Source organism: Sander lucioperca, chromosome 7 (assembly GCF_008315115.2).
Source record: "Sander lucioperca isolate FBNREF2018 chromosome 7, SLUC_FBN_1.2, whole genome shotgun sequence".
Classification (NCBI taxonomy): domain Eukaryota; kingdom Metazoa; phylum Chordata; class Actinopteri; order Perciformes; family Percidae; genus Sander; species Sander lucioperca.
The window spans coordinates 10,943,881-11,015,596 of NC_050179.1; the positions used below are offsets into that span (position 1 = coordinate 10,943,881).

Consider the following 71,716-nt stretch of genomic DNA (forward strand, 5'->3'; position numbering starts at 1 on the left):
TAAAGCAGAAATGTACAAATCGCTGCAGGCCAGAAAGAGTCAACCCAGCAAATTCCATATTCTTTGATAAATATGTAACAGTATGTATATCACTGTTAAAATGCATAACCCTCGTGTAAGACCCCTATCAAGTCTGCTTTACACCTGTATTACATTTCTCCCTCAATCAGCAGCTTTTCTGAGACACTGGCCTCCCACGAGGAGCAGAAACCATTACAAGGGACTGCAGCTCATTTGCAGAAAGATTGGAGATCACGCTGCATCAAAAAGTATGTGAAGCATTTCTGAGGACAAAAATTGATTTATTCCATTTATTCCATTTCTATGTTTGTATGCAGCATCAGTATCAGTGTATTTAATGTAAATCTGCAGTCTGGCATTGAGTTGCTGTGTAGGCTACTGCTTATTGTGCAAGTAAAAAGCAGGGCAATCAAATAACACAAGGGGCCTGCTGTGGTGCAAAATGAATGTACATGCAGTATTTTTTATACAAGATATTTTATATTAAACTGAATGATAAAACATATATGCAATGTAACAAATTATATCATGCAAACAAAACCATGCATTATGCCCTTTTCTGATCCACTGATGCCGCTTGTTTAAGCTACAAAGACATTAGGCTGTTCTTTGGTGAAATAAAAGACATACGCAAATAAATAAATATTTCTGAACATTTCAATTTTGACTTAGGAAAAACAGATCAAGCAGAGCCCGTGGCTAGAGGAGCCTGACTGCATGCTGGTGGGGGGTAAAAGACAGCCTGGGGGGTGTGGAGGGCGTCTGTTTTTTAATGAGCTGAAACTTTAAATACTGCATAATATATAATAAAAATGGATAGTTCATTTAACTCTCCCGATAAGTTGTGGAAAAACTATTAAAATCCATTACTCTCTTAATGTCAACAGAGTAAGCATTGAGTATGAATGAAGTGAACATGATGCCACCATGAACAAGAAAGAAAAACAAAACAATAATCAACTTGATCTTGAAGAAAAAACGGATTTGGGGATAAAGTTAAGTGCACATGCTTAAGGGCATCAACTAAACACAGTGAAAGCAATGACAATGATATATTAAACTATATAACTTTGGATCCACTCTAAGAATACAACATTAGCATGTTTATTACACTTTAAAGAATATAAAGAACCTTGATGAAATTGTTCAGAATTTGTATTTACTGCAAATTAGTCCTAATGTCAGCTGGGAGTGGTCTTGAACTAGGGTGGCCAGAATAGATGACTGACAGACATTTTAGCCACCCACTGACAGTAGCTTTGGCAATGCTGATTGGCACAGCAGGCACCCAACACACATACAAAACACATATATAACTTGTCATGAAGATAAAAAAGAGGGGGGTGTAAAATAAGAGAGTTATGGTGTCCTTGTCATCCCTTGGGTGAAGAAATACACCATAATAGATTTTTAACAGCTTCAGTACGCTATCACCCCTCCAAAAGAAAAAGAAGTGATTCAAGTGTCAATGAGAAAAGGTCAGCAATTATTAACTACTGAAAAGACAATCATTTTTATGTTTCTCACGGTGCTTAAGTATTTCTCTTTCAAAGCTAATATAAAGTGTGCATATGTCTGCAACTGGAGAGGTTTCTAGTTGAAAAGTCATGAGCTTTTATGTTTCCGTTGTCACATTATAATTCAAAAAGTGCCATTTCACTGCAAATATTGTGACAATGTTGGCTGACACCTCTGCATTAAGATGTAATTCCAAGTGTGATCCTTATACTGATCTGAGTGATGGCTCTGGTACCCCTGCTGCTCCTGGAGCAAGCGCGGAGACGGTGCTGGTGGCCAATCCAGAGGCTTAATAATGATAACCTCGCCAGTATTAGCTGCAGGGGTTGTTCTCACAATAATTGTTTCTGCCAAGCCATATATCTATATGACAAAGAAAAACCTGCTGTGACTTCCCTGCTAAATAATTGATTTATAAATCGGCTGCATCAACTATTTCAAAAAGATGAACATGGTTTGTGCATTTTTTTTGCACTGAATAAACTGAGAACTTATTAGCTAATTAGAAGATGATTACAAGTCTCTGCAAGTTGATTAGCAATTTCACCTTTGAACATTAACAATTTACAGCAACACCACACTCCATTTCAGCTCTTGTTTTGCTTTACTTACCTAAATTCTAAGTATTTAAAGATTTCACCTTGACAAAACTTATTACCAGCTTCAGCATGCAATTAAATTTGCCAAATAGACATTCATTCTTTGTTCATTACCACATTAGATGTGTTGGGTAATTTAGACACTTCAATACAGGACAAGACTACCACAGCTATTAAAAGGCATCAATCTCGCACCAAATGCTGATATATTTGGTTAATTTACAGCAGGTCATTTGCAGTCCAGATACCCTAGACCTGCACTGGTGGTGACTGAGGTTCGATGTGTAATGCTAAGCCTCCGCTGGCGCTGAAGTGGTGCCCTCCCCTGCAGTTTAGAGTGACTCAAAGGTGAAGTCCTGAAAACAAATACAATGTACTCACACGCTCCACAGTTTAGATTTCACTGACTCGCATCATCCTGTAATAGCCGCACACAAAGCTGCAGTCAGTTGCAAACCCATGCAATTGTGTCTGGCTGTACGGTGGTATCAATGCAGCTTGTGGGTCAAAGGGTCAATGAGTAATTAAGACATGGTTGCCTGAGCATTCCCCATGCACACTTTCAGTGCTGATGAAAGGTTGGAAATGAAAGCAGGGGGTTTTAAGTGCAGCCTGATACTATGGATCACATTTCCATAAGTGTGTCTAAATGTTCCTTGTTCAAGGCAATTAGTATGATTAAAAGACAGTATGGTGTCATCACGCTGTTTAAGAGGATTTTGCACATGAATTCTGCATGAGGTTCGGACATTTCTTTACACAAAAAAGTTTACATTGCTTAGAATTTTAAAAAAAGAAGCTAATTACTGTACATCCAGGAACCTTAAATATTGGTTTAATATCTCAACCAGTAATTAGTGCGCTTGCTTCAGCAGAGAAAAGCAGTTCTCTTTCTTTTCTTTTTGGGTGGGGGGGGGGTGTTAGTGTAAGTGTTGGTTAGGCCTGCAAACAAACAAATGCAGATGCCCATCTTAAGATCATGAGGAATGAACATTCAATGATATATTTTTATATTAAATGTAATTACCCTGTAAATTGTTCTTCCATAGGACGAGCAAGTTTTACAAAACAGGACGCTCATGAAGAGGTGGTGCACCATGAACATCATATAAGCCAATATCACAGCCTTCAAGTCAAAAGGTGCATTGATTTACATGTACAACAAGAAATTATTCGTTGTTTCATTGTTGCTAAAAATGAAGAGGCCAAGGCCAGAAAATTGAGGTCACAGATAAATGCTATTAGTAGGAGATGCTGAGGAGTGAAGAAATCAATATGGCAGTTTGTCAACCTGCCTCTCGGAGGGAGCAGGACTGCAGCAGAGGCAAGTGTGTCCTGTCAGCAAAGCACATTACCAGAAATCAAAGGCCAGTGGCGGCCCGAAGGAAGGGATGTAGATGTCTCTATACAAAGGCCACACTTTGGTAATTAAAACCTATTTTATCAGACCTGTCTGGTCAATGCTTTTTCTCTAACACTATTGACTATCTGTTGCATGCAGAGTGATCACTAATTTACCTTTAAATAAATGAGCCGGGGTTATTTAAATTCCCGCATTTGTCCCATAAAATCAAGCAAAAGACATGGCAGTGTCAAATAAATGGTGCCACTTGGTATCACTTATGTGAATTAATAATACTTCTTAAGACTTGGGCTTTGAAGGAAATTACTTATTTACAATGACATTTTTTTCAAGACTTCATCTTGAGAAGCTGGCTTACCCTTATGCCCCACCCAGGTGTTAAGTCCGTGTGGCATGAAAACCATTACATACACTTTAATATTTGTTGCAATAATATACTTTTACAATGTATTGACTCTGAAGACATGCACTGGAGGCTGGTAGGCCCAAAACATTCACAAACATTGCTGTGAAAACATCCAGGAAAAGGTGTAGGGTCAAACAGTCTATTCTCCGAGAAATCCTAAACTTTTCATTATACTTTAATGGAAAGTTAGCTTTCTGAACAAACACTGTCCGTATTGTGTGTCAGTGTAATAACATGCATAACTGACTCCTTCACTGCAACTTTTAAATCTTAAATAATTAAACACAAATTAACCTGTGCAGTCAGACAATAGGAGCAGGAGTGACACAATTTTGCACTTTTGTCAATAGGTCCACTACAACATCACCTGGGGAACTGTAATAAATAGGCTACAGCAGTTGGCAGACAAGAGCCTCTTGCAAACACACTCAAAATAGTGTTTTGTTCAAGGTTTAATACTGTGCGCCTTCTTCTTCTTTGTAAGCGAAATAGACTGTGACAGGTCCAACACTTGTCTGCACTGTTTCTGCAGCTCCTACCACCATCCAGCAACCAATGCCATAGGCCAAACAAGGGATCCCTGCAATAAAAGGGTTGACAGTGAGTGAGTACACAGTGATTATGTAGTATCTGCAGTGTTTAAAAATAAACTATAATTTGTATTTTATATAAGGTAGAGCATTAAATATATTTACTGACCCAGATTAAGAACTTTCAACATGGTGAAAAATGTGTCCTCAAAGTCCAGGTTTTGTGGAGGCGTTTTGGTACAGTGGTATTTTATAAAGGGGAAGCAGCCTGTTCTCAGTATTTGGTAGTTGGATCCCTGGACTCTCCAATTAAAGTTGGACAGTCCGAACTGGTCATTGTGAACGGAGCTGTAGCGGACACAGTATGAAGTCCACGGCGGGAGTTTGCGCTGCAGCAGGTGGCAGGTCAACACCTCTGAGGCAGCTGGCCGCGGGCCTGTCCTGCCAAATGTGCTCGGAAACAGGGCGATCTTTAAAAAGGTGCTGTGTATCTTCCTAAAAACCTCCTTCATGACTTATCCTAAAAGTAGCATTATTCAGATCATTTTGTGTTGGATCACCTGGGCCGCATGTAAATTACTCAGACAGAGCTCTGACTACTACCCATAGATGAAATGTACCGACACTTTAAATCAGCTGATGTACAACACCAAAACATGCGGTATCAACTGACCCGTCCTTCAAAGCAGCGGGAAAAGGACACATGGGACCGTTTAATGTTACATGAGCAACTAACGTGAGCTAAGGTTAGCAAACAAGACAGTCCCTGTTTGTGAACTAAATAAAAAGTTATTCTGCGGAAGATATTTCGCTACACAGAGCAACACGTTCGGATACACATGCTGAACACACACATACGGTTTATTTTAACCGGCTAAGAGACCTGTGAAGAAAGCAGCTCTCTGACTGAGCGCTTACGTGCTGTGTAGTGTTTGCTGAGTTTGCTCTGACCTGGTTCTCCTGCTAAAGTCGTCCGGTTGGAAACGCAGCGCTGTGCAGTTGTTCCTCTTCAACACAATTTGTGGCTACGACCGTATGTTCACCGGATATTAGTCATGTGTGAAGTGACGGCCTTTCAGCTCGCACTATACTCACACCCTGCCACCCTATAAAACAACAAAGGTTAAATTTAATTTAACCTTAAGTTCTATCGTTTATAATTTTACAAATGATTTACAACAGTCCATGTGTGAGTGTAATGAATGACTTGTAATGAATGACTTGTTGCTGAAATATCCTTTTTTTCCCCACGTTATTAGTTTTCTGTCTTCATTTTATATTTACTTTTTATTTTATTTATCAAGATAAGTATGCTGAACTTGGTTATCAGTGGCCATGACCATTGCTTCAAATAATCCCTTTGCAACTTTGACCATTAATGACCCCGGTGGTAATCAGTGTTTTTGTTAGGCTCCTGACCACATGAACACCACCAGCAGCACAGCCTCCTTTACAAACTAGATCCAAGACACTCTCAAAGACACTGAAGCCCTTGGTGAAATATTTCCAAATAAACGTTCAGTTGTCTGTTGTAGATCAGCACCACGGACAGCAGTCTGCAAACCTACAACACACAACTGAACCACACTTTCTCCATATAAGCCAGAATTAATACTGAATATGGGCCACAAAAAGCCAACATGTTAAGTCAAGTATGCATACACACGTATTATGAATTTCCATATTAAAAGATATACCTGCTGTATACGCATATGTATACATTGTATATAAAGAAACCTGGTTGGTTTGTGTGGGTGATTAGTGATGTTTTAGCTCCTCAAACCAACTGAATTTCGTATCATCAAATCATTTTGTAGTAACAGATTGAATGCAAACATTTATAAAATCAACTCATTTCAACTTTTACAATTCACAACTTTTCTCCTGAAAACAATATATGTACAGATATGAAAAATAACACATCCTTTAGTACATTTTCAACAACAAAATACGGTATTTCTGAAAACTTCACAATACACTCTTTGATAAAGAAATAAATATTGTCAATTTACAGGAGTCTTTGGCAATCAAATTACAGCCAGTACCAATCACTTTTTCAGCAACCGACCAAAGAAATGTGTAGCCACAGGTTCACAGAGGCAATGTATTATGGAACATCTCACTAAACAATATACTCATTCTCATCTATGTTGTATACATCTGGGCACAAAGTCAAGATACTATGCAGTGCATCCACACTACATAGTCACTTGTAGTAATTTAAGCACAATTAATCTGTAGTTTCCAACACAAAATAAAACTGCTTTATATAATTTGAATGCATGAATCCTTAATAAATTCATGAATGAAGCCTATTGATTCCCCAGTGGAACTACCTTGTGCATAGTTTACTGTATGTCGTTAAATGCTGTCATTTTATTATTATTATTATTATTATTATTATTAATTATATTCAAACAGATCACACAACTAATCATTATAAAGGTTCATGACAGCTTCTGACAATATTTCTTAGGAATTTATTTGGCTATTTGTGTTTGATCAACATTGATTCATCTCCAGGGTTTACATAGTCACAGTGTAAATAGACATTTAAGCTGGCAAAGACATGACCTAACTGGCCAAGAGTTTACTGGTGAAGCAGCTGTCTAAGCAGCAAGTTTATCCTCCACCGCTCGCATCTTGTTCTGAACAGTCATCTGCAGTACATCTTCTATTTCCTTGATCAGCTCCTCCAAAAACAAAATATAAAAGAAGTTAAATTACTATCCATAATTATTCCACACAAGTCTTTTATTTGAAAATATATCAATGTTATTATATTTAAAACATAATTTTGGTTAAATTTTCTTCAGCATGGTTCCAGCTGACCAAAGCTTGACACAAGATGCAAGTTTCATAATATAGATGAGGAGAGATCGTTAAGTCATTAACATGGTACCTTAAAATTAGTGTCTCCTTGCATTTTAGAGGGCGATATTTCCTGATGAATGTCTGACAGATTCCGAGCAAAGGTCAGCAGAGCTCCCTGGAGATCTTCTGAGACTGTTCTATTAACGACACCCCAAACAAAGGAGTTTACTAATGTTCCCCATGTTGCCAGCTAAGAAACAATCACCTTGTTCATCTGATGGTGGTGGTTAAATGAAACTTTCAGCAGGCAACATCTTCAATCTTTAGGGGATGAGCTCACCTTGATTTAACTGTTACAGCACTATGTAAGCTAAAGGATTTATGTGAAAAAAATATGTTAAATAACCCTCTGCTTAACTTCTAGAGGTTCTAACAACATTTACAAAGCCAGATGGGGCATCTTTATCCTCTAAATGAATTGTCCTCAATCTGAAGAAGTCTTTCACCCACCTAATCATCTACTGTTTATTTCATGTGCTTCTCTATTTAAACAAAGAGACGTAAAACAAACCTAAATGTGCTCAGAATTCTTTCTCCTGACAATGAACCCCACATTTCATTAATACAGTGTGCATAGGAATTTGATGCAACAAGAAATACTTACATCATTCCAATAGTGCATCGCTCACTGCTGTCGTAAACAGTAAATACGGTGCCTTGCTTTCTCTGAAAATGAAGAGCCACAAACACAGAGTCAAAAGAACAGCTCCATCATCACATGGTGTAGATTAAAAAAAAGCACTTCACCGATGCAGCATTGCACTCCTATAACATTGTCGGACTCTTGATTTAAGATCAAAATCAATGCAGCAGAACAAGAGATATCGTCTTTCTTATTCCATACATTCTTCTTTCTTCAAAACATGGCACCTTCATTACCCACAATGCAACTTGGCCAACAACAGTTTGGTCGGAGATTGCATGCGTGTTATGCTAGTATCTGCTAATGTAGCCTTGACCTGCTAGCCTCAAGCAGAGATAAGGAGCGGGAAAAAAGGTCCGGTAGGCTCACTTCTTTCTAACTCCAGACTTAAATGTGTAAAATCTCTGGATTTAAATCAATCATATACTAAGCTGCAAAACAAACAAGAGTTAAGGATGATATAAAGGCAAACAGGTTCATTTTCAGTTTTTACCTTCATGTTAAATCCTATTCCATGAGCCTTGCACACCATAAAGAACACATTATGGTATAACATGGAGAGGTTAGAGTGAAACATGTGGCTCCCAATAACTGCATAACGATTAACCACGGGAGGCTGTAGAAAAAGCAAGAAAACAAGAAAGAAAAAGTAAGTGTATGACTGTTGGCATTAGTCTTTCTGTTCATCTAAAACATTACTAAATATTTTTGTTTTATAATATTTGGAGTTAAAGTATTATAGGTGGTGATGTGTGAAAATGGTAGAGACGGCTGAACCCCATGCACATGTCCTTAGGGTCACTGTTGAGTATGGGGAGTGTGTGTGATTAGTAAACATGATGAGTGTGGGGCACATGTGGTAAACCATTGGGCCTTTCTTAATTAACTACGGGGAGGAACAATTAATGTTTAGAAGACAAGCCAAATACAAGATGAGCTTAATTGTACGATGCCAATCAAAGAAACCACAGTTTTGGGACTGCAAATGTTTGCATTCAGAGACAAAAAGCACTACAAATGCACAAAAGGACTACTCAAAGCACAATACACATCACCATAATAGAGGGGCTCTGAGCATGCAAGTGTCATAAGTAACACTAGAGAGGTTGATTACTTAAAGTGGCAGGGCTCAAGAGGATAAAAATGTTCCTGGTTCTCAGGCACCTTTGGGAGACAAAAAAGCAGGCCTAAGCCTCTGTGAGCTCAGGAGATAGACTATAACTCGCTGTGATGGGTGTGTGTTTGCGGTTGTCAAATACAGGACTCTCACACAACAATAAAAGTGTCCAACAGGGATTTAATTGTGTTTGTTATATGCAGGACCCTAATGATGGCCACTGCTAAAGCCATTAACCACAGCGGTGGCTCAACTGCTGTACTGAAGCACCAGGCCACCGACTAAATGAATGTTTGATAAAATAATACAAGTCGCAGATTAACAAGCGTAAACTCAGGCATACTGCTAATAAAAGAGCTCTATTGTTTAAGGCCTGGCACCAGGTTGATGAGGTGTTCAAGCATGCAAACACATGCATAATGAAAATGGTATGAATTATTAATGTGTTGATTATTTAGGCTCATCTATCAAAATGATAATGAATTCAGCAAACACCAATTGAGCTCAGTACGTAATTACAGTATTTAGTTGTATTTAACAAAAATGAAGAGCAAAACATTGATCTATTTTTGTGATTATTGTAGTGGTATAATAATATCCTCTAAAATCTCAGCTTGCTTTAGAACTGGTGGTTTCTTTCTTGTTGAGGACACTGTAAAAGTATACAACTTCAAATATAGCATTTTAAATCAACCTAATGTTCAAGAAAATGTAACTTTATCAAAACTGTCCTCATAAACACATATAAAATGGTACTTTGGCTGCAATCTGGTGTTCACAGCATTTCTCTGTGATTGGCGTTGGCACTTCTAAACAGCCTGTGTGGCAATTCAGCGTTCCTCCAGTCATCATCAGAAGCAACTGCGTCATGGCCAGCTGGTCACTGTATGTGAGGTCCAGATCAATAGCCCACACCTGCAAACAAGACATGGTGAACTCGGTGTCACAGCAGAGAAAAACAGACCCTACAAACTTAAATTCCAATTTAATCACAAAAATGGAACATCATTTCACCCACCAATCCTTATAAAGAGAGGGGTCAATACCTTTTAATCCTTACAATGTTATCCATGTTGAGAGGCAGGGGAAAGGGAAAACACGGTTAATGGTGTGTGCTCGACAGATTTGGGTAACATGCACAAAGTAGATACTTCCCTGCGTATTTGTATTCAGTCTGCCTTGGGCTAGTTTGTTTGGCACAGGTCTGATGAGAAGCTAAGTTCAGATATGTATAGTAAATGGCATCATTATAAGTATATTAAGGGGTCAGGTATAGTCGTAGCCTTCTGCTTAAACAGGGCTAATTTTCCCAATAATAACCTAATAGCTATGCCCTCTCTTCAAAAGTGGCAAATAAATCACCACTGAAGGAGTTGGTAATAACTAAGTGGCAGTCGGCTGCCTCCTTTTGCTGTTCCTATTTGTCAAAGTAAACGCTCCTGCCACTGAATGCAAATCGCTGCCTGTCTGAACCCTGCAGTTTCTGTAACCTGAGCACTTTATCTCCACTAACACATGGATATCTGACCATACATAGTAATTCTCTTATGAGCCACATTTCATTCTTTTTATTAAATTCAAATATATTGTGAAACATAGTTATAGTCTAGGGCTCATTTTCATTATCGATTAATCTGATAATTAGTTAATTAATAATTTTTTCCAGTGAAATTTCAGAAAATAGTGAAAAATGCTGAGCACATTCTCCAAGGTGATGCCTTCAAATGTCTTGTTTTGTCCGAACAACAGTCCAAAACCCAAAGATATGGAGCTTACAATGATATAAGACGAAAAAAATCAGCAAATCTTCACATTGGAGAAGCTGGGACCAGATAAAGTTTGGCATTTTTGTTCGAAAAATAATCAAAATGATAAATCTATTCATAAATAAGCAAATAATAATAAATAAATATATATCAAAATTTTAATAATGTATTAATTTTAAAGGGACTGTCATACGAAAACATAATTCATAACACTTTCAATGAACCACTTGAAGAAGCACCCAAAATAATATATCAAATTATTATAGTGACAAAAATGTTTTCCTTTATGTTAGAATTTTAGGCAACATGAACTACAATGTTGTAGTTGGCAATCTGGAACAGTTTTCCAATGAGTAAAAAAGCCTGAGTCAATATTGTAATTTCATCATTTAACTAAGATTTAAAATTGCATATACGCTATATGAGAATGACATATAGAATATACGATATATGCACAAAGTGTATAAACAAGCTGTGTACATTCATGTTCAGCAGTAAACTGCACCCAGCCACCTTTACAGTCAGACAGAGGTACAGTAGCTACCACTGGATAGATGCTAGTCTCTATGCATCAGGTTGCTACCTGGGCCTGAGTGAAGGACATACTCCACCGCGCCATTCACTCGACTCACTAAAAATCATACTCCAATGTCTCATTGTCGTTCTTAACAAAGCCGTGGGAAATGTAAGCCTGGATTGTACCTGTTTTCTATTGCCTTGCATTTTCATTAAAAAACCTGATGCTGCAGCTGGGGCCCCACCATTCCACAATGTGAGGAAAGACTGCAAGGGCAAACATATGTGACCCACTTCTTCCCATCAAATAAAGTAGGCAGCTTTTAGCAACAGGTTTGAATCTAAATTGATGTTTAAATCCAGACAGGTTTGCCCATGTGGCTATCCTCTGTCTGAGCTCTGTGTGTGGGGAGATGGTTAAGAATCTGTCTTTTTGCCTCTATTGAAGCACATGCTGTTTATAGTCTGTTCTTAATTATGCTGTCAGTGAATCCCATTCAATTTCGGGTTAACATTGATACTGAAAATTAATTTTAAGGCTGTCATTATATCAAGTTAAAAAAAAGGGCAGCTTTAGTTCCTGTGATACATTTGAGAAATAGCATATTTTCTGATATGAGTTACACTAAAATTACACTTTAGTGACTAAATGAAATATTCTGTATTTTAAAAAGGAACCAATAATACTATATATATATATATATATATATATATATATATATATATATATTTTTTTTTTTTTAAGTTTTAAGATGTCTGAACACTGCTTTGCTCTCACTATGTGGTAACATCCAATCCATAAGAGACTACCCTCTAGTGGCAAGCATGCCCTTAGCTAGTGTCAACTCTGAATCCATTTTTTTTAATAATGAGAATAAATTATGAATCTAAACACAAATAAAGCTTAAAGAGTGAAGACAGAGAAAAAAACAAATAGAATATATTTACTGAAATACCCTGAATAAGAGGAATATGTATACCTGATGGAAATTTAATAAAACAAAAACAAAAACTGAACACATTCAGATTCCCTTTTCATACTCTTTTGTAAAACTGTAAAGTAGCTCTAGTCCTTTCTCCACTGTTTTGCAGGTTTAGTATTTTATAGACCATATTATAAACAAAGCATTTCATTTTACAGCTCTGGATCAATAAGCAGTCAATGTAGCCACACGTTAGGAGCAAAGGTTAAACCATCATAAACCAGCCCATTTCCAATATCATAAATCAAGAAGGTATCAACAAAACTTAATCCTGACAAATGAGATAAGGCTTCAATGGTGCCTCGCTATAATAATGAGACAAATTTCAGCAGACCGCTGCAGGTAAGCAGCTAGGGGTTAAACATTGACAGGGCATCCCTGTGAAGCTGCCAAACCACTTTAGAATGACCTATTGTCTAAAAGATAGGTGCCTCTGAATTTCTCGGCACTGTGAGGTTAAAGGGCAAGCCTTAAATGGTGGAATCAGTGTATCGACACAATAACACCTGACAGTTTATTAGATGGCCTTGTGACACATTTGGTCCCTGTGCCCACTGTTTGCCTTGCCTGTTTTTCAAATCCCAAGGGAGCAGTAGGGGAGACACCTATCTGCTCATATGGATCGCTGATCCATTTCACCAATATGGTGAAATAGAGAGCTTTGACACCCCACGCTGCAACAGCTCAGACTATATTTATCGTGGTAGCATGAGCTAAGGCCGCCTTGCCTGTGTCTCACCTTTTGTTCCATGGTGTTGCGGTTCAGAAATGTAGCCAGGTCCACGGAGACATAACCTACTATAAGGCGCTTTAGACAGGCCTGGCCCACACGCATGCAGATGGATTGCAGGATCTCTGGGCGTACAGAGGTCTGAGGAACAGTGGAGCCTATAGCTTCCAGTTGACAGGAGCCGTGAAGCTGGTCTCCACAGGACAGCATGGTCACCTCACCCCCGGGCTCCAGCAGCAGATCTACTGTCAGACAGGTAACACTGTCTGAAGGGGGGTAGGCCTCCACCACACCTCCTGGACACACAGTGAGAGCAGAGGAATGGCTACAGTACAGACAACAAAAAAGTTACCAATGATACAGCATCTGAAGCTCTCCTGGCAGCTGTTTAACAACCAACAAGAGTAACATGAATTTTATTAAACTTGTCAGGTCACAAAGGCAACATCTGGGAACTAGGAAGTACATAGGAAAAGACTGTTAGCATATTCCAAATGGTTGTATTTGCAGGTGAATAAGCATTCAGTGCCTGACAATAGGTATCAGACCTTGCCTGAGGAAGGTCTTCAGGAAGCAGGCCCAGCTGGGATAGCAGGAGGTTTTAGCTGGCTGACCATAACGGGCAAGCCACTCTGGGATTTCATCTAGATATCTAAGCAGCACAGACTCCTGCAGAAAGAAAGTTAAGGTGCATAGATTAGGGATCTACTGCAAATTAGTTGGTGACAGATCTGAGGAAATTATGTAGGTGTGTTAATTCAAACACAATTCAATAACAAGTCCTGGCTACTTTATTTTGTCCCATTATCAAAGTTTTCTAGGGGTCAACTACATTATTGGAAATGCCCTTGTGTAATCCGGATGACTCCAGTGACTGCTTGTTATCCTCCAGACCTTTGGTGGCTGCTTCAATTTATGTGTGAGTGTCTGATGGATACTGCAGGAGGGCCTATCTGTGAGTGACAGCCTATTATCAGAAGGCCTCAGGAGTCTAATGGCTTTAACTCACAGCCACAGAGACAGCACCTGCCCTCAATAACAACTCTCTGCACTGAGCAGCTGATGAATGCCTAAGCTAACCCCATCTATCTGGGGATCAATCAGGGCTTGACTGGGATCGATATCACTCTTGTTTCTGTAACTAGGAAATGCCATAATGGTTTCACCACTTAATTATGCTGTTCATTTCTAACTTTAGCTTTAGGTGTCTCTTAAACAGCTTGGCAACTCAAGAACAATGTTTCCTCTGACAATGCTGTAATATAGTCAAAGTAACAATTAAGACTCTACTAAACCTTTAGCTGTCATTTTATACCATATATATTGTGTATATTGTATAAAACTACAATTGAATGCGTATGTGGACTGTATGAAGTGTTCAAGTGCTGAGTCTTCTTTCAAATACAGGGTTCTGTATGTAATAATGTCTGTGTATGACCATTAGACAGGATTTTAATTTGGTCATATGCAATAGAATATGTGAAACCTCTGAAAGATGACTAAAGATGACTAAATTCTGAATGGAAATAATGTCTTTGTTCTTTCATCGTTCTATCTAGAGCGTTACTTTGTTTTGAGTATATGCTGTCTGGCTTCACTGGAGACAGGACTGGAGATTATGCTGTTGATATTCCAGTCATGTAACAGCCATCATCATATTCAAGTACTGTAAGAGGCGAGGTCAAATGCTACACAGTGATTCCCCCTATACAAACCATAAAGCACACAATGGTGCGGCAAAAAGTGTAAGGGAACGGTTGTCATTATAAACGGAAGAGCAGGCTCACCCCAGGACTTTGCCTATGCAGTTCACAGAAACAGCAGGACAGGAAGAAAAGAAAGAGAGGTATTTTGCAATAAATTATTTGGACTTAAACTGCGTACAGTACCCTGTGATAGGATTCAGGCTTTGCTTGGTGTCCACATAAAGCCAAGCAATCTGGTCATAAATAAAATAGATGTCGCCCTGCCTCTTTGATTGCTATTTCATCGCCATTACATGGTGAAACAACTGAGAAGCTACAGTTAGTCTTGAGAATACTGTAGAAGGATATGATTTGACTAGTCATACATTTTGAATGAATATTCATTTTCTGTAGCACTGTCCCACCAAAGTTTCAACATCAATCTACTACAGCCCATGACTAATTTCATGTGTAATACTAAATTAAACATTTAGTTACTCTCTTGTTATCACATTCTCCTCATCCCTGGTTGAATTTTGAAGATTTTAAAGATAATTTAAAGATTGTACAAAAGGCACTTATGACCTACAGGGAAATGAAAGAAAAGACAAAGCAAACGTGGACCACAAAAAATATTTTAAGATCGTATTAAGGTTAATTCAGGTTAATTATGTTAAGGCAGAGCATTATATATTTAAACTCCTCCATGCAAGCAGAGACTGCACAATATTTAGACAGAAAACATCTGTACAAAATGTCCCTGCACCTCTTCAGTGGTAGTGATTATCAAATGACCCATTTCGTTGACAAACTTAACCTAAATAAGGTGTTGCTCAAGATCTGTTTGTACACAGTGTGACAAAAAGAAATACTCCATCTGTTGACGCTATTAGGTGTAATTTTTACCCTCTTGTGCCTAATGATCCATATGCAAGCTGTGTGAGCGCTTAAGTGTGTGTGTGTGTGTGTATGTGTGTGTGTGTGTGTGTGTGTGTGTGTGTGTGTGTGTGTGTGTGTGTGGCCCCCTTCAGGCATTGCATGGGTGCAGATCTACATGTCTTTAACCTCTCTTTCTCTCTCTGTGTAAATGCTAAAAGAGGCCTGGGGGCTTTCTGTAGGCTGAAACACTGTGCTGGAGGCTGTGGACCTCACTATATTCAGAGAAACACAATCTCTTAGACTTCTGTAGAAGCTCCTATAGTGTGGCTGTGAACCCTCCTCCTTCTTGTTGTACCCTTTTAGGCTTTCTTTTACATAGCCAGAAGGAATCTGATTGTTGGTTTTATTCTGAAAGACCACATGGTATTCTTGTGAGTCAGGCTTCTTCATGCTGAGCCCTTCAGAACAAGCAATAATTACAAAAATATGCACACAGCCTGTGTAGACTGAGGCCAAGTAAACTCTCTAATCCTCTCTCTACTTTTACAGTGATTATAAAGAGTATGAGACATTCCACTGAATTGAATAACATATTTGTACAATATAAACTTCAAACAACGTATTTGTTATTTTTTGCAATGATCTTGATGTTATTCTTGGTAATTATGAATTAATATTAAAAACGCTTCATTTGATAATTTGTGTTTCATTAATAATTAATTAAATTGCTACTATTTTTATAAACATAACTTCAATCATCTCTTGCTTAAATGCTCACATCCTATTCACAAGTTGTCATTGCCATTGTAATTAGGTCTACTTCTTTTTGCTACGTTAATGAGTGTTATATCTCAAAGTATACTGGCAAGTTTAAACATCCACCTACAGTTTCTGCTGTGAGGAGAGGATAGCGAGGATATGCACTGATTGTTCTGTAATCTTACAGCATATACTGTAGAGCCAAATTGTAGAGTACAACAACAGACGGACGATGTGATACATTTAAGGGGCTAATACATTTTAGGGGAAAACAATGTCATAAGAAAAAAACATGCAATGAGGAGCACAGGATGTGGGCTTTGCTTTGATTAAAAGAGCAAGGTGTAGAATAAAGGCCAGTTAAAGTGTTGTGTCCATATGGCCCAGAAGCCCCGAGGCTGTCGGCCTACACTGGGGGCCTCGGCACTCTTCCCTCTCCATGGGACCCCAGCTGGTGAAACAAACCCCATTTACTTTCCTGTGCTGCCTCAGCCACCATTATGGACCTTGGCTGTGGCTCAGCCACTCTGCCATAATTAACAGCACCAATGCAACAACAATTACAGCCCCGCACTGCATATACACTATGAATCAAAGAAAGAGCTAATAGGAACAAAACAGAGTGAGCCATAAGAAGCTTGAGATGATTGCTGTTCTTTCGAATGGAATAAAAAGTAAAATCGTTGTGCTCCAAGCCCACAATCATTAGTCTGTAATTAGTTTACACAAAGCTCTCAGTTAAATGGCAAAATACGGTAATTAACACATGACAGAAAATCAAAGGCTACTTTGTAAGCATATGAGAAATAAGAGCCAGGGGCTCAGAAGCTGTGTACAGATTGTGTCTGTATGAAATGAATGGTTTACCAATGATTAAGTGCATTTTATTTGTTTTGAATAGGTCTGAGATTAAATCTAAATTTAAGGGTAAAGCAAATGTTGATTTTTTATTGAATATTCACAATGTCACACTTTTAACACTCCACACTGTATTTGTACTAAATGTTCTCTTTACAAATGGCTCACACCCATCCAATACGTGTTATGGACAGACACAGAAAGCTCAATGTTGTAATGCTAGAGCAGAAAATCAAAGCATCAGCTGCAATTTAGGATTTAAGTGTTTAGTGTCATTTGTACTTTGATATACTTTCAACTAGTTTTTGTAATACAAATTAAATCCGATGTGAATCTGTGTGACGTTAATCCGCACAATAGTTTTATAAAAATATATACACATACAGAGAAAAAAATGCTCTGTTGACTAGAATGTCTGTACTGTGATTTAATTATCCCTGCCAGGTGAGTTAGGGCATTACTACCATTGGACAGGCTTTTGTTCTCTCCAACACACCGACACTAGTTGATGTATGTGCCTCAGAGAATGGATAATGGCTGTGTGTATAAACAGATATTTTATCTATTGATTTAATGTTCTGTCTCTGGAGACGATGCTGAAAATACTGTACTACGGGGACCAGCACTGTGACTCACTCTACTCTGGGCTAAATGATGGCAACTCTCTGACCCCACTGTGACCTATGCTTTTGTTCATTCAATGACAGATGTGAATCTAACCCTTTTTTTAAGCTGTCTCATCTCAAGAACGAGCATAATCTCCTTTTTAATATCTAGATATTACTGTAATGTTATCTGTTAAGTATCTAGTTGTTACCATGTTAACTTTAAATGGCCGATCCCTCATTGGTATGAGTGTAATAATAATAGCAATAAACTTTATTTGTATTGGACTTTTCTAAAACCAGTGCTTTGGAGTGAGCCATAAAAATAAGCCATAATAGTAAAAAAACATCAATTTAGGGAGAAGTAATAAGGTAAATAAATAAATAAAAACCCAAACCAAAATTCAAGCAAATTCAATAAAACATTGCATAAAAGTAAGTGTATAAAATTTCCCTTAAGAAGTGGTCCTATAGTTTATGACAGGGAGGGAATGTTGAATCCTCACATCTTACCTGAATCCATTCTGTGTTCCATAGCTCAGGACCATAACGATGGTATTCCTGCAGGGCCCAGTTATAGCAGCTAAGATAGCATATATCACAGTATGCTGTGCCACGGCCATCATGCTCAGAGTCCATCTTGAAGAGCCAGCGCTGCACATCAATGTTTTGAGTCATGATCCGAGCCAGTGTTTCATGAAGCTAAACCATGAGAGAGACATGTGAAAAACAAACTTATAATATAATTAATTATAAATAAAAGTTAAAAAAAAGTGTTCTGTGTTATCAGGCAGTGGTCAAAATACCTCATGCTGTAATAGAGTCTGTGCATACAATTGTGGTTTTGATCTCTGACCTGGTTTAGCGAGTAGATGTCTCCTTGACCAGGGGGTACATCAACCTCTGCCCCAGCGAAGATCCTCCTCCCTCCAGACTTGGTGCTGTAGAGCTGTGCAATAGCTGGTTCTGGAGCCAGGATTGGCACTCCTAGCTCATCAGCCACTGCCAGGTCATCCTCATGGGCTACTCCACCCACAATATAGGCCTGCTTCCCCTGGATCAGGTTCCTGATGCGCTTCAGGGTGCGTGGACTGTACTTTAGCAGTGTAGACAGGCACATGTTATGGGTCTGGAAGAGAAGATGGGGAAAAAGATTTCTGCTGCAGCTAAGATGTCTAAATGTGTCTTCCAAGGGTTGTTTCTTGACCTGATTTATCACTGTGTACACACAACAGATCTATTATTGTAATAGCCAGCAGGGTTGTAACCTCTCCTGTATTCTAGCAGGTTGAATTGATAAAAGCTGCCTGTGGGAGGCTTACGCTATCCTTCACATCTTTAATGTGTGCTAGCAATGAGCTCCTTGGGAATATAACTAATTACTTCACATCTGTATTTATTTGATCCACATGGAATTATCCCTTCTGTCACTGGCAGAATGTGCTGCCAGCCATGGGTACCAGTGATTCATCTCAGCAACACGTCTGGCACAGTTTAACAACAAAACAGCAGGAAAATCAATAGAAAGAAATGAAGAAGACCATGTCATGTTGCACATTCAATCTAGTGCAAAGGGATATAAAAAAAATGGATAGAATGGCTGGATGCAAAAAGACAATATAACAACACCTTCATTTTATTGTATGGAGGTAATCAAAACAATTCAGATTTAAAAACAGTTAATAAAACCAACTAATATAAAATTTGATTATTTCTTGAACACCAGCTAGAGACCACTAATGTAAGAGCCATTTTGTATTGTTTACAATTTTTTGGTATTTTATTCTTATTTCAAAAGTAAATTGTTGTCAGAGACATTAGAATTCAGGTAATTGGTCATGTTGCACAATGTGCTCTGATGTGTGTTTTGCCCTATTCCGACTCACGCTACACTAGCCTAATCTGCTAGTGGAAAAGTTTGAGTTGGTTTCTTTAAGTGAAGTTAGTGTAAGTTAGACTTCAACGGAGCAGGATGGGAGCAACCATTTTTCTGACCGCTGTCTGTAGACTGTATTTTTGGTTCTGGCAAAGTCAATTTCCTCATCTTTATTTTTGATCCAATCCATGGAATAAACCGTTTTTCACTTTCTACGAGCCTGGACCTCTTTGGATAGCCTTGCATGTTGAAGTTGGACATGGTGGTCTACATGAGTCAGAACCCTTTACATCCTGTAAGAAGTGGCGAGGAAGGTTTTTAGCAAGTTGTCACTACAATTAATGTACATGTATTTTAATTAAGTATAACTTCACATAGCTGTAGTGTGTTTACTTCGAAATAACACAGATGTTTAATTTCAAAAGTAGTAAAATTAATGAAAAATATTAAACACACAGAGGGTAACTCTCAAACGACAACTGTGTAATAATCTCCTCTAGTACCCTCTAGAGGAGAATTCATAAACTACAGATGCTTGTAGCATCTCTACAGTACAATACAATCGATGCCTCTACAGTAAATTCTAAGATCCTGCTGAGATGTGGAAGGCATTGTCAGGGTTTTATCTTTAAAGATTACATCTGTGCACAAGATGTTAATGTGATTGACCTTACCGGAAAATAATCTACAGCCTCAGGTGTGAGGATGATGAAGCGTCTGACAGAGGAGGATGAGGCCTGAGGGGTCCCGGTATCATCCTCGTCTGTGGCTCCATCACACTTCAAGAGGCTGGTGTAATAGTGCAAAATGTCTTCCCCCAGATGCCGCGGACATACGTAGATCACCTCCACATTTTCATCTTAAAATATACAAAGAGTAAATTACATGTTTACAGAAAAGCAGAGAAAGTTAATATATGTATATGGGGGTGCGGCTGTGAAAAGCTCCTACCTCTAATATCACACACTCTGCTTATTTGGATGTTCTGTAAGATGTCAAATCCCCTCAGGTTCATTCGCTGGCTCTGAGAGTATCCTGTCAGAACAAGTTTCACAAAAGTCTGCACAATACTTTGAAAGAGATAGAGATTCATATCATCTCTAACTGGCTTTATTAAAATCTGTTGCTCTATACAACTACAACCCTTAGATGTGCGCTACTAGACTTGGGGGATGTCTAGTCACACAGTAGTGCAATCTGATAATTAATTTAGATTAATAACTAGCAGGTGCAGCGTCTGTCATGTGCTGGGCGTCCTGTTGCACCATGTACAGCCAGTACTGAACTACATCGAGTGGTACCTCCAGGATTTTACTCTATGTCTATCTGGATTTCTGCCTGAGAGGGAATCCTCAACTGAATCAAGGTAATTAAATGATTGGATCCATGCTAATTAACAACAATGGGGTTCAACTTTCTAATTATCCTTGTTCACACAGCACTCTCTGTAGCCACCCCAAGTGCAAATAAAGCATTCCATCTGCTAGTGATTAGGCTTAATAATTTTAGACAATCGCTCAGTGATTTACAATGCACATGCCTGATTACAGTCTAAATGTGAGTGCCATGGTGAAATTAGAACAAGAACAGATCATAGCTTGCGCTCTATGTCTAGTGCAAAAACACAGCAGCTTCTTCCTCTTTTTTGGTGTGTTCTTTTTTGCACAGCAATAAAATAAGACCTTTGTGCCTCTTGCAAATATTCAACATAATGGCTTTTCATTAGCTTAATCTGCAAATTAAATGGCGATTGAGACTAAATTGTTCAGTTCCCTGGCATGGGGACTGTCATCATCCTGTGAGTGCTTTCCTGCAGAGAGTCATTTGAACGAGACAGAGTGCCTCCACCAGGGCCACAGACTGGGGCAGCGGAGTGGTGAGACAGGGGATGACTGCTGCTGGATCAGATGTGTGTGTGTGCAGCAGGCAGAGAAAGCTACCTAATGAAGGGATGTGGATAATGGTCCTCTTGGAGGACTGGGTGTGTTTCCAGTTGGCTGCCAGATGCTGGGGATGGAGAAAAGGAGTGATCAGAGAGGGGACTGCTTGAACGCGTACGTACACACACACACACACACACACACCCACACACACACACACACACACACACACACACACACACACACACACACACACACACACACACACACACACAAATCATCACTGCATAGCTAAAACACATCAAGCCAATCTCTCTCTGGGCTAACAGAAGCAAACCAAGCATAAAATACCACCTTAATTAAATTAAGCGTTTACTTCAGAAACATCTTCTCACAATTAATTCAATCAGCAAGGTACATGATGCTACTGCCAGGGGAAGATTAGCAGGCTTAATTAACAGGGTATGAATGTTTAAAGAGTGAGAACATACATTTAGTGCATGTATACACACACAGCGATGTTAAAACTAAATGAACTTGTAGGCACTAATTAATATTGTGCCAGTGCTCTAAAAGATGTTCAACCCAGATGACAGCACAGACATGACATCTACGCTGAATGGGGAAGAATGTACAGAACATGCATCTAGGAAAATTGTGCTTTCATACCGCTCTCTTGGAGAGAAGCAGATTTTTATTTATTGAGTTTAAGATTGCAAGGTTCCGCTATGGCAGAAAGAAGTTAAAAATATTTGTAGTAATGTAGTAAATTTGTCTTCACATCTCCCAGGGAATCTAAAATGTCTAAAATAAGATTAAATTGCATTCATAAATGAAATCAGTTTTGGTATGTTTTATGTTTCAAACATTTTTTTTTTAACCAATAGCTCCACGTGTCCCACTCAACTATAAACCTTACATTTTGCCACTGCATTCACAATAATTTCAGTTGCAAAACAATAATTTTCCTTTTACAATCTGTTTTCATTTTAAAACCTAATATCACCACAACACATTTTTTAATTTAAATATTTAAACCATTTATAATATTTAGCACGCCATTATATATTTAGCTACTGTTACATTTACCGTAATTGGCCACTGGAATGGATTGGGTACCTTTTTTTGCCCTTGATCTCCAGCCCTCACTGTTTTTCCATTTGTCTTCTTGTGCTATTAATGTGGCTGCAGTTTTACTAATAAGTTAAGAATAGTTTTACTATTCATCTGTCTCACTCTTTCTGCTGTTCTCTACTGTTCATCTGTCTTACTTTTTCTTTGTGCTGTTCCCCTCTGTTTATCTAAGTCCTCTGATGTTTTATGTTTATTTTGCTTCTTCCTGTTGTTCTACTCTGTTCATCTGTCTCACTGCTCCCCTCTGCTGTTCTGTGTTTTCTGTTACTCTTAAACTAGAAGTACTAAAGCAGCAGTTTTTTGGTAAAGTTACATACCATGATTTATTGTCCCTGCATTTTTATTGACATGGCATTGCCCATTTCTGTCCTTACTTGTACTCTTGACACCTCTAAATGGATGTTGCTCAAACACAGGTTTTGATTGGCCCTCTGTAAAACACTGACATTTTTGACTAATGGGATCTAGAACTTTATAGTAACAAGCTGAAATGTAGAAACATACTTTTTCTTTTAGCCTAAACAATATTTTTCAACAATGAAGTTTTTTTTTTTTCAACGGTGTCAAACGGTTTTATTTAAATTTTAAAACACACAAGCACAAAGTAACATTCAAATACTATGCAGATAATTTAGTTTTGATAACAAACGATAATATCTGAGACGGAACCATACATATACACATTTAAGATTTGTCTTATTTGATTTAATTTAGAAGTCATAATATTGGGGAGAAACAAATGCAAGCTTTAAAAAGGTGAGAGAGCAACATTAAATCAGAGAGAGAGAAAAAGAAAGCACACATTGAATATAAGAAACATCACCTGGGCTCTGCTGCGGTAATTCTCCAGTTGTCTGAAACGCCGGGCCTGCAGGGCCTTCCTGACACGAAGCATCTGAGTGTGCATCAACCATGAGATAGCGATGGTGCCTGCCGCCCACTTGCGGCGGCAGTGGCGCAGGTAGGCAGTCTGGGCTAAGTAGCGCCTCCAGCAGGACTGGATGTGGATGGCAGCTGCGTCAATGCCCCCCTCTCCCTTGTAGCGCTGACCTGGGCGTAAGACCAGACCCAATACCTCCTCCCAGTTTTCAAGCACTGAGAAGAGGCCGATCACTGGAGGAGCCTTTCTCCAACCATTATCCCAACCATGGCCAAACTCCACTAGCCGTTCCCCGCTCACTTTGGCTAGAGGAACAGCAAAGTCCCTGAGCAGCTTTTCCAGGGCCTCCAGAGCATCTACCACACTGCTCCAGCACAAGCTAAAGCTCTGCTTGAAATGACAGAAATCTGTCGCCATTGAGTTGATCCGTCCCTTTATGATGGTAAAGGGGTATTTGCTGATGTTTACTGGAACTTGCACAGGTAGATTCTACAGAAAATAGGGAAACAAAAGAGGCAAACAACCTAGACTTTAATAATACAGCTAGCTTAGCAATAAGGAATTTACATATTGTCTTTGATCACCTTCTCTTTCTTGACTTAATTTAACATCTATTTAAAACTATTACAGTATCCTTACCTCAGGGCTTTTAGGGATAAGATCGTTGATGCCTTGCATCATAAACCTGTGGTCCACGCTCTTGGAGGTTGTAGAGGGAGGCGGTGTCTTGGTGGTCCAGAGGGGTGTGCATTCTCTGCCTATTCTTTCGCAGGTGGATCCAGGTTCTGTTTCCCATTTCAGCTGCTTGTGACACCGGGACTTCGAGCCTATCAGACCTAAAGCCCCAAACATACAGGCTCAAATGTACTCTATCAGTGATCAATCAGTGGCAAACAGTGTTTAATGTCAAATCAAGTGGCAGCTGTACCTACTACAATGGAGTCACTAAATGGTTTAAACTAAAAGACAAACAAAACAATGACAGAATTGGCAAGAGAGCAAAACCGAAGACAAAATGCATAATTCCATAGAAGCCCTCCCACAATATTGGATTGCCACAGTGGCAGGACTTTTCTTAGTGTAAATATTTCCAAGGGCAGCAGACCTGTCTTAGAAGAATATGAATCCTCTCTGGGGTGAAGAGATGCAGCCTTGTGCTGGATCGACATATGAAGCAAACTTGTATCTGGCACTGATGAAAACAGAAAATTAAAAAAACAACTTTCAAAACATTGCACTTAATAAAAAAAAAAAGAAGACAATAATATGGAAAACAGAGTGCTAAGTTAATATAAAAAAAATCTAATTAATTGAATATAAAAATGTAAATTATAGTTAGCAGTTAGTCATTAAATATAAGGTAGTGGCCTGATCAAACTGCCACAAATATCAAACAAACACCAACTGACATGCACAATCAATAAACCTTTGTCTAGAGTATAACAGAGGTCAGGTGTTGAAAAATCTGTTTACTTGTCCGCATGTCTTCTTCAGGCATTGCCAGGCTATGACGGCCCTTTGGTTCAATGGTCGGAAGACTCACCACAGGGCCAGGGATTATTCTGTGATGTTTTGCCTGAACAGAATTTTTATATAAGATCAGAGGTTGTACATCTGAAATAAATAAAATCAAAGCAATGCTACCAGATAAAAACTCTAAAGAGTCCTTCCCCACAGTTAAAGCAGCCCGGCCCTAGCTTTATAAACCTAAATGCAACAAATACAAGTTAGAGCTTGAGCATGTTTAAAATGAATGTTTGTTTTTTTTTCTTTTCTAGAGATATTGTTGTATAGTTATAGATAGATATAGTTGTAAGTATAGGAGGTAACCAACCATTAATGAGACTCATGCCAGCCTTGTGATGTAAGAAAAAAAGAACTTTCTAGCAGAGTGAGTATCAAGGAGAGCCCAGGATAGCCTACATAATTACAAACAATAGATTTTCTGTATTTATTAAACATTTAGGACAAAAGGCACGTTGGCACGTTCAAAGTTGTAAACTGTCGTGTAACCCATCTAACTCTACATCAATTAATTACAAAGTAGCCAAGATTAAAGGTGTATCTTAAAACACTATAACTCACAGCAATTCTGTTCTGCTAAACTTAAACATTTTTAATACACACTTCTGTATCATAATTAAATTAAAAGTACATTTAATGGTTTAATATGCTGATTCAAATGTGTCATTACTTATAAAACACAAAGTTTGTGCTGTTGATCCTCCAGACTTGTCACCTAATGTCCTCTCCTTCGTTCTCCTCAGACCACTGAGCTCTCTGACAGACCACAGGTAGTAGCCAGGTGCTGGGATAATCTCCCCTCAAAGGCACACATCTGTTTCAGATGGGGTTGGGAAAAGGTGGCACCTTTTTGTAAAATTGCTAAAATGCAAAAGCTAATTTCCTGGCTTGGGTATGGAGTGGAGAAGAGCTGGCCTGAGTTGCATGAGGAGACAGCAGGCAGAGAGCCAGTGGTTAGCAGTTGGGGAAGCTACGGCTGTCTTATTGGCATGCTGGACCAGGTACTCACTTCTGTCCTGAGACAGCTGTAAACCAGTAGCCCATAGCACAGCAATCAGGCGCCTGTTTCTTTAGAAGACTGCTGATGTGCTACAATCTGCTGCTTTCTGCTTTCTGCAGCCAGCACTTCCATCTCTCCTATATCAGAGTGACAGTCTTGGCCACTATTCCTCATGTCAGGTATAGATTACCAAAAACATATTGGAAAAGAAATTGTGTAAAATATATCTAAAACTAATTCCGACCTTTGCAAAGACTAATTTGTTTGCTGTGACAAGTGCTGGCTGTCATCACTGCGCCAAGTGACCTTTATGTCCCTGTCTCTCTGAGCATGACACTTAAAGCATCTATTAATGCAGACCTGTACCATCACTCTTTACTCCAGCATAAAGTGTCTCTTCTGAGGATTAAAGGAGTAAGCATCAGGGAAAGGAACACTAATATCCAATTCTTCTTAGTTGTAGCTGAAACTCTTGTAATGCTTTCTAATCAAATCTTTCCCGAGGCATTTGCTGTATGTTGCAATTAATATCAACATACAGTACCAGTCAAGACTCAAGACACAGGAATCAATTTCTCACTGTGCAAAGCAAATAACTGTAGGACATAGGATCATTCTGATAATAGTGTATTGTTATAGTTGATTATAGTCTTTTCCAGCAGTAAGACTGAAGTGTGATGAGACAATCTGCTCCATAACTAAGAAAGCCAAAATAACAGATGTAGCCTGATTTCTGCAACTAATAAAAAGTAAAAAAAATCTCCTTGGTGTTCAGTTTTACAAAGCCACAGTTGAATTAACTGTCACACACTCATCTGACAACAAACTGCAAAACAAAATTATGGGACAAAAAAAAAAATCCCTAATATCACCTTGATTACACAAAGAGCCTGAAAGGCTCCAGGGCAGACCTGAGTTAAGTAGCATTTTTAAGTTCATAGTGGTTACTTTAAACCCACCTGGAGCACACAGTGCATCATAATGAGATACTGACATGGAAGTCACACAAGCATACTTTTAACATTATTTCTAGCATCAATAAATTTGAAAAAGTAATAAATTGAAAGTACCTAATCAAACCTCTGTAAAGTGGCGTTTATATGCATGGCATAACATTTTTTTGAATACTCTCAATCTACAGCTGAAGTAATATTAATCTACATTTAAAGTCATATTACTTACTGCATTTGTGCTCCTCTTGTGGAAATCAGGGAGAGATATCCCAAATTTCGGCTGCATAATGGCTCTGTTGTTTGGGTGAGCAGGATTACTTAGCAAATGCGTGGTTAACGCAGACTTGTGCTGAAGGAGTTAGATAGAGGAAATGTTTTAAAACTTTAATTAGCAATACCAAAGATTTAAATGTATGTATTTCTGCTAAGCAAAAAGGAATTAATGTGTTTTCTTTTTGTCTCATGTCTACTTTTGTTTATCTTGTCTGTCTTAATGTTTAATAGTAGGAATAGTTGAATTTCTAACTTACCTATAGCTTGTACTCTATATTACTAAATTTTCATTTCTGAACATGAATAAAAATCTACCTTTTTCCCAGGTGAAGTCCCTTGAAGGTCTTCCCTTGGTGGACGCACATCTGGGATACTCTCCAGAGCAGGTTTCCTGTGTAATGTCTCTATTTCAGACTCACAATACCAATCACCAGCATTTATGCAATTCTAAACATATTTCTTAAGAGTTCGAACAAATGAGATGGTGAAGAAAAGTTTCCCCACTGTAGGCAATTATTTAGTAATAACTTATGTAAGCTTCTCCTTACTCACCACTTGGGAATCTGCTTCTTTTGTTGTAAGTCTTCAATTCTTGGAAGAACCAGCAGCTGCTTAGTCACTGTTTTTAGATAATCCTCTGCATGCTTCTATTTATAATAAAATAATATAGAAGTTGCAATTCAGCTACCTTTGTCTGATGTATATTCAATAGTATTGTTATCAGTGCTTATTCTGCATGTAGCATCCTCACCCTGATGCTACTCTCTGTCTTGCCAATGGCAGCGTCCAAGGCTTGAATGTCCAGTGTTTTCCCCCTCTCATTGATAGTGATGTTCTCAAGACTACATTTGAGTTGTCTCAAATCCTCTTGAACCTTTAATATACAGTTCTGTGATGTACATACTGTGCATAACTGGCCTAAAAACAGTTAACAACAACCAACAACCGAATTTAACGTGTAACGTTAGCTAGCTTGTTCTTGCAAAGAAATTGTTTACTAGTTTATGAAAACATTTAGTTATTGTCTGCACTGTGGTCATAATTTAGCTAATTTGTTAATTTGAGATTAACGCAAAAACTAAAATCAAATGGATTAACTAACGTTAACCTAAGTATTGTTCAATAAATTGACTGACGTTAACGTTAACATTGGTTAGTTAGCTAAGGTTATTAGTTAGTTAGTTAGCTAGCTAGCTAGCTAGTTAACATTAAGGTAGACAACATAACTTACCTGAAATAAAACTGCTCCCAGTTTATCTTCGTGTTTAAGTGTGTCAGACATTTGTTGTATTGTGTCACGATATCTTAATGAAGACATGTAGCTAACATTAACGTTTACTACTTTAACCAAACCAATTAGCTAGCTAGATAGCTAGCTAGCTACTCAACAATCAAAAGTCTTCAAACAGTACTCGTAACCAAGACAACGAGAAGCCAACATATTAGGCTTATTTTTTCCCCGGGTACGGACTGTCTGACAGACAAACCACCGGCCAACTTTTTCGTTACATCAACCTTACAGTCTATGGTTACATCCCAACAGGGATATGAAAACAAATCTGAACATGTCCTACTTGAATCTTACTCTAACCATTAATGTAAACATATATTCATAATTTATTGGTGGAGCTTTTTGGGGAGATGCTTTGCCTGAAAAGGCAAACTCAGGGCTCTAAAAGTATTCCACTCTAAAACAAGGGAAGTGCATTTAATGCTTAATGTAAATGTTGCCAAAAATGACATTTTTAGTTTTTATACGATTTATACGCCTAGATTTTATCCATCTACGTATTAAGATTGTGTCCACACTGTAACTGTTATACCAGAATATTTTGTAAGAAGAAGAACTGGGCAAACAATTTAATTTCAGGATAAAGACATTCTTGTATGTTTTGAAGGTAACGTTAATGAGATGGAAAAATATGTTACTTTTTGTAGCCTACAGTTCATTTTATTATTGCGAACATTTCACATTCACACAAATAAATCAAGAAATGCTTTAATATTGAAACACTATAATTTACTTTAAATATAGGAATGCAATAAGGCTAATTTTGTCTTTGATAACTCATGGACCTATGATACATGGATATGCATCGCTGGTATCGACAGTTTTGTGTGAACATACTGTTCATGTCATAGAAAATAAAAATACAATGTTTTTTTCATTCACTTGTGTTATTTAAATAAAGTTTTAGAAAAATAACTTTGTACCGGAAGAGACCGTTGCAGCGGCTCCGGTCCATGGATGTAGAGTTGAAAGGTTACAACGTCACGTCAAGCTAGCAGCTGAAGAAGCTTGTCCTAAATATTATAAAAAATGTCAACTACAGAAGAAGACACTGAGATGACTATTCCATGTGCGCTCATCACTAGCTGTGACAGTGGGTTTGAAGAAGAAGAGCTAATAAAACGTAAGTTTAGCCAAGCTTAACGTGCATGATTTGGCAAACAGGCTAACGTTAACGCTAAACAAAGCTAACTTGCTCTTTGCACAACAGATGTTATTTGGTAGCGCCTGCATGTTGCTAGTTACGTTACAGGCTAATAACCAATTTGTCTGTTTTTTTTTGTGCGGGGCTGATATAAAACGGCAAAGGTAAGGCTGAATCGGGTTACATACATCCTATTCCATCAGCAGCTAGCCGGTGGTCACAGTGAAAGCAAGTTTATCAACTTGCCTAACCCTAACCCAATGTAAAGTCTTTATTTGTGTTTGTGCTTCAGAGATCCTCAGTTCGAAGACTTTGCCCGAACCGATCAAGCAAGAAGACACAGTAGCCTGGTATCCATGGACCATCAACAACAAATATTATACAGCGGATGTCAGGCTATGTGTTGTACCAAGCACCTTTCAAATGTCATTGGAGATTGCCCAGTCCATGCAGGCTTTCATCGCTTATTTTGACAGTACAGTGGTACGTAAGAATGAATAATCGTTTGAGAATCTCTTCAGTATGTCCTGTGATACATGTGCAACATTTATAATGTGTACATGGTGTTTGCAGAAGGACGGTCTGGAAAAGCTACTTCCTTGGATATCAGTGGTGGAAGATCTTGCTCCAGAGGTGCTCATTCTGGTGTGTGACAGAGTCTGTGAAAATGGTTAGTTCTGGCGTATGGTTGGATTATTTATGGTGTCGTTGGCTTGCAGAAAGCACTGGAATACAACACCTGAAATTCAATTTGTATTCAAGGGGTCACCAGACATGAAGCACAACAGTGGTGTTTGGCTCATGCCTTTGAGCTGGTGGAGCTCAATCCACAGGAGTTGCCAGATGAGGATGGTGAGTTTTACAGACAGCAGAAAATCCAATGACACTGCGTACATTTATATTTTTATTCTCCATATTTAGCAAATTTTGTACTCATTTACATTGTCTTTGTGGCCTTATCAGATGACTTTCCAGAATCTACAGGAGTAAAGAGAATTGTCCAGGCTCTCAATGCCAATGTGTGGTCCAGTGTGGAGATGAAGGATGGTGAGATGACCTCACCAGTACAATTACCTATTGCACTTTCCAATGACTATATAATTTATCTATGTGTATGTGTGGTATGTGACAGTTTATATCTCTATTTAATAGGGCACAATCAGGGCTTTGGTCTGATGAGTAGTTTGGTCGCCGCCAGACACAACAACCCTCACAGCTGTCAAGATCCACAGGTCATTGGCAATTTTGTTGTTACCATTTTCATTTACTTTAATTGTAATTTCAGTTATACTTGTAATTGGCTTTCAATTTGTTTTACTTCTTTCTTGTGTATCATCAATCCATTTTCATTTAAATGGGATTTTAAATCTGTCAGTGTTCGATGAGGCATGCTAACCCTAGCTTCTTTTCTGTGGCAGTCTTCCAGCTTGCCAGTAGAGGGCTCACTTGTTAGTGAGGAAACTAACCATACAGAAAGTAGTGCAAACACAGACACACAGGAAGACACGGTAGTTGGTAAGTGAACAACTCCTGATGAAACCTGTTTTTGTATCTTTCCCACCAAAACTGGTGTTGATCCTGCTGGCACATTTTCCTCAGTATGTTCATCCAAAACATTGATATCTTGATCATCGGAGGTGACATTTTAATGTTAAGTTAATAATATTCACTTTTGTTGATTCTCTCAGATGCAATGACTGATTTGGACATTCAGGAACTTGCTAATCTCACGGCTGGAGATGCAGATGTGGATAACTTTGAACGTCTCTTTACCAAATTAAAAGAGATGAAAGGTAATTAGGGAATGAAAAGGGAATGCACAACGGTGTCAGCAAAAGTTTTGTTGGCCATTTGTAAATCTTACAGGATGTGTGTTTTTACCTTGCTCTCATTGTTGGTGTAGAGGTCAAATATCTCTAAAGCTGAAGCCATTTACAGTGTTTGCATTTTTCTTATTTTCAACCTGCAGACAAAGCTTCTTCATTACCTCATGATCAGAGAAAGGTTCATGCAGAGAAGGTAAGCAACTGTATTAACCCCTGGTTACAAGACACCAAGACTAGAACCTGTTCATGTTTACAATCTGTGTATCCTGGTTATATAAATGATTTACCTGAAATTGTTTCGAACAGTGTATCACAAACCAATAATAGTATCTTCACAACCTCACACTATTGTCAAACTATGCCCAAATAGATAATGTGCTAATTAAGTTTTAATTAGATTGGTTCAATAAATTGTGTAGATAAACATCTTGATGTAAACTCTAGTATCAAGTATTTACACTAAATCTACTTTCCAGGTAGCAAAAGCGTTTTGGATGGCCATTGGTGGTGATGAAGATGAGATAGACGGGTTATCATCGGGAGAGGAAAGCTAAAAGCAGCTACGTGTGACTCAGTCTCTTTTCTCCTGGTCCTCCTCCTTTCCTGGGGCTCCCACAAGATTCAGCGCCCTTTGACTTGCTTCTTGCACCTGGAAAGTGGAGATGCTTACAGATGGTACTGTAGGCATAGTCATGTTTAGAAACGTGTGAACTTAAAATGAAATGATTGCAATACTGGTGTATATTGAGAAGCAGTTGAATATCTTAATTAGGGATAGAAGAGATCCAACGGATGGCCCTCAGTCTTCTCCCCTGGGTCCCTCACTATGCTATAAGCACTGATGGCGTTGCAGGTGGAAAAACAAATCAGAATTATGTGGGCTTTGATTTATGTGTATGTCCCTTAGGTACAGTTGTCACATATATTTGCAAGTGACATAATGTGCCTTATCCTTAGTTGTAAGACATTTAATCCACATTCTGTTGAATCAACATAAAGACTTGTGATTTTAATTTGTGTGTGACGTATTTATTGTGAACACGACTGTTCCACTACATGGGTGCAAACACCTTATACTTATAAAGAAGATATGCAGAGTAGAAAAATAAGAACACCTGTATGCTGCAATTAAGTACCCCCGCAAAAAATGAAATGCTGTTGTGGTGCTGTATTATACATTACATTATACTAAAGAGTGTTGGAAATGCTATCTCAACTTTACATTTGTGGAGTAGCAGAAATGTAAAATGCCTTACCATATGACATCCAACATAACACCACCACAAACTACTGCCTCAAAGGTTGCCTCATCACGTCTGATAGTTTTACAATAGTAATTATACAGGACAGTAAAACTGGATTGCATTCATGTACAGGGGTTTCAATTTTTCTAGTCACTGTATTAACAAGCCATGGTTAAAAAAAAATAAATAATTGACCTAATCGTTTTACTTGATTGCAATTTATTTAATTTTCACAGTTAACAAAACAATGGTCAATTTGAGAAGAAATATTAGGCTACATGAAAAATCATGTACATAAGACTTGGAACATAAAACCAACTAAGAATATCAAGGAACACAAGTACTACTACAGATCTACTAACTACCTGATGCACTGTAGCACACAGTATTTCAGTTTAGAACTGTGTAACTGTTTTAAATAAATTACATGGTGACTCAGTCTTATGTACTGTTAAGTACCTATAAGTGCAGGATGAACATGGTGGCTTTATAGACAATGACAGCGAGCATATTACACATGCCTTATGTTGTAGCAATGTACATATGTATGTAATATACAGTATTTACTGGACAAGCAAATTACCACTAGAACTAAAGCTTTACACTGATCAACACAGTACATTAAGAACTGCATTATTATCCACAAGGGGCATAGTGTACTATAGGCTGACAGTTAAGATAATAATGTGAAAAGATCTGCATTTATGTTTTCACTCTACATGCCATCGATGGATGAACCAAAGCCATGGTTGCTGCTAGTGAGTACACTTCACACTGAAGTCACACAGATTCCTAAATCCAACCAGTTCACTATGATCACTCATACTGTATGTCCCTATTAAAATAACAGTACAGTACGGTAATCCTATATGTCACACTTAAGAACCAGTTGACCCTGGTTAGAAGGCTAGGTTTTGGGTCATTAAAGCAAAGTTTTTCTGTGAATCTACTCATGCCAGAGGTCAGTCTGGTCCACTGTTTCAAACACTGCATGACTACAAGAAATCGCAAGCTATAAATATTTATGTACAATCATATTGAGGCAATAAAAAAAATATATTCCCATGCAGGACAGTATGCAAAAATAACTTATAAAATGTCTCTTTCACTGAGCAAAATAGTTTTCATACAAGGGTTCTTTTCAAGAAACAATAGTGCTAATGTCTATATTTTGTTTAAAATAGATAAAATACCAATTACATGATCAATCAGATAATTGACACTTTAATTCATACAGATACATTAATATGGGCAAAGTACCTTGTACTCAAGATAATAATTAAATATATTCTATTTAATCACTCCTCAGAATGACATTTTTCATGTTAATTTATGGTTTGATTGATAAATAAGCCTCTTAATTCAGTGATTACAAAGAGTGGTACTGGGACACTGAAACACCAGTGACGATAGCGTATTTTAGCTAATTCATAGAATCAAAAATGTGTCGAAACATGTAAAAGGTGAACAAGCTGAAACTGTACCATCCCTTTAACTTGGGAAACAAACATTTCAATCTCCTTTATAAAAAAATATTACAACACTGAGCATAGACATGTCTGAATGAATTATGAAGAAAATGTGTTGTCTTTTGAAACCTATTGCAAATACCCTGTGGCTGCCCGTTGAACACATGAAAAACAAAACAATGTACAAGTCCTGAAATAACCATCAACTGAAAACACTAAATAGTACTGAGCAAAGTGCTATAGATGTGAGGTGAAATGTTAGAGACAGTGAGGGAGGAGAGTGACTTGTTCATTTGATGAAAAGCGTTGCTTTCCTTATTTTCACTAAGGGACGCTTGAGTTTTCATACGTGGTTTGTAAATAAGTGTTGAAATGGGAAAGAGGGCTTCTGTGAAGCATGTGCTGCTCCTATGACACACTGGAGCAGTGGATGCTGGGAGAGCCCATCTGTGTGAGGACCTTGTCCAGCCACTGCAAAGGGCCATTGAGATGCAGTTCTATCCAGCAGGGGGTACTGGTTACTGTCTGGCGTCTGCAGGGTACAGAGAAGGAGAGGGGCAGCACAGTTTGTCATTACTGAGAGCTTTTCATACTACATCATAGTACCACACATTTAAAATCCTTGTCATTATGTAATTTTTAATGTAACTTCATTTTAGTCAATGCAAAGATAGTCTTCTCAGTATTTCTTGTCTTAGTTGAATTTGCGGCAACACTTAAACCAACTTTACATGCAATTTCTAAAGTCATTCAAGTTTCTGTCAGAGATGTTTTCCTCCAAGGTGTTTGGTGCCAGAAATATAACATGCACCACTCATAGTCCAGTGGGAATCCCCCTTGCAAAGGGTGTCTGAAATGTGTTCACCTCCCACACCATGTCCCCTCACGAATGCCTGCTGCATTCTTCCTCCGTTACTCAACCCTCTCTTGCCAACTCACAGCAGCACCCACCCCCCATCGCCCTCTTTTTCCTTTCCAAGTCTGCTACCGTCTGTGCACAACTCCCCTTCATTTTTTCTCCCCCAAAACTGACGTCAATTATCCTGACCATAAACATCAAGGCCCGCTCACCTTTTTCTTCTAAAATTTGGAGCACAAAGCTTAATGGAAGTTTTGTGTCCTAAATGTGTGCAGTGCAACAGACTGAAGGAAAAAAAGAAGAGCAATGAACCCTTAAAAGCAAATGTTTACTGATCAGGGCTTTTCCCTGCCATTATACGGCTTAGGCACATAAGTGTTAGGCGCATAGGTGTTTTTGCGCGCCTCCTAAGTGTATGACTAAATATGTATGTGGAGAGCATCTGGACAAGCCGACACACAGGACGTGCGTCCACTCGCTGTGTTCTGCTTTAAGCAGGCTGGGACAAAGACAACAATATATAGCCGGTGTGTTAAGGCAGGTGCTTTATCCCACCTTGGAAAGCTGAAATAATAAAAGCTAACTGAACACTTAACTATGTATTGGTTTTTTACACAAGTAACAAAAAACAAGGAAAGGTACACGTGTCTGGTCTTGGCTGTAAATGTCTTTATGTGCTGTTGTGTTTGCAGAATGACATTTTTTACCAAGAGAAGAGCTCTGAGCAGAGAAGCGCAGCTTCACAAAGGGCCCACTTAAGACCCCCTTAAATTCTCTGCCCCTCTCTCACACCCTGGGGATTACTCAGACCTGATAGCTGGAATTTATACTGGAAATTACCTCATTAAAAAAAGATTTGAATCGCTCTAATATGGCATCTTTAGTAAACAGCATATTATACGTATGTCAGATTGGGTGGCAGTAGCTCAGTCAGTAGGGAGTTGGGTTGGGAACCGGAGGGTTGCTGGCAAAGTATGGTGGTGGACTGGTAGCTGGAGAGGGCACCTCCTGGGCACTGCCAAGGTGCTCTTGAGCAAGGCACCGAACCCAACTGCTCGGGGCGCCTTTCCATGGGCAGCTCCCTCACTCTGACATCTCTCCATTAGTGCATGTATAGGTACTGAGCATGTGTATGTAATTCAGGCCTGTGTGTAATGTGTGTAATAACAACAGTGAAAACACTGTAATTTCCCCTTGTGGGATTAATAAAGTATACATTATTATTAAGATATTTAGTCAATAACAGGTAAATCTCAGAAACAAATGTAATGCATATATATATATATAATTGAAATTTAATTATATTCGTCTTAATTTGTTTGAAATGTATTTATTTACCTGTACTCAGCTCCCCAACCCTTGACAAAACTCATGCGAATGGTGCACATCCTGGTGAGTTGGTAGACGGCCTCAAAGCCCTGGTTGACTGACTGGGCGAGCAGAGCAGCAAACTCCTGGTTGTTGAAGATCTTCAGGTTGCAGCCTGTAAAAAAAACAGTATATAGTATATATGGTTTAGTTAGAACTCAGTTATGCTCTGCTCATTTTGCCTCTGATGGCTTCAAGTGTTTGTGTAACCTCTAATGCTAACCTGGAGGTATTTTGCAGACAGTGGCAGGGTGCCAGCCATAGCGCTGGTTGCAGTTGGGACTCTGGACAAAGATGGCACTGTCACTGAGACACTCTGCAAACACTTCTCCACCAATGTAGTACAACCTTACGCCCCGTCCTAGAAAGGGAAAAGAGAAGATCGTCACTCAGCGCACAGCTACCTGCTGATTATGTCAAGAGCAAATATAAAAGGCAAGTCCATGTGAAATAAAATGAGTACCTATGTGTCTGCGTGTGAGCTCTACTGCTGAGTTGCGGTTGACGTTGGACAGCAAGCCTAGACAGAAGCGTTCAGAGTTGGATGGGTCTGTGAATCCATCTACTGTGAGGGAGGGTTGGGAGGCGTGGAAAGTCTCTCCTACACGTTGGTTCAGCTCATAGTAGGAGATAGAGCACCAGAAGGCAGACTCGCAGTATGTCACAGGTTGTAAGTCTGTGTGAGCAGAGGGTGGGGTTAGATGGAGAGACATTAGTTAAGATACAAGCGCCGAGGTTCGTGAGAAAAAAAATTAAGAAATCCATGAGAACATGTACTGCTCTGTGGTCAAACAACCGTTTGATTGTGAAGATGCACACAGCTGATAAAGTTTCCCTTTCCCATGACCCTCACGGCCCCAGCCAGGAATGGACAAGACGTAAATATTTATTTTTTTAACAATGACCTCCTGGTGGCTTTCCAAATAGATAGAATAACCTGGCAACCGGATATTATTATTATTGCATTACCTTCAGCTGTCTGCTGCTGGCCTTTCCACAGACGAAGGACAGACCATAGACAAAGACTCCATTCATACCACACTTACTCTGTTACTGCCCTGAGGCTAAGCCTCCCAGACGGAGTCCACTGCTCCTGTGTATCGCGCATCAGTCTCTCTCACACACACTTACCTCTACAAAGATATTCTAATCTGATAGTCTGTGGACTTAATATGAACAGCACCATCGATAAGATATCAGGAATTTTTGGTTTACTGACTGGTTCATGTCCATCAGCAAAGTCAGAAGAGGGAAGTTTTACAGATAACATGTCTAATAATAATGTTGAAAATATCCTCCTATAGTAAGGATGATTCCTTTATGGAGATAACAGGTACAATGTACTTTATAGTACAGTTTAGGCTTCAGTGGATTAGCTAGAAAACTTGGATGTGTTATTTAGTATGTGTAACCAATACAAAATTAGATTAAAAAGCCTAATGGGACTGTGCAAATTTTGCTTCAAACCGGCTTGATACTTGAAAATGATGATGATAAGCAAATGTCCGAATTATAAAGCGAGAAGTGAATGAGTGAACATGGGAGTGATTTCAGACACAGTCTATATTTCATGATATGTAAAACAGGAAAACAAAAGCAAAAATGTCTAACATAGTAAATGAATGACGTGATATAATGTAATTTGATTACATATGACATGTTTGTTGGGAAAAGGTCATGGTATAAGCAGTATTATAGCTTACATAATGTCATTGCTACCAACCAGATAAGTGCACATAATGAATGATATGCTCTGTAAATTAAGCTGACCCCTTTGGTTTTGCTTACCAAGATTACTGTTTGTGGGTGACACAGCATTGGGCGACAGGCTGGGTGAACCTGAAATAGAGCAGTAATAGAGGTTTGGTTCATGATCCAGATAAGGCATAATTAGAACAGCATGAGCTTGAATTGTGTGTACTTTCATGTGAGTCACCTGTGTCCATGCTGTGGTTGAGCTGGTGATCATTTGTCTCACCATCCTCACTGAGATACCCCGGTGGGGGAGTTTCTATAACATACAAACATAGACAAAGATTTACACACTCCCAATCGCAGCATATCAAAGGTTTGACATGTTTTAAATTGCTAAAACATGTTTTTGAGACGTTATGACGGCTTTTCGGCTATTTTGTTTGTGTAAATTTTAGGTCAATGTTATTCTCACCAGGAATATAGTTACTTTGGGGCTCAATGCCAGCAGGAAAGTTTGTGTTATCAGGGATGGATGGGCTGTAGTCACCCAACGGTGGAAACTCTGCGGGGATATCTGTATGTCGTGGTACTAGGACAGGAGGCAAAACTGGAGACACACATATACTTTCATTAAAAGGACAAGTTCAGTTCTGTAAACTGTATGGAAAAAGCATTATTTTAAATACAGTAATTTGGATCATGTGGCAATTAACTGCACTCACTTGGTGTCTCCACCCTCTGGTAGTGGTAGGGGTTGACGCAGACTTCATCCTTCTTGGTGTGAAAGGCAAATTCACAATGGTCGACAGCCCTCAGCTCATGGTGGGACTGCAGGTCTGGCCACCGCCACAAGCGACAGTAGATCACATGAGGAAGACCTTTTCTGTGGGAGACCTGGAGACGCCCATCTAAAGATCTGAAAGACAGCACCAAAAAGACTGTAGTGGTACATGCAGATTGAACTGAATCAATCAATGTGTTGGTTTTCTCTACGCTCAGAGTATTTTTGAATTATAGGATACAACCTTTAACATATTTCCTGGTTCAGAATAGATCAACATTACCTGAGGGCAGAACACCAAAGCACTGACATCAGACCAGATACAAATATGTTTTTTCCGATACTACTTATGCAGTGTGCTTTTTAATGCTTTGTATTAAAATACTGTCAGCATGAAAGAACATATTTTCTGCCAACCATTCCCTCAGCCCTTACCACACAGCAGCACCGGTCAGGGAAACATCAACGGTCTAAACCATCCTAAAATGACCCCAAATGTCAAATAAACATTTTGGAATGTAAACAAAAGGCTATGGAAATTGGGTTTTTGATTACGATGCGATACTGACAAACTATGAAGTTTAAATTGCAGTGACTGTATAAAAAGAGAGCTTTTCGACCTTTGCACAAAAAACATATGTAACCGTTAAGTGTAAGACCACAGACTACATGTATATATTGCCATGAAACTTAAATGACTAAAAAAGGAAAGGAAGGACTCACATGGAGTCCAGTGTGGTGATTACTTTTTTCCAGCTGAACTCAACAGTTCAGGCTGTCAGACGAGAAACATATGGTTTTCATTCTTTACCAAGGCTTGGCCTCCTGTGAAGTATGTCAGAGAGGACTTGGGGTTCAAGAAAATTAAAGCTAGCTTGGTGCTAGTTTCAAGGTGACCAACAAAGCAACTTCCAGTACCAAACCCAATATCATATTTTCTAATAATGATATACATTTAGACTACGCTGATGATGACATCAAACATTTGACACAATCTAGAAAACTCAAAGAAACATTAGGATTAGATATATTTATTATTTTAATCTCAGAGGGAATAAGGTGCATTGCAATCACATTGGAAATTACAATTTTGGTACAGACCTCTGGCATGTTTATTTGGCAAGATGAAAAGCAGCGAGAGGAAGATGAAATAGCCAGTATTTCCTGTCACAGCTGTGATATAGATCTAAATGAGCCACAGATTTGTGGTCTGAATCAAATAAGGTGAAATCTTTCCTATTAAAATATGGCATTACTTATTTACAGCTTGAAGTGACGTGTTTTGTTGACATGATTTAAGCTAAGACTACAATGAGCTGCCATGACCATTTAATCTCAATGATGACAAGGGACACCTGCAATAACAGATTCCCACTGCCATTTCATGATTCAGATGGCAAGAGGATAAAGAACTCGTCAAATGTTCCAAGACAAAACAAAATCTCCTAAATCATAGGTATAAAGCTCAAAAATATATCTTATTTTAGACAAAATACTGTATGTCATTTGCATTGTTAGATGACATAAAGAGTGGCCCATTAGTGTGGTTGGCCTAGTTCTGGCTAGTGGTTCATAAAATAAAATAATATATATATCCTCAAGCAAGCAAAGATGCTAGATGGGACTGGAAAAAAAAGACCGTACCAGTGAAGTTTAAGCAGTGCGATACCTAAATAGTTGGAAACATCTTCCAAACACACACAAGACCACCAAGCTTCCAGACTACATTAGTGACCACAGCAAAAGAGATGGGTTCAGACTCATCTTCCAGCACTGACTCCTGCATAGAGGGTATATTTTTGGGGTCAGCTGAAGTCAGCTTTCTCATACCTCTACTGAGATTGGCAAGTGCTTTGTCTGGTCTCCCTGATTTGCCACTTTGAAATGCTGACCACTCTGTCACCCAGCTAGACTGAGGCAACCCTCTTATCCAACAGAAGAAACAACAACTGTGCATCAGCCAGCCAGGCATCTCAACACCAATGCAGCACCTCTTATCCTGTCACAATCCTGAGTGGGAGAGAAACCACTTCCTGTCGAGTTTTGGTCCCAGAGCCAATACAATACTGCTCAGTGCCTGCATATTAAGAAACAGATGAAGAATCGTAACAACAGCAAGCATACCACACACACTGAATCCTTGTATCCCTAGTCTCACTTTGCCAGACCTTCCTCCACACGTTGCGAAGAGGGTCTGGCTAGTCCACACAGCATTCCAGGATGGGAGAAAAACGTGCTCTGGTTTATTGGCATTTCTTTAAACCAATCACAATAGTGATTGGTTCACAATAGTCATGGCTAAGCGCTAAGCTCCACACGGAGTCGCTGCAAAATAGCCTCTGGAAGGAACTTGTTTTGGTGAAACGTGTACGTTCAAAAGTTGTTTTAATCGTGCAAAAGAAAACTCAGATTGGACAGATAGTCTAGCTAGCTGTCTCAATTTACCCTGCAGAGATCTGATGAGCAGTTAACCAAAGTCCTCATAAATCGAACAGAGTTTAAAACTCAAACACAACAAAGCGGAAGGAAACGGACATCGGCGAAAAGACATGCATCCGGCGGAATTTCCTGCAGCACCGGAGCAAACCCGGAAGTGGAACGTCGTAGGTTTAGACTACTGTATCCCCAACAGATAGCAAGACAGCTGTTATTCTGTAAACCCACAGTCTATGGACACACCGACATTGAACCACAATCCAAACAGTAACCCATGCCCCTCCTAGAGCCTGGTGTACATTCTCAAGAACTGAGAAAAAGTTTTTAATGTAGGTTAACACACTTCTATACACCATGATGCGGGAGTCAGGACTCCCAGTTTCATTAGCAATTGTGCTTGATTAAATATTCCTTGGCAAAAAAGAAACTTTGAAGGATGCTTAATTAAAGAATTTACTAAGGGTGTATTCTAGCTTTTTCTACAATGCCTTTTTCCAGCAGAGCCAAGATGTGTATCTTACTTATTTATTTTATGTAGTAAAGTAATGACTAAGGAGACAAAATTATTTAAAAAAAATAAAATGGAAAAGTTATTGTGCCAACATCAGTAATAGTTCACATTGAAGAAATTATGCAATGTATTTACAGTCTACTTTATATTGTTATGTCTCTTATCTGAGTTATCATTGAATTTCTTAACTATTTTTTATTTAAGGATACATTTTAAAATCTGGACAGGACAACAGATGGAAATAAGGATCCAAGGCTAACACTGGCTCACAGTGTCCAACAAGTAAACTTATTAAGCTGTACAATAGTATGGTTCAACATCCAACCAAGGGAAAACATGTAATCAACGTTTGAAACTCATTCAGACCACTTAAAATAAAACTGTACATATGCACAGTCCTGCATCACACCCCAAAAAACATCTACCTCATATTATAGTATTCTGAATTACTAGTCTTAGAAGAATGGGTATCCCATATGGGGAATCCCAAACCGAGTCCTTATTCCAACTCTCCCAGAGTACACACACTCCAGTCTAAACATCCTCTATGAGTCAGAGAACTGCTTCACCGAACCAACCCTTCTTCTCCTGCTATTCATCACACGTGTGAACTGAGGACATAACGTTTTTTGCTTATGCAGCATAGATGCACCTCAGCTTCCATGTCAGCAAGTGAAACGTGCTTAGACATTAAGAAAAAAAAAACTTGCTTAAGCATTTGAGAAACACTTACTACTATGTACGTCACATTCATGGTTGTATTAAGAAAACAATTGCTTAAATTGTAACTTATAGGTTACCGATGCTCTACCGGTTCTGCTAGTTGTGCAAACCAACAATATAATGACAACATTCTCACATGTAACTTATGTGTTTACGGCCAGAGGCGCATCAAGTCTTCTTTACCTGACATTCATAATCATAACATTAGCTAACTCAACTAACGCTAGTTGCCATGTATTGGTATTTCAGACTGATAAAATGCCAATTGGCTGTTAACGTTACCTGTTTACACAAAAAAATGTAGCTAAAGCTGAAAAGCAGGTTAAGTTTAACTTGATCAGCTAATGTTAGCTCTACTAAGGATTGTTTTTAACCATAGCAGCTAAAGCTAACTATCAATGCAATCAAAACCCACTGCATAACATCACACTTTTTGAAATTGAAATCAAATCAATGAATTTGGTAATTTATTCAAAGTTAACAAATACAATTGCTTCACTAACAAAAGCACTAACGTTAAGCTTCTAATATTAGCTCACGCTAACTAGCAAGCTACTTAGCTAGCTAGCTAACGTTAGCTGCCATCAGCCAGTAGCTTGCCAGTTTAGCTAGCTAACTACGAGGCAGCTAGTTCGCAGTTTGTGTCGTTACCTGGGTATGGTTATGCATTTCGTGTTGACATTCTGTGTTGTGATGGCTTTTTCCAACTCGTCCAACTGCCCCGTCTTTTTCAACTTTTTCACAAGACTTTTGACAGCCTTTTCGCACCATTTCTCCTCTTGTCCGTTCTGCTCTCCCTTCTTCCAGCCAAGAAGCCTCTTCACGATTGGAGGAGTGAACGGTAATATAGACATTTTAAATTGCAACTTAAACAATTAGTTACAGTACTCTGATTCAATACCCAGAATTGCTAACAGTACAGTTGGTCGTTGCTATAACAAACTCCCAGACAGACGAGCGGCTGGTCGCTGCCGGGGGAGTCTGCAGCAGCGGCTTGTGTCGCAGGCTCACTCCGATCAAGTTGGCCGTCTGTCGGACTGGAGTGGATCAGCTCCCCCGCCAGCCAGGCTGTCGGTCTGCCCCTCCTCCTGCTCCTCAGTCAGCTGGTCTGTCCTCCACCTGCATCAACCATGTGTGTCAAGACATGCTCCTAATCCTACACATTACAGTACCACCGGATTAAATATTATTAAACAGGAAAAATAAATGCAACAGCAAATGTCCACGTCCCTTTAGACTTTAAATTTAGGATAAACAAAATTAAACAGTAACAACTAAACTAATGTAGTAATAAAAGCATTATCTCTGATAAACTACATTTACACCACTGGGTTTTGGTCATTTGTTTTTATTACCAATTCAGATGCAGTATGTTTACATTTTTTTAAATAATGTGTCCACTTAATTTATTCATGTTGGGTTATCAGTGATTTAGACCCTGTTGTATGCATCTATTCAACATACGTCAAATTCAGGAGCCAAGAAATGGAAAAAATGTTGTAATCAGAGATATGCAGAGGGTGAAAAGTGATCTTCTGCAACTTCTGCATTCACAGTCCATGAATAGAAAACCCTTTGGAGTAATCCCTTTCATCCCCTCATAAAAGTGATTTCATTTCACCACAGATGCATCTTTCCAGAAATAGATGACGGGGGTGACTGTACATTCAGTGGTATTTTTTTTTTAATGGTGTTATTGATAAGTGCACCCCTGGCTGCTGCCTCCAGTAAACACATGTGTGCACATGCTATAAATATACTCCTCCAGGACCAGCCCCTTTTCCTTCTCTCTATTTATAACCTCCATCAATGACTGCTGTCTATTTTTAGGCAAGTATTTGGCATGGCTTGTTACTTCCTTCTTAAATAAATATTATGGCTATCTTGGCAGTAGCACCTGGAAAATAAAATTAAAGGCTCTCTGTAGAACAGTCAGTTGTGTGTATCTAAACGTATGCCCTATTCTTAGTAATAACCATTGATAAACACTGAAGGGCCTACAGTTAGGGCTGCAACTAACGATTATTTTCATTATGGATTAATCTGCCAATTATTTTCTTAATTTAACAATAAATTATTTGGTCTATAAAATGTCAGAAAATAGAAAAATTCACAAATCACAGTTTCCTGAAGCCAAGAGGCAACATCTTCAGTCAGACATAATTCAATTTAATTCAACTGCATGTGCTTTTTTGACAAAGAACTATATATTAATCTTGCTTATTCAGGATAAGATAGTGCTGACACATATTGATACATATGGAATATATTGCATACATGGAATCTAGACTCTTTACCAAACAGTGTGGGTCAGAAGTTTGTGTACACGTGTTTATGTTAATCATACTGTTCAAATAATACTGATTCTGAAAACTACTCACTCTACTCTTTACTCACTGTTTAAAATGTCATTGGCAAAGGAAACAGACTGCAGATCTTTCTTTATTGTGTATTCTGATGATGTGCTTCAGGGCCGGCACCTTTTACTGCCAGGGGACACGAGCTGGACAGCTGGCATGAAGAGTTTCTACGTGCGTGTGTGTGTGTGTGTGTGTGTGTGTGTGTGTGTGTGTGTGTGTGTGTGTGAGAGAGAGAGAGAGAGAGAGAGAGAGAGAGAGGAAAAATGGGGGGCTAGTATGTGTCAGATGGGGGCAGATGGGCCGCAGCAGGCAGGAGAAGGTCTTGGGGACAAGAAGAATGATTTTGGACAAAAGGCACGACGGCTGGGTGAATAAGTAATGACTGCGGACAGGATAACAATGGCATTGTGATGGACCACTCATGGGCTACGTGGGAAACAAGCAGGATGTGTTGCAGGGGACTGATCAGCTGGGCTGCTGTCACAACAATACTTAGACAAGGCTGGAGCAGCGATTCGAGTAAATATGCCTTTTGTGTGTCCATATGGGCAAATTGTAGTGACATTTTAAGTGTTATAATATTTAAAATAAAAAATTAAAGCATCATTCTATTGCGATCACATTTCTGCTATAAACACAAATTCTGTAGGACAAATGATAGCTTCCAGCATGATTAAAAAAATCAGAGTAGCTCACATTTACCCTCCACAAACCTGTATTTGCCTCAGCAGCTAATTGCAGTGTGTTAGAATCAGACGTGGCTGTTGAGCACAGACCCAAATGGGTGGGGTCCAGTTCTCCCTGCAATCTCTGCCTCCTTTTTAATCTCCCTTCACACTGCAAGCTGTTATCTGTTGCTTGCAGCCATCAATCTCTCCCCAGACAGTGGCACCTCAAAATCTGGGGCAGTAGTGCCCTCCCTCCTTTCTCCCTCCCTCTGGCCTGAACCAAAGCACCCTCGAATCCTCTTACTCTGGCTCCGGACCCATGGAGGCGATACATCACATCCTCCTCTCTCTCTGCCTCCTCACTGTGATTCTCTCCATTCTGTATATTTCTTTTCTCTTGTGTTTGTCTCACAGGTGCCTGCATGTGCGGTCCCTTACTCTTACTTACCTGCAGATATTAGTGTGTGGTACCATTTTATTAATGGATTACCAATATTCCTAGCCGTATTATTACCAGATAAAGGGTCATCACTAACCAAAACTCTTTCTTATTATTGGCTTCTAAATGATCTATAAAGCATTAGTAAATTGTGTTTAACCAATAACAATGCCTTTAGTTGTGACTTAAAAAACATTCATAAAGTGTGCCTTATTAGAAAGTGGTACAGCGCCTTATCATTAACACTTAGATCCTAAGAATGTGAGCATGCAGTACTGTTCTGCATTGATTTTACAGTATTATCTAGAATATAATCCTCATATATTTTCCAAAATTCCAATCAAATCTGTAGCATATAGATTAAATTCATCACATCAATCCATGACATGCACAAGTTGGTACACTGGCTGAAATACAACTATCAACAAGATAGATAACATATCACCACCTAGTGGTACAAAACTATTACTACATCATTTAATGTTGTACATTAATACACCAAGACACCAGGCTGGTTTTTGTGGACTTTTGTGTCAAATAGTTTTATATTATGGTATCTACTTACCTATCTTAAATATCTAAAGGAAAATTCTCATCTACAGGCCTTTTTTCACAGAATAAATTTTGACATCTCACAGTAGGAAAAGCAGGAGTAAATAATACAATTAATCATGGCTAAATTCCATTTAACTGTTTTAGTTTCTGGGTCCTGGTATTGTGCATGCTGGCTCACTGTCACACCATCATGGTTTATTGCAGTGGTGAAAAAGTTCTCAGATGTTTTACTTTCACCCAAACAGGGTCAAAGTACTGTAGCAATACAGTGTAATAAAGTCATGTGTACACATTTGTTAAGTACAAATACAACAGTATTAGCATAAAAATATATATTATGTTTTATCTGTTGATTGTTTGTATTTTGAATTATTCACCTGAATCTGAAAAGTAACTTGTAAGTGGTGTCAAAAGTACAATATTACCCTCTGAACATAGTGTCAAAGGATAAAGTAGCAGAAAATGGAAATATTCCAGTTCCGTACAATACCTCAAAAGTATACTTAAATACAGTGCTTGAGCAAAAATATACTCAGTTACTTTCCACCACTGGTTTATCGGTACACTTAAATAGAACAGAGCAATTGTTAATGTTATTAGTAACACATGCTTTTTCTACTATGTCAAAATGTGAAGGCTTAAAATGCAATGAAAATATATTTTCTTAGTTTGGATTTATGTACAAAAGGACATTCCCTTTGTGTGTGTGTGTATATGTTTTTTCTTCTTCTTTGCCTATACCAAAGTACGACTAGGACTCACTGTGATTATAATTTATTTGTGAATCAGTGCTATTGATTTATATGCTACTCCATGAACACAATTTACATGTCTATTGTGAACAATGGCCCATAACAGTATTAAGTTGATTCAGAGGCTTTGCAAAATATCTCCCCATCTTACATATGGATGGAATGCAGCACTTGGCCATGATTCATTAATTTCACCTCCAGGCTAAAATGGCTTTCTGTTTGGCCTGTAGCTCAAGCACTTGGCCCTGTATTTACAAAGGATCTCCCCCTCTGTGACTCTATTTTATGGTGGACATTGATATCATAAGTAATCAACACTAGATACTTATGATTATTTATTATTAGTTTGTCCTTTTTGTATTTGGAAAAGAAATATTTGGAAATCAAAGCCGATTTTTTTTTGACTGACAACACTGCAGTCACTGTACAGTTTAAACACAGAGCTTCACATAGATCAGACTTTCATCTTTACAACTTCCTCCACAAAGCTTGTGGAACTCGTCATTTTCTGAGATCTGGTAAATACACTCTGTCACTCACACCACTACCAAAACTAATGATTGTGAAATTAGTTTCAGAGCAATCAGGAGCTCCCCTGCTAAGACCCACTGTATCCATATGCATGAAATTGCTTGCGTTAATACATGCTATGAATCGTGGGTAATGCAGTGAATAATTCTGACTGCACGCAATAATGCTATCTTCTATTAGATTGGGGAAATGTTGTGAAGCCGGAGCCCTGTGGCAATATGCTTGTAAATGGCCATGTATGGATAATTAAGCATTACTCTTGAACATTAAAACTTGCTTATTTCGGAGAGCTGCAGGCAGAGGAGAGCTCTTATTGGACTCATCACTATTTTTGGTGTCTCCTTATAATGTGTTCTCATTAGTATGAGAGCAATTGTAAACTTTCTGATCTCTCTCACTGTATCCTGAAAATGGGTTTTCATTAGTAAGAGTGTATTAACAATTGTAATCTTTGTGAAACATTTTTAGAAATACTTTTTTTTAATTGTGCACTACTGTGCGTTAGTTGTTTGAACCCTCACTAAAATGATTGATTCTGTGATATTCAATAGTGCATGCAAATACATTCAAAGTATTGCTTTTTATTATGTTCTCTTCTAGGGTTTTCTGATCTTCCAAGAAATATAATGAAATATTAAGACAGAAATCTTTGTATAAACGTTTCATAGGGAAAGTGCTGTATATACCGGCATGTACCTTAAAGGTGCAATATGTAATATATTTACTGTATTTAATCAAAAAATGACCCCAATTTGTCATCAGATATTAAGGAAACATGCTAAGTCGAAATACTATCTTTACTGACAACAATGCTAAAGCCAGTATTTTCTCCTTTGAAATTTCCGTTTCTGTGTTTTGGCCTGTGTGTTAGTATCAACTGCCCATTTTGACAGCTGGGCCCGGTTGCCTGATATACCTGTAAAAACGTAAACCCAGTATGCTACAGCTGTACAGGAATGGAAGCAGCAAACAAACGATCAGCGGAGATAGATTCATTCTACCCCCCCTAAAAAAAACCTCACCATCTTTCTAAGGTTGCATAACCAGAGACGAGGTAAAACACGGGTAAATACTGGAGATGCATTTAAAAGGAGACAACTTAGAGCCTAAAAGGACATTGAGTTGACTAATTTCCTCCTAAAAAGGTAAGCGTTGAGCTTCATTCATTTATATCACGGCTAACGTAGCGATAACGTTAGTCATTTCATTCATGTGCTCGCATTAAATTGTGTACTCGAGTTAGTTACTTGCAAAAAAATTTTTTAGACAGCTGGTGAAGTGATCCTGACATGCCATGCTAACACACGCTAACTGCTAACATAGGATCCATGACAAATGCCAGAAACACAAAGTTTGAAAAAGCCGAAATTGTTCCCCCGCTTCTGTTCAGCGGGAGTAGCCGACAGACAGTGACTGTGCCCTGGGTACAGATGACCGCAAGGTCACGGCCTTTTTAGTGGGCTGTTGCAGTGATGTTAAGCCCAGAAAAGGTGGTTGCCAGTCGGGCACAAAGCTTTGCAAGGTCGCAGTCTTTTTAGCGGTCGTTGTTGTTACTGTTAGTTAGAATGTCAGCCGCGTACAGAGCTCCGCGAGAGCACAGGATTTTATAACCGTCAACATAGCAGCATCTAGCAACTCCACTGTGCTGTGGAGTAATGTCTGGCAATGCGAGACTAGCATCAAGCTAACATTGACTGTGTGCTGTTGGGTTTAGCGTTTTCAACCTGGCAACTCCCGTGAACTTCGACGCTGGGGAGGAGGGGCTGGGGAGACAACTCTTTTCAGTATTTTGAATTTGGACTGCAGTAACCATTTTAAATGCTAGCTGTCAGTATTACATATTGTTCCTTTAATATAATACAGCAGTGTTGCATTTTACACTTGCAACCCATTTTCCTTATTTTGTGACCTTCCAACAAGCAACCAACCTTCAGGTAGTCATTTATGCGCTGAATGACCTGCAATGGCAACAGGAGGCCATGTTTCAGGGTAGTAAACACATTCCTAAGGATTGGGCGATGACAGGAGAGACCCGTCCTGTCCCTCAGCTGTTGTGTTTAGGTAAATCTTGTTTGCATCGTCTGTGTCCTTTGCTGCAGCCATCCCCATTGTGTCCACCCACAATCCAATCTACAGGGGGTTCATAATGTTAGAAAATGGCAGCGTACCTGCAGGCCCCAACAACTGGGTCTTTAATAAGTGTGATGTAGCGAAGTCAGAGATATGACTATAAGGTTTGGATAAAAGGCTGAAACTGAGGCATTGTAGTTGTTGTTGTATCTTCTTAACTTCTTTTGTCAAATGTGTGGTTGGACTCAAAAACGGATGTGGGGGATAAAGTCTGAAGGGGGTGGGGGGGGAGAAAAAGACCAAACTGCTTTAATTATGTGTCACATAAAATAGTGTCTTTAAAAAACTCACACACAACCAAATCACCTCTGCAGTTTTAATTCAGTGGTCAAAGTAAAGAATGTCCGTGACACTGAGGGGCTGCCAGTAAAATGTAATTACACGAAAACAACACTTAAGTCACTTGATCTTAATCAAGTGCCTGAGAAGTTTTTTTTATGAGCACATCCCAGTGGCGATTCCAGAGTCTAACCTTTCTAGGGGGGCCCTCACAACCAGTGTTCATCACCATCACGTTCTAAACTCTACAAATGCTGCTTACAGGCCTTGGCTACGGCTACACTATGTCCTTCAGATCTAAAGACCTTTGCACATTTCGCTCTATTGAAATGAGAGCCAGTCCTGAAAGTCTCTCCTGGGACATATGGTTGACCTGAGATAGGTTTCGATGAGTTTTAAAACTGAGAAGCTTCTCTCTCCAGAGGCAACAGTGACTGGAAGAGTTAAAAGCAGACAAAGGACAATTCCGAGGTTTCCAAAGAGATCCAGAAGCTGAACTTCTCTAAAGTATGCATTACTGTCGCAATAGCCACTGCTAATGCTTGCTCTTGGGGGAACTATTGGAATTGTTGGGGCTTTATAGAGTGTGGTCTAGACCTACTCTATCTGTAAAGTGTCTCGAGATAACTCTTGTTATGATTTGATACTATAAATAAAATTGAATTGAATTACAGAAAATAAAATAGAGATCAAAATGATTAGTCAATTAATCAATAAACCCGATGTTAAACCGATTTTTTAAAGGGTAACTTTGGTTTATTTTTTGTGTCTAAGTGACTGATGGGAACAACAATCTTTGACATTGATCCAGTATTAACCAAGACCGCTGCAGTCGGCAGTCAGCAAAACAAGCTACAATGTAAGCTGTTTAATTCAATACATTCAATTTACCTTCACAAAAGCGCTTTATTGCCATTGACAGCATTGTCGCTTAAGACTGGACCAATTTCTAGGTTAACTAGTTAACAAAAACGCAAAAGAATTAATGCCATTTGTCTAATGTTAATGCTAGCTATACAGCATTCAGACAATTACTGTTACACAACTTAATCTTCATTATCTGCTCTACTTACCACTGTCTTGCTTTCTTTTCTCCTCATCCTCCTTTTTACTCTTTCTTTTTTCTCTCCCAGAAGGATAACTTCATTTTCCTTTGACTTTCAATTGAAAAGTTTTGGTTATCATGCCTTTAGGGAATGACATGGGGCCCCTACTGAAATGTCATTGCAAAAGTAATTTATTTGTTTAAGGGGAAGGGGAGTTGCGGTCACTGTGGTTGCCACAGTTTGAGTCATTGCTGTGGAGTAAAGTTTGTCAGCCCTCGGGGGCCCCCTAACGGCCTGGGGGCCCAAGCATTTGCCTGGCTTGCCTGTTGACAAGGTGCAGTGATCCTTCCCCTGTTTTTTTTGTTCTGCATCTTTTTTTTTTTACAAAAAATGTCAAACAATAATTAGGCTAGTTGTTTTTTTAAAGCATGATGTATGTGGTAGTGAAATTAATTCTTTCCTAACACCAAAATAAAGGTTTGATGTGCGTGTTCTATCTAGATCACTAAAAAGTCTAAACAAAACAGACACAAACTTATTTTTTTTGAGACCCCAACTCATTGATCCAAAAGCCTATTGTACATTTGAGTCCAAACTAATTCTGTTGTTGGCAAAATGGTCCGTTTGTTAAGAGAAGACATTGTGATGTCATGTCTCCATCATAGCCCATCCTGTCAAAATGCTGTTCAACAACGAACCCTGAATGATAACTATATTGTGAACTATGTATCACAAATGTAGGTATTTTGATCTATTTTTCCGCTCCAGGCAGCTATTGCATTTCATTCGATTCTGTACGATATGAAAATCAGTACCTTTAAACATACTTGATTTGTGCAATGTAGGTCTATCACAGTGAACATCATGCCTGCATTAATTTTTGCAGTTTATGCAGTTTAAGTGCAGACAGATTTGCTAATTTGTTTCATCTTTTGAGCTGCTGTAGCACATCTTATTTTATCTTAATTCTACGCTTTTAACAATAATTAAACATTCATTAAATTGAATGCAGACTTGATGTTCATAGTGATACATTTGTGATCGACACAACATATGCTGCTTATTGATTGCACACTGTATATAAATAAATAAAAACAATGGCTGCCTGAAATGGTGGAACAGTACATTAATAAATGTGACAGGTTTACAAAATGGTCAACTGTGATGTTATGTATATATGGGACTTGCAGTGCAAATCCAACGGCATGGTCTGTTAATGTAATGAATGTAATATATCAGATTTTAGGAGATTTCCAATGTCACCGTTTCAAAGTTGATGTTAGTTTAGTTTGCTAAATGTAATATGTAGATGAAGCAGCTGAACGAGCCTGAAACATCTATGATGTCTATGTTTGTCTTCCTCTGAGTCCTACAGTATCACTACTAATTAAAACTGAAATCTTATTATCTTTGTAATGGGAATGTAGTTCGATATTGCTTTGAAGATGATTTAATGTGGCTCCAGGAAATGAAAGCTATCAGGCTTGTTGTAGTCTTCAGCAATTGCCTACATCAGGGGTCTCAAACTCAATTTACCTTGGGGCCGCTCGAGGCAGAGTGTGGGTCAGGCTGGGCCGCATCAAGTATTCAACAAAAGTATTCTTTGTTTGCTTTCTTAAATAAATCTTGTTGCCTCAATAGACATTTTTTAAGATTGGCGACCCGGTTCTTTCTCTCATCTCCCTGGTATGTTGTATACTCCTCAGCATGTCTAGTTGAGTAATGACGTCTGAAGTCATATTCCTTGTACACCGCAACTTTCTCTGTGCGTATGAGACATGTAGGGGTGCTCCTGTGCTCGATAACAAAATATTACGTCTCCCACTTTCACTGAAATTGCCTGTGCTCGTCGCCAACCTTTCTCTTCACGGCACGTTTTGAGAGAGACATGACTGGAACTGGGTGATGGCATATATTTTCCGTCACTCTGGAACACGTTTCTACCAAGTGACTAACGTTGATACTTCCGTTGACAACAAACGCCACAGTCACGAGACTAGCTATGGTAGCCCGTAAGTGATAAAAAAAATTTAAAAAAAAATAGCGTGGCAAGCGCGGCACACGCAACGACTTAGCAAAAAGGTGCATTTCAGAACAACGCACGGGCCGCACTGACACTAAACTTTGATGTCAAGTAGGGGGGCCACAAAATATCAGCCCGCGGGCCTCAATTGGCCCCCGGGCCGCGAGTTTGAGACCCCTGGCCTACATGCATTTATCTATTACGCATTTTCTTATACCCTCTGGTCAATCCGTATTTTGCTAAGCTTAAGAAGCAGTTTAGCCACAATCTAATGATTTGTTTTAGTGCTGAGAAAAGCGAGATGTTGTAAGTGAGATACGGGAAAATTTTTAATGCAATCAAAATGACAAACGCACAGTGTGCCTTGACACAAGACAATCCTCTTCAAAGTATATTACCATTCTCTAATACTACTTTGTACAAAAGTCTCACAAAAGATAAAACAGAAGTGAGTGTGGAAGAGGAGTGGTAGAGTAACAGCAGCAGTGGAGAGAGACGTGCACCAGGATTACTTTGCTTCATTAAATACACAACATAGCTGTGATGCCTGTGCTCTTTCAAATCCATATGTAAACCATTTCCTCCCGCCTCCTCCTCCTCTCCCTCTCTTAAAACCTCCAGCTCATTAGTGCTGCCTTTATGACATGGCTTTACCTAAATGCCGTGGATTTTTCCATTCCCTCTCTGGCTCATTCTCTGGCGGCACAGACTCAGTAGCTGAAAGAGAGACCGGGAATACATTTTCTTGTTTCAGCAGTATTCCTCTGCAGTGACTGCTTCATAGTAAGCACAAAGACTTGGTTTTAATCTTTTAATGCGCTTACAGTAACTGATGAATTAACACCACATAGACTAGAAGTGATGAAGTGTTTTGGTTAGGGAGGTGCTATAGACCTTTGATCTTTGTTGCACATGACCCTCACTGTTTGCACACTGTCAGTTAGAGCAGAAGTACAGAAGTGCCTAAATACAAATCCAGTTATGCTGATACATGTTTAATGTGCCTAGCTTAGCTTCCACTTACTTCTGCTACACCAGAACTGGTGTTTGAGACCCATTTGATCTCACCAAAAAAAATTACAAAGATGACAGAAAATTCCCAAAAAATAAATAGCCTACAAATTTGTGTAACAAACCTTGGTAGTTTGGTTTTTCTTTTCGTCCCCATCAATCATCTCACGGCCGCTCACATTTATTTTGTGACCGTTTTGAAGGAGTCTGGTCTCTGGGTTGCGCTGGACTGAACTACCAAACTGTTTATAAAGTAGATAAAACTAGCTCAACCATGACCGGCTACAACAGTAAAATGCTGCGTACAATTTGATGCATCAGCATTAACCATTTAATAATGTCATATATAATAACACCACACTCACTTTTACTTTGATACTTCAAGTACATTTTGCTGATAATACTTTTGTACTTTTACTCAAGTAGGATTTTGAATTAATGACTTTTACTTGCAATGGAGTATTTTACATTTTTACATTTAAAGTAAGGATCTGAGTACTTGTTTCCCCACTGATCATTCTAGGTGAGTGCTCACAGAAACAAAGAAAACACATGCAAAGTACACACAGCTTTAGTGTATGCTTGTATGTTTAGAGTGTTGCGGTTTGAAAATAGTTTATTTTAAAAGTGCAAACTAAAATCTTATTGCAGGTGTGTGCCCACTAGGGCAATACAATTAGAGTCCACAAGGTGGCAATGTAACACGTGTTTGAATTAATTTAGAAAAAGTAAATTCATTGTGTAATTTCCTTCAGTGGCTGCCTCTACTATTGTCACATATTGACATTGTTCTGATGAGACATTTATAATCAGCAGACTGCACAATCTATGAGGACATCTTGATTATGCTGCATTTTTTTCTGAAGTTTACTGGCATGTTTTAGTGGGATCATCCATGATCATATATGATCATCCAAAATCCCAACATGTCATGTCACTGATGTTATTATATGAAGTCAAACACATACAGGGTTGTCAGACAGAGACAGGAGAATCACAGGCTGAAAGCCGGAACGGTGATGACTGAAGGCAGTGCTGAGAGGGGGGTGAATGATCCAGTTTTCTGACTGGCTCCTGTATTTTACAGAGTGGTTTAGAGTGAGAAGTGTTTTCCTGTTTACCCATTCAATGGAAAATAATTTCCTGTAAAAAGCCAATAAGTTTCTGTCTTTGAACTCGCTGAGAGTTTTTCTTCCCCACTGGCTCGTGCTCTTTGGTAGAAATGAGGGTGAGCCGCTTGACGAAGGACTTCCCATGAGCCTCCACACATGTTTCTGATAGACCTCCACAAGCCCCAGTAATCCGAGGGCAGCTCATTCAGAGAGAGAGAGAGAGAGAGAGAGAGAGAGAGAGAGAGAGAGAGAGAGAAAACAGGGGTGGGTGAGAAGGAAGAAAAGAAGATATAGGAGGGAAGGATGGACAAGTAAGCAGAGTGGGAGCAGGCCAAAGGGGAGGGAGGATAAAAGAAAACATTTTAGAGCATGTAGCTGTTATTTGCTTCTCTAGAGACACCACTGTAGACTTCTCAATTTAAAATGACAGGGTTGTTTGTTCCTCTTGGCTTAATCCTTTGTCTCAAGTTGATGCAGTATACATTTTATATTTAATACAATTGTACACTTGAGTACCCTTGACAGACAAAAATAAACTTGAATTGGAAGGCCAAAAAGTACAAGAGATAGAAAAATGTAAGTCTGACAAATCCATACATTCAGTTTTTGGTTCTTTTAACTCCCTATAAAAATCCTAGATCTTTTTCCCCCCAAATAAAAATAAAACATCCTCTTCATTATTATCCCTGACATCACAAACATTTGTGCGTGCTTTTTGCCACTAACTTTTATAAATGTGTTGATGTGTACAGTATCCATAATTGTTCTGAATCAGTCTATCAGAGGACTCACATTTGCAGGCCAGCAGGCTCTTAGAAAGACCACCACACACACTGTGCAGGTCTTGTCGGTGTCTTAAACACAATGTAATCCTTCATGCTTAATTTCCTCCCGTCCCTCATAAATCACCCTAAAACCTGTGTGGACAGACAAGCGAGTGTAAACACCTGTTGTGGTGCATGTCGGCTATTTTAACATGTGAGAGTAAATGTGAGTGAGTATCAGTGTGTAGTATAGGGGTGGTAATGGAGGGAGGGAGGGAGGGAGGGAGGCAGGGTGGCGCGGGGGATCCATTCTGTGATGCTGGCTGGGAGAGAGGAGGGGGATGGACTGTGAAATCAAAAACAGCTGCAGCAGGCTACAAAGAAGCCTCAGCTGGAATAACTCACTCACAAAAGTTACTCTGCTCTCCTGAGTGTAGGCAGATTGGCACATCCCCAAACACAGGAGACCAGATCCATACAGCAGCCCTCCTCTCCTGTCCAACTATCCCTTCTGACATAAAGAGTGTATTACTGCTATAAAACACTGTTGCAACAAACGTGGGGTTGTATACATTGAATAGCAAAACGTACAAATGTGCAAATAGGCTTTTCTAAAACAGTCAAGCAGAAGGTGAATCAGTCATTTCAAACGCGTGCTGAGCAGCAAAACATTTCTCAAGCTAATGCAACTTTATTTTTAAAAGTTTGTACAGATGCTAGATTTGTCTGACAGTGGTGGAGAATAATTTAACACTTAAAGAGCATTTCAATTTTTTTCAAGGACTGTTGGATCTGCAAAAACCTTCAGTTTTACTTTTTGGTTGACTTATTTGTGTAGTTTTACATATTGTTCTTGCACATATCATAAGCTACTCACTTACACTGACTGACCAGAAAAAACATATATGCAATCCCATATGATTTCATAAATACAACAGAGTAGTGTTGTATTATTACACATATTGGATTATTAGTACTGATGTATTACTGTGTAAGCAACATTTTCACGTTGTAGCTGGTGGAGAGCTGAAGCTAATATTATATAACATGTTTTATAAACTGCTATTTTTATTATTTGTCTGATAAATCTTAATTTGTAAAGTAACTAGTAACTATACTGTAGCTGTCAGATGAATGTAGTGGAGTAAAAAGTACAACTATTACAAGTATTTCCTTGAAAAATACTGAGTAAAGTATCTCAAAACTGTATAGTACAGTACCTGAATAAATGTATTTAGTTAAATTTCACCACTGGATTGCATTATATTGTAAAGTGCTCCAAATAGTTAGCTTCTACATATGTATAAGGTGGACAAACATATTGAAGACACCTATCAATACTAGTCGACAGCTGTCTGAATTTACTCACAAACAATATATGTCACGTTTAATGATACAGTGTACAGGAGCAGGTATATGTATCAGTGCCACCTGTATTAATAATTTGTTATGATGAGTCCATCATTCACTCCCTTTTATCTCTGTATTTGGTCATCACTAACTCTTGAGGGAAATATCTGACTCTTCAGCTGCTAAATGCTCCACTATGTTCATCAGCTAGTTGCTAACTTTGTTCACCTGCTGTTTGGTGCTGAGCAGACTAATGTATGTTGGATCTTTTGAGCTTTTTTTATGAAAACAGCTGCCCCCGGTGGGCAAAAACAATGCTATGAGAGCGTTGAGAGTGAATCAAAACGGTAAAGTTGTAGGCCGTAAAAAACAAAACAATGAGCTGAAAGACACTAAAACATCAACAGGTTGGAAGCTCTAGTGATAGTACATACATCTTGCACCACACTGTGTACCTTGCGTGTCGGCTGGATTCTCGCGATATCATGAGATCACGCGATAATCGCGGTATCACATATCATAAGAAAATCCATCTTGTCAGGCTTCAAGTAATACATTTGTGTCTGAACTACAAGCTTACCAAATCAATCAGTGTCCGATGAGGAGCTACTCACAACTACGGGCATGGTTACGGTGTGTGATTACCACGATCGTGTTCGTTCGTTCAAAACAACAATGGCGGACGGTATAAACAGATGGTTCATCCAATCACATACCAGGTATTTTTTTTAAAGTGCCTGCCCTTTTCCAATGACGGCTTCTCAGATGGATCTGCGTTAACAAACCATCTGGCTCATAAGGTTACCACACTGCTGTGGTTATTCAAAATCATAAAAGCTCAATCTACTTTTCTCATGTTCCTTGTTTTCTTGTCAGCAAAAAGGAATATATCTCAAATGTTCTCATTCCTTTGTTGTTGTTCTGCATCTTTTGACATCTTGTAAAGTGCCCCCTAATTGTGGGTGACTATTACACTGTTCTACGCTTTGGTGTTTTTTTGCCCCCAACGTCTCCTCCCAGGCAGCACGGCAATGGTTATGTTTAGGGTTAAGGTTAGGGTTAGCTGCCTGGAAGGCGCCGTTGGAGGCAAAAAACACCATTGAGCGTTCTACACATCTTCTCCTTTAACTATTTTCAGGTTTTTCTTTTCCATCTCCAAGCATGCAAATCTGTGTTTGTCCTCCTCTTGCCTCGGTTTTCCCTTTTTTCCATGCAGTCATGGAGATAGCTACCTGTTCCCACACTGACTTGTGAACAGAGAGTTGCAGCAGCAGAGGTAATGGTTGTCTACCTTCCTACCAAATTGTTTGCTTTCCACCTTACGCTACACATGAAGAATGAAACCTTACTATTTTGGGACACTTGAGGGGGAAAAATACTCCACCCAGAAGTTATGCAATTTAAAAACATTAAAAATGTTCCATATTTCCTTCGTGAGCTTTTTCAAGAATGGCCAACACTCCTCGAGGGCCACATGTGGAGTCCATGAAGGGTTTGTTGGACGGGCATGGCGAACACACAGCTCGGGAAAGGAGTGGAAGTGTTCTGTCATGGTTGCACATGGGCGTCTGGTGGTGATTAGAGACCATTTGTTTCTGTCAGAGCACAAAGCTTCAGCCTTCTCTCTGCATGATAGATGAATTAGTAGAAGTGAACTGGATAAAAGGGAAAAAAGGGGGACACACTCATCAATGAAGTACTTTGACACTGAGACGTTCGGTGATTACCTGCACTGGAATGTTTTTCTGCGATCGGGCAGATCAAATTTAAGAAAAATCTATTTTTCTTCCCTGTGTGTGTTCTGTGTTCTCATTGACAAAATGTTCCATTTTTATTTCAAGCCTTTGTATCCAAACTTGTCCTCTTCTCATTCTACACACACACACACACACACACACACACACACACACACACACACACACACACAAATGCACTCATGCACATACATAATAAACATACTAGTTGATGACCTGGCTAATGCTTGTTCCTTGTCTAAAGAGCAGAGATAAAGACAGAAAGGAAAGTGGCGAGTGGTGCAGTAGACCCCCCTCCCCCTCCCTCCTGTCCTCCCCAAGGGGATCGGATGTTCTCAGCCGTTATAAGCAAGCAAAGCTGGCGGCCGGCAGACCGTCTGGCTCCAGAGCAGCCTGGGCACACAGACAATGCCAGACCTTCTGTCATGAGGTTTGCTTTCACTGAGGTCAGCTAAACAAGCCTCTAGGCCCTAAACACAGCCATGTGCACACACACTCTTTCATCCTCATACACACATGCACATCTGAACACACTCAAGATAAGTTACTTTATTTCCTACCTTAGGCAATGGTGTCTCTTGTTTGTGTTGTCTGTGTCTGTGTTTGCAGTGTCACTCTGTCCTGCAGTCAATGACTCAAACTCAGACGAGAGACCTGCTCACTACGCCAACATCGACATGCTTTGCATGCAGTAGCATTTTAATTAGAGCTGTACATTATTACACATACAACATGGTGGGACCTGCAACTGTCAGAGTGAGCTGCAGTAACTGATATTAAAGGAGAAATTGTGGGGTAAATAGTCATGGTGTGATGGCATTTTTGTACAGCAAAGCTAACTATATCATCTGATCATCTTATTTTGTGGAAGGGAACAATCTTGTTTAACATGAAATCACAGGCACAGATATTCAGCAGAAAATGGTATGATATTGGACTTCACCTGATAAATTTGTTTCAGTTTGACTTGATCAAATGGAAGCTAAAATTAACGTTACTCATTTCAAAATAAGAGCAATTTCCCCACATTATCGTTTAACTATGTTTTTCTTAACACACACATTTTCCTTTGTCACTAACAAAGGATTTCTTTTTGTTAACATTTTCATATTGTAAATCCTTTATAGCCAACAGTTTATCTTACACTCTGGGAACAGTGAGACGTCATCTGCTGCCCAGATCCCTCAGTGTGTGTCCGGTAGCCGACTCCACACTACACACTTACAACACAGGACAAGGCCCAAACAACGCTGCACATCTGGGGCCTCAGCTGGCCACCAGCCACAAGCACTCCCTCCTCCTTCTCCCCTGGTGTACATTACAGCTCACTGTAAACGTACATTTTCATACCTACAGCCTGAACCACAACTCATAGGAAAAGTTCTTTGTGGACAGAGGTCAAACAAAGTTTATACATAGCATGGGAAGAACATCTTGCCTCAGTGCAAATCCTGGTTTGTTTGAAGGTGTGTTTCAAGCAAAAAATAGCACTGATTTTCAGCTCATCTTAAGTGTCACAGGACCTATGTTGCTAACATAAACAAATACTTCACAGAGATTGAACCCTCTGAATCAGGTGGGGTGACATGGCAGGTCAATGATCAGACAGAGATTAACTTAAAAGAATGCACAAATGCAGCGCAAGATCGTCAAGATCAAATGATCACCCTCTCAGCTGTGACTTCATCCTTGCTCTCCACAACTGTGGGAACAAGTTAAATATCAGTTCTGAAATCAGCATGAAGATCTTTGTCGGCTCAACAAAGCTGGTATGAGGATGTTCAGATCATAAACAGAAACATAAAAGTACTGTGGTATGTCACATGAGCTGAAGGCATTTAATTTCTTTCCATAAAGAGCACGCAATTCTTTGGAAGAAATAATTCCCAAGTACTATGAGCTATAAGGAGGAAGAATTCAACAACAATATCATAATGTAATAATATTTACAAGTAACCACATTCAAAATTGGTATATAAGTATTACCACAAAAATGTACTTTAAATATCAAACTGAAAGTAATCAAAAGGTGTTATATTAAGTAGCCCTGAAAGTTATGATGTAATGATTTGTGGTTTGGTCTAGGGGGATTTAATTATTACTAAGCCTTTCAGCTGTACCAGCTAGTAACAGGCATACGCTGAATGCCTTGATTGCCAACAACAAAAGAGGATGCAAGTTCAGCTAACGTTCCGCTGTCACTTTACTAGTTCCCCACAGAGTCGCTCAATCGACTGCGTAGATGCCTGGTGTCCTTTTCCCGTGTCACCAACTGTGCATTGAGCTTGGCATTAGTTTCAAATTCATTTAGGTTAACAAATAGAAGAAGGCAGAAACTATACCAATCTACTTACAGTGTTATCATTTATTGTCCATCAGCAAAAATGCTCTTTGCACTCATCCGCAACACGCCGTGCGTTTTTCTATCAACACTCTCACTTTGGCGTCTGATTAAGGCGTCTCCTATTGAGTAGGTCTATGCAGGGCCTTTAATTCATAATTTTTATTTTGTAAGTTGATCATATGTAGAAATAAATGTAGTAGAGTAAAAAGCACATTATTTGCCGCTGAAATGTAGTGGAGTAAAAGTATAAAGTAGTATACATTTGAAATGGTCAAGTAAAGTATCTCAAAATTGTACATGTGTACAGTACTTGAGAAAGTGTACTTGGTTACTTTCCACCACTGCTGGATGTACCTATATAGCCTCAGCATCAGATGACAAGACATTATGTTTAAATACCAGGCAAACTGAGAGAGTATTATATTTATCCTGGCTGCAGTTGTCGTTCTGATTTCTGGCAAAGTCACAACAGTCTTCCCCCTCTCCCACAGACACAGAGAGATATTAAATATGGGGAATCTGAAAAATGAATAGTGTTTTCATATCTACAGTATGTCTGCTCCTTAATAAGCTGAAATTAAGTTATTCAGTTTCATACCTACTGCCAGACACCTAAATAATCTCTTTTGTACATTGTAGAAGAGCCAATTCTGTCCCAACCTTTTCCTCCGCTCTTCATCTTCCTTTCTAACTGAACAAGGGTTGACAAGTTCTTGTCGTTCCTGGCCGGTTGGAGGGAGACCCAACAAAAGAGCCCTTGTTTGAGACTTACCCCTGTCAGACAGCGCACTTTGATATTAAAAACTCTGCTGAGGGGGGAGAGTTGGAGTAGGGAGGAAAGAGGGATAGCCGCGAGGGAAAGATGAAAAGGATGAAAACAAACTCCTACTGTCTCCTAAGCCCATGTCTGTAGGTGTAACCTCATAATGGACTCACAAATATTTGTCCAGTCAAAACAAAATAAAACAGCTCTTTGACTCCTCATGTAGTAAGTCTGATCAGCCTCAGGGCCAGATGTACTAACGCTTTTGCGCCCACTTCAGGCGTATTTGTTTCGCAACGTGCGCATAAAAGCATGGCGAGGTATGTACAAACAGGCCGCACTGAGTTAAAAGCGCGGTTGCCTGTCGCGGGAACTGAAAATGGCAAATTGCGCTTTTCCGTGTCATGCATATGCATTCATGGGAGGGTGAAGGGGAAAGTGGGAGTTTCCCATAAAGAGATAGGAGGGGAAGCGTAAAGTGCGCCTAATTATGTATTCCGCGGTATGTACAAAAACCGCCCAATACAGCGTGCCTCTATTTTGCGGTGAAAATTCTCCGCCTCTTAAAAGCAGGTGTAAACCAGCCGCAAGCGGGTTTCCTCGCATGCCTCCTGGTGAAATGGCAGCAGTAATCAGAGCAAGACGAAGACATAGGCCAAGGAGACGAGCTGAAAAGATTTTTTCCACAAGGATCACACTTTTTCAGTTGAGTGAACACAAAATCATTAAACGTTACAGATTAAGCAGCCATGCAATATTACAGTTAATGGAAGAAATCAAAGACGACATTGAATCTCCGACTCAGCGTTCACATTCCATTCCAGCAGTTGTTAAACTCCTCGCTACATTACAAATATTGGCATAGCATCAGCAGTGGGAATAGCGCAGTCTGTCAGCTGTATCTCAATCAAGCTGTTACCTCATGAACAAGCAGATCAACTTCGTTATTGCTAAATCTTTGTTTTCGCTGCTTTGACTTACTTGGTGGCTGATCCATGATAGAAAGACACGCACAATTTACGGTATAGTGGGCGGAGAAAGGCGCTGATTACCCGATGAACTGCAGGTTTGGTAAATACAGCGTGAGCTGAAGTATCACAGCGTGCGCTTTCTGCGGGTTGGCCATGGCGCTGATAACGCTACATTCGCAAATGTACGTACATCTGGCCCTCAGTCTCTAACTTGTCCTGCTATAACAATCACCTGCCTATTCTCTTGTATTCTCACACAGTGATCACATTGACACAGGGGGCCTCTCTTTAGACGTGAACAGGCCTCTTAGGCTGGACTGGAGCCATCGCCAGAGGCAAGAAATCCCCTGATACTGTACCTCACCGACTGAGGCCGTGCCAAAGACCTGAAATACTAGCAGATGACTGGTTGTGCCCAAAAACGTGCGCGTGCCAGGAAAAATAATCCAACACTGAGGACCAAATTTACCTTGCCCTTAGTTTAAACCTATATCCGAGAGTAAGAGTTTGGCATGAGAGTTCGAGACTGCAGCTTTGGATTCCTGGAGAAGAACTGAACTTTCACACCACAGCGCCATGGGACATAAAACACATTACATAAAAATATGAATCATTACATCCCTCAGAAACACATAATTCAGGCAGATTCAGGCCTCCTCTTTCAATATGCAGTCTGTTCTGGGGCACAGGAGGAATGAACAACAGCAACACAGATAAACCTGTACACTTTCCAAGCCAAAGTGACAAGCTGCAGCATGTCGGCCATTCAGGAAGAATGCAGAAGCAAGTGTAATGAGGATTTTCTTTTTCTTTCTGCTTGCAAGGCGCCTGCTATTATCCTGATTTTGAGTAGCCCTGAGGGCGGTTATTACAGCATTTATATTAATTCCCCTGGATTGCTTAATTTTGTTCATACAGGCCAAAGAAAAAAAGACTGAAGCAATTAGAGGAATGCCAGTGGAGAGAGACGATGTGCTCAGTGACTGCATTGATCTGTGTGCTGCTTTATGTGACGCATTGTTGTCCTCCTTACAACAATAAGATCGCCAGTTGTCTTGATATACTGGGGCCCACTGTACTGAAGCTGACCTGGCTTCTGTAGCTGGGGGCTCATTCCTATTAGCGATTGTTAATGGCTGTAAGAACATCATGAGGCCCGTCAGGTCTGACAGGCTGCCGCCACTCGTACCTGCTGCCACAGGCGAGGGGATGGGCATTCACATAAATCTGCAGAGGAATCTGGGAGAACCGTGCCATCATGCACAGCAACACACTGACAAGAGCAGCAGAGATAACAAAGCAAGCAAACGTGGAGATGAAGGCAAACCCTCATCTTAACAGGTAGGAGCCGGAGAGATAGTGGCACAGAGGGAAGAGTTATCAGAAAATGAACGCATGTCATACACTGACCTTTTTGATCTACAGTATGACAAATTACAGCAGGAGGGACATACATATCCATGTAGGGGAGGTGAAGGGTCAGCCAAATGCAACAGCAGATATGTACAAGAAAGAAAGAAATATAATATAATATTTATAAGAAAGAAAATGTACTCAAGGACTAACAATTACAAGTATAATTTTAGGTACTTAGACTTAACCTGTGTATTTGCTTTATTCTACTTTGTACTTCTACTCCACAACATTTATTTGACAGCTGTAGTTACTAGATACTTTTCAGATTAAAATGTTACATAAAAAACACACAATCTTATATAATACACTGCATTTTTATAGATGAACCATTGGTTCCCAGCCATTATCACTTATGAGCCCATTCAGATGTCTAAGTTAGTTGTTAGCTGTCCACCAAAGAGTGAGTTCCTCTCCAAACCTCTCAGATGATTTCATTTAAATAACCGGGTCCAAATCGAATAAATTATCTATTAACATCAGAGGAAATTTCATATACAAGATACAAGTTTAAATGCAGGACTTGCTCTTGAAACAGAGTATTTTTACATTATAGTATTGGTACTTTTACTTAAGGAAAGGATCTGAATACTTCTTCCACCACTGAACAAATGTGCGCTCCCTCCACACTTTTCTAAATCCTCCATTCCCCGTCTTTCTCCTGTCTGCTCCTCTCCACCTCTCCCCTGCTCTCTTACAGCCAGGTGCTGACAGAAGTTAGCATTCACAATCTTTCTGTTAAGGCTTTAACAGGAGCCAGATGAAAGACAGCAGCAGATTAAGATGTTAAACAGCCTCATATGGGATGGCACGGGGCGAGTGAAGCAGTTGGGGCTGGAGCGCAGTGGAAATGGAGACAAACAAAAGCCCAGGAATGTCAAATGGAGATCATGTTGCACAGCCCTCGAGGAATAAGACATGTTATTAACATTGGCTTCTCTCGATGGCTGGGAAGTCCTCGGGGGACGCTTCTGTTCTCAAGGGACCCCACTAAAGCACAGAGCCTGGAGACTGAACACCCGTCCTCTGGGCAAGGTTTCTGTATTTTGGTGAAGTTTGATGCATCCAATTTGTTGTTCGATAACTCTCAACCTGGACAAACTCAAAAATGATTTAAAAACTGAAAAACACTACACGTTTTACTGCTGGGAGGTATTGTGTTGCTGATCCATAGTATTGAGCAGATGAGCCTACCATTCCTGGCCAGAGGCCACCTCATCTACTGCAACTAAATTGGCAAAGAGGTGAGTATCCATAGTATTGAGCAGATGAGCCAACCATTCCTGGCCAGAGGCCACCTCATCTACTGCAACTAAATTGGCAAAGAGGTGAGTATTGAATGTAAAGTTACACTGCTCTGGGGTTGCCAAGCCTGACATAAATTTTGTATTGCGATAGCATCATGAATACTGCTTTTAACATCCAAGACGATGTCATAGCCCATAAAACTTTTACACAGGGTTGGACTAATGTAAGTTTTAGTGCATTTTTAGTAGTTTTATTGTTGAAAGAAGTGTCCCTACAGCTAAAGCCTAAGGATGCATAAACAATCCATGTAGCTCTGAACTCAAGTTAAATCTGTCTTGTAACTATGTTTGTGAAAAATAAAGCAACATTTAAATCTAATTAGTGATTTACTTTCCCTCATGTTACTCATACAGGCCCAGTTCAAAGATTGTGAAATAAACACTATTGTTAAGATAATGAAAACCATTGTGTATGGCTGGACTGGTATTCATATCCCTCTTTCCATTAAAATCACAACAAAATGACTGAACAATTACAAACAGTTTTGTTTAGCGAGGCTTTTACATTGAAATAAAATGCTGCAGCACAGCAGCCTGATAGGCACCATGAGCAGTTAAAAGCTGCAGCGGTTTCAACTCTCTGGGTTCCTCTGAGTTCCAGTTGAGCTCTGCTCAAATGAGACTAGAAGGAGCCCTGTTTTATTTTATTTTTTTTGCTCTTTTGGACTCTCACCCACCCTCTGAGCTGATTATGAATGCCGTGCATGAAGTAATGAGTGCTTGGTTTGATTTAGTGAGCCAACTCCTCTCTACATCTGTGTGTGTGTGTGTCCCCCTGTATCACACAAAGAAACAGCTCACTTTTTTGTTTGCTTTGATACGTTTGTGTATGTATGTATGTATGTATGTATGTATGTATGTTTGATGATGTGTAATGGAATGTAATATGTTCACTTTGACACATTTAGTTTGCATGAAACACACATATACACACACACACACACACACACACACACACACACACACACACACACACACACACACACATTCTTGGGCCCTTGTTGGCACTCATACACTCAGCAGGTATGTCAGTGTGGAGACAGGCGGTGGTGTGTGCCCCAGGAATGCGAAACCTGACCTCTGGGCTAGAATTTGAGCCTCCTCACTCATCTTCACTCTTCTCAGAGATACGCTTTCATAGCTGGGCCTCGTACTGCCCAGCAGAGTACTTAAACAGCTACATAAAGTCATCTCCAACAACTAAAGGGTTGGTTTAAAGCTCCGGCTAAATGAAGATCTCACAACACATTGGAGACGAAATAAGCATCAAGAGGACAGCATTAGTGATTCCTGTTTAAAAGACAAAGGGACATTTAAAGGAATAGTTTCACATTTTAGGTAAGATGCTTATTCGATTTCTTGCAGAGAGTTGGTTGAGAAAATTGATATCACTCTCATGTCTGTGCAGTATATACAAAGCTACAGCCAGCCAACAGCTTGTTAGTTTGGCTTAGCATGAAGGCTGTAAACAGGGGGGCTCTGTCCAAAGGTAACAAAAGCTCACTAATTAACACGTTATATCTTGTTTGTTTAATCTGTACAAAAAACAAAAGTTGTGGTTTGACAGGGGGGTTGAGTGCGGGACTATTTCTTGGTTAGTGAGCTTTAAGGTTGAGACACACCGACCAGACGGCCGACCCTCGGCAAAAAGGCAGTTGGACTGATCAGTCTCCCTGAGTTGGTCAAAAAAGTGCCTCGGAACACACCAAAGCGACGAGACGTAATACGTCTCCATAACAGCAGGCGGCGCTAATCTGTATTGTCGCCCAAAAATGAAAACCGGCAGCTGATTGGACAAACGTTTCTCCGGAAATTCAAAGACAGACTGTCATGGCGGCTCGTTCGGAATACGATCTCATATTTTACGAAAATAGTTCACCGAAACGTGTTTCTGAAAACATTTGAAGCGAAAAATAGGCCATGCAGTTGCTGAATCTGTCTTCATTTCAGATCGACAAAGGTCAGTTTAAAAGATTTTCGTCAGATTTTGAGAGACTCTAGTCATGCTCATTCCACTCCCCGTTTCGGGGTTAGCACTCTACCAATCAGATGGGTCATTTGAGTCAGACTGACGGCAGTGCCCGCCCCGCCAATTATACATGTCAAATCAGCCAAAATGAAGGCCGACGGCCCCTCCGGCGGACGACGGCACAGAACACACCGAACAGACTCAAGTCACTGACCTCACCGGACTGTCCGACGGCCAATTATCGGCTTTGTGTGTCTGGACCTTTAGAGTCTTTATGCTAAGCTAAGCTAACCGGCTGTAGCTTCATCTTTACCATTCAAACATAAGAGTGATATCTATCTTTTTATCTAACTCTTGGCAAAGAAGTGAATAAGCACATTTCATAAATGTCAAGTCATTCCTTTAAGCACTTCTGCACAATAAGCAACAATGATGCAGCTTTGAGAAAGTTGCAGTACGCAAACAGTACGCAAACAAAGTGTGAGTGGGCCAGTGTGCTGTCTACATGAGATGGAGCTCCTCTGCAAGCAGAGAAACATAACTAAACAGAACCAGCGACGTGGACATTTCGGCTCCTGAGGAGAGGAGGAAGAAAGCCCACATGGCTGAGCCTAACCACCTCGGCAGCTCCAGCCGCCCAATCAGCCCCAGTCCACAGAACCACCGGCACTGCAGGCCAAACCTCAGACTGGAAGCTTGGAAAGCAAAGCAGTGTGACTGCATTTCCTGAGTCCACCCCATTTAAACTCACAATATGGAACATATTAGGAGCCCTGTAGAAAAAAAGGGGGCCGCGTTCCTAGATCTTCTTTTTTACAGCCCCTTGGGAAAAAAAACTCAGTCAGACTTCTAAAAGGACAAACTGGGCTTGTGGAAAAAAGTTGTTGAGTTTTTGGCTAGATCAATGAGCATGACATACTTTAATATATAGGATTACATCTCAAAACATGTGAGACTCAGTGTTAAGTGAATGTATTTTGTATTACTTAGCAGAAAGTGTAAAACTGATTCGTGACTGGTTCTCTCAAAGAGTCATATTTAAAGAAAACCCACAGGCAGGCACAACCACAACTATGCAGGCATAAAAATATGTATCTCAGCACCGCTGCAGCATTCATGTGCTATTGCTTTACAATGTAGATAGAGAGGTGTGGAGGGATTTGATTATAAAACAACTCTATTAAAGGCTGGCTTAAATTATAGAGATTTTTGTAGACAATATCACACAGAACTCAGCAAACATCTTTTCTTCTCATTAGAGAAAGTCGTCATGCAGACAGAAAAGGAAGAAAAATGGAATATTAAAGAATGCAATTCTAGCTGTTTCTGCTGTGAATGAAGCCTTGTCCCTTGGAACGTGTTAACTGAAGGAGGAATTTTGATTTTAAGAGGAAAAAAACATCCTAGTTTAGGCGACAAAAACTGAGCGGTGTCATGCTTGTGTGTACTTAAAAAAAGAGACGCCTCTGTTCAGTCAGGTTGAGTGTGTTATAGTGAAGATAGAGTGAGACGTCACTCTGCCCACCTTAGCCTTTTACTCTTTCGAAGCAAATGCCGACAAATGACAATTGATAACAGCATTCAAAGAAAAACTCTTAAGGTCACGTGAATTGGACATGCTAATTCAGATCATCCAGATAATCCAAACATCCCCAACACATCTTTAATATCACTGGATGAAACAATAAGGACCACTGTGCTCTTTTGATTTGAGTTGGACAAGGGGAGGCAGCAATAGGCTGTTGATAAATGCTGTCAGAATTGAGCCTAAGGGTGTGCGTGTGTGTGTGTGTGTGTGTGTGTGTGTGTGTGTGTGTGTGTGTGTGTGTGTGTGTGTGTGTGTGCGTGTGCTCACACTGTGGCATTCTTTTAACCTCTGTGGAAACTCACTAAAATAAATCCTTTTCGTACGTCAGAGAGGCCCCTGTGCACCCTGTAATTACCAGAGGGAGGGTGGGATCTGCAGAGGAGCATCAGGACCAGGCTGCTTTTGGCTTCTGAAAAACCACCTAAATGCTTACTCAATGGTCTGTTCCAGGCACAGTTAGAGGTCTGCAGCACAGTAGCAGAATCATGGTTTGTCATCGGGGAGATACAAAACAAAAATATCACTTTGGAAGCAAGATTTATCAGCACGGAGAGAAGCATTAACAAAGTGCTTTATGATGTCTGTGGAGCCACAACACACTCCGGTGCAGGCAAAAACACATGCAACCCACACCAAAGCACAGACACATCAGTCACACTGCTTCTCATCCGTCTGTCTTATATTCAGCCCATTAAGGTGGAAAAACACCTAAAAGGAAAAGTCTTCCTTTTTTGGCTTGCCCTGCGTGCCGGCCCATAATCCCCTCTGAGAGCGTGGATCCCCTGTGCGCTGGCAAGTGTCAGCACGCCCAGTAAGTGGCGAGCATGGCAGCTGCGAGGAGCCGTAATTAACACCCTCAACCAAGGTGAGAAGACTTCCGTGGGCCGGTGTTCATGAGAGAGAGAGAGAGAAAGAGAGAGAGCAGGAAGTGTTGCAGGCGCTCTGTGTAATCTCCTTTTGTTTCAAAAGGTGCTATTACCTCACTGTGTTTTTACTGGGGCCAGATGTGCAGGACAGGGTCATCAAATGGAGTGAGTAGTAGCAAGCTGTGGTAGTTCCACATCTGCCCGGCTCAAATGACCTACTAACTCTACAGTTTGTGTCTGTTTTAACTCTCTAGTATCTTATGAATGCAACAGCAAAGGCTGAAATCACTTTTGGTTAAGATTATTACTCTTCACTTTTCATTTATTCTTACATTTAACTGAGGGATGTTTTTGCAGGTGTGCTCAATTTTTGTGAAAAGGGAACAGATATGTTTAGTGACTTGATTGTAATTATCAGAGACTTCAATCCTTTGTTGCCAACTGTGAACATGGAGAACCAGGCTTTAGGAGAGGCTTACAGACAAGAATCTACAGTCTGAGGAATGTACTGAGGCTTTGGCAGAACAGAAGCCATAATAACAGGGTTTCGAAACTCAGAGCTTTAAAAAGCAGTCCGCACACCAGCTAAGAGAGACTCATCTGTGCACAGAAACACAAATGCAGATACGTATATCCACATGTAGCATGTATGTGTCCTACACAGAGTGCTTCATGTTTGTGTTGTTGTGAAAAGTAGCTGCTATGTTGTTTTCCATACGTTTCTAATCAATGCAGCGCTGCAACTATAGCTCAGTCTATCAAAAACAGTGGAACAAAATGGCGCCTGGGTTTTTGGGGCAGAGAACGACACAGACTTCTCCAGAAAATGATTGAGGGCTGCAGCCCGCTAATCAATACCATTCCTGAGCTCATGGAGCACAAAAAGCTGCTTACATGGCTTTTCCTTTCCCTACTTCATCTTGCACAAAGTCAAAGTCCTCCTGCCACAACTACTCCAGCTCTGGAGCAGAGCAGTCGCCTCTCCAGAGATGCAGCTTCAGT

At 39.6% G+C, this 71,716-nt stretch overlaps 4 protein-coding genes across 9 annotated transcripts; 1 reads left to right on the plus strand and 3 right to left on the minus strand.

The window, feature by feature from the left end:
* Window positions 1-3,919: 3,919 nt before the first annotated feature.
* Window positions 3,920-5,452, minus strand: c7h15orf61 (chromosome 7 C15orf61 homolog). 2 transcript variants are annotated; one of them, XM_031283315.2, is made up of 3 exons: window positions 5,389-5,452; window positions 4,607-4,957; window positions 3,920-4,487 (listed from the first exon to the last, which is right to left on the minus strand). In XM_031283315.2, the coding sequence occupies exons 2-3, from the start codon at window positions 4,947-4,949 to the stop codon at window positions 4,360-4,362; spliced, it is 471 nt and encodes a 156-aa protein (XP_031139175.1). In that variant the 5' UTR covers window positions 4,950-4,957; window positions 5,389-5,452; the 3' UTR covers window positions 3,920-4,359. The 2 variants fall into 2 exon arrangements, with proteins under 2 accessions (XP_031139175.1, XP_031139174.1); XM_031283314.2 differs by having other exon boundaries at window positions 5,356-5,415.
* A 1,445-nt stretch (window positions 5,453-6,897) lies between these two features.
* Window positions 6,898-28,986, minus strand: iqch (IQ motif containing H). 4 transcript variants are annotated; one of them, XM_031283272.2, is made up of 21 exons: window positions 28,604-28,986; window positions 28,124-28,246; window positions 27,925-28,019; window positions 27,688-27,763; window positions 27,329-27,448; window positions 25,096-25,198; window positions 24,728-24,814; window positions 24,262-24,458; window positions 23,566-24,111; window positions 21,669-21,735; window positions 20,680-20,763; window positions 20,403-20,587; window positions 18,709-18,981; window positions 18,366-18,506; window positions 13,615-13,735; window positions 13,076-13,362; window positions 9,828-9,986; window positions 8,448-8,570; window positions 7,916-7,977; window positions 7,340-7,448; window positions 6,898-7,130 (listed from the first exon to the last, which is right to left on the minus strand). In XM_031283272.2, the coding sequence occupies exons 1-21, from the start codon at window positions 28,688-28,690 to the stop codon at window positions 7,047-7,049; spliced, it is 3,129 nt and encodes a 1,042-aa protein (XP_031139132.1). In that variant the 5' UTR covers window positions 28,691-28,986; the 3' UTR covers window positions 6,898-7,046. The 4 variants fall into 4 exon arrangements, with proteins under 4 accessions (XP_031139132.1, XP_035859237.1, XP_031139131.1 ...); XM_036003344.1 differs by having other exon boundaries at window positions 18,366-18,554; window positions 27,925-27,991; window positions 28,604-28,982; XM_031283271.2 differs by having other exon boundaries at window positions 18,366-18,554; window positions 28,604-28,982.
* Window positions 28,987-29,592: 606 nt separating this feature from the next.
* Window positions 29,593-32,646, plus strand: aagab (alpha and gamma adaptin binding protein). The gene is made up of 10 exons (XM_031282906.2): window positions 29,593-29,786; window positions 30,100-30,290; window positions 30,381-30,477; window positions 30,570-30,659; window positions 30,771-30,854; window positions 30,960-31,039; window positions 31,226-31,322; window positions 31,496-31,600; window positions 31,777-31,826; window positions 32,110-32,646. Exons 1-10 carry the CDS (start codon window positions 29,693-29,695, stop codon window positions 32,185-32,187), a joined length of 966 nt encoding a protein of 321 aa, XP_031138766.1. The 5' UTR covers window positions 29,593-29,692; the 3' UTR covers window positions 32,188-32,646.
* A 430-nt stretch (window positions 32,647-33,076) lies between these two features.
* On the minus strand, window positions 33,077-43,807 carry smad3b (SMAD family member 3b). 2 transcript variants are annotated; one of them, XM_031282904.2, is made up of 9 exons: window positions 43,371-43,807; window positions 38,991-39,184; window positions 38,741-38,875; window positions 38,495-38,584; window positions 38,362-38,412; window positions 37,037-37,249; window positions 36,797-36,934; window positions 36,544-36,688; window positions 33,077-34,878 (listed from the first exon to the last, which is right to left on the minus strand). In XM_031282904.2, exons 1-9 carry the CDS (start codon window positions 43,571-43,573, stop codon window positions 34,755-34,757), a joined length of 1,293 nt encoding a protein of 430 aa, XP_031138764.1. In that variant the 5' UTR covers window positions 43,574-43,807; the 3' UTR covers window positions 33,077-34,754. The 2 variants fall into 2 exon arrangements, with proteins under 2 accessions (XP_031138764.1, XP_031138765.1); XM_031282905.2 differs by having other exon boundaries at window positions 38,510-38,584; window positions 43,371-43,806.
* Between the last annotated feature and the right edge of the window lie 27,909 nt (window positions 43,808-71,716).

Coding starts and splice junctions, on each gene's coding strand:
- c7h15orf61 (XM_031283315.2), bottom strand. CDS start 4,949: ATGAAGGAGGTTTTTAGGAAGATACACAGCACCTTTTTAAAGATCGCC. Junction 4,488..4,606: donor GTTGAAAGTTCTTAATCTGG/GTCAGTAAATAT, acceptor CTTTTATTGCAG/GGATCCCTTGTTTGGCCTAT.
- iqch (XM_031283271.2), bottom strand. CDS start 28,690: ATGTCTTCATTAAGATATCGTGACACAATACAACAAATGTCTGACACA. Junction 13,736..18,365: donor GGAACACAGAATGGATTCAG/GTAAGATGTGAG, acceptor TTCTTTCTGCAG/GAGTCTGTGCTGCTTAGATA. Junction 9,987..13,075: donor GCAACACCATGGAACAAAAG/GTGAGACACAGG, acceptor TCTTGTTTGCAG/GTGTGGGCTATTGATCTGGA.
- aagab (XM_031282906.2), top strand. CDS start 29,693: ATGTCAACTACAGAAGAAGACACTGAGATGACTATTCCATGTGCGCTC. Junction 30,291..30,380: donor CTTATTTTGACAGTACAGTG/GTACGTAAGAAT, acceptor TGGTGTTTGCAG/AAGGACGGTCTGGAAAAGCT. Junction 31,827..32,109: donor GAAAGGTTCATGCAGAGAAG/GTAAGCAACTGT, acceptor TCTACTTTCCAG/GTAGCAAAAGCGTTTTGGAT.
- smad3b (XM_031282904.2), bottom strand. CDS start 43,573: ATGTCTATATTACCGTTCACTCCTCCAATCGTGAAGAGGCTTCTTGGC. Junction 38,876..38,990: donor CCAGAGGGTGGAGACACCAA/GTGAGTGCAGTT, acceptor GTGTGTCTCCAG/TTTTGCCTCCTGTCCTAGTA. Junction 36,689..36,796: donor TGTCTGCAAAATACCTCCAG/GTTAGCATTAGA, acceptor TTTTTTTTACAG/GCTGCAACCTGAAGATCTTC.